Source organism: Manacus candei, unplaced genomic scaffold, assembly GCF_025592945.1.
Source record: "Manacus candei isolate 608988 ecotype Guabito, Panama unplaced genomic scaffold, ASM2559294v1 h1tg000021l, whole genome shotgun sequence".
NCBI classification, from domain to species: domain Eukaryota; kingdom Metazoa; phylum Chordata; class Aves; order Passeriformes; family Pipridae; genus Manacus; species Manacus candei.
In genome coordinates, this window is record NW_026138069.1 from 1,522,109 (window position 1) to 1,594,197 (window position 72,089).

A 72,089-nucleotide genomic window follows, 5' to 3' on the forward strand; every position below is an offset into this window, starting at 1 on the left:
AGCTCTGAATAAGCCACTAAATGTCACTGGAAATGTTTCCCTTCTTCTTCTGGTGTCTGACAGGACTTATCTGTCCCACATTTTCTATTTCCAGATCTTGAATTTCAAAACTAAACTTTTACAGAAGCAGTGGTATTAGAAATCACCTAATATTTCTATAACTAGTACTTTCAGTACATAGTGAATACCCTGCTGTGTTACTCTAACATTCTGCTTCTGACAGCAGGATAGAGCTCTCTCAGCAATCTACTGGGTTTAAAGCATTTAGAGATGGGGCATCTCTTTTTTCCTCTTTGTTACATATCATAAGGTGGGAAAGGCTGTTTTCTGGATTGAGTGGGAGGTGGGAAAGTGTTCAGTTCTCTGAAGGAACTGAATGGTGCCGTAATGGATTGACTATTTAGTTGAAATGGTGTTGGCACCATTTCAACTTAACTTTTTTCCAGATGAAACTATTTGATGAGTTTCACCCCATTTTGCTACCAGCCCTGGTCAGACAGAACAACTTGTTTCAACAGGTTGCTTATTTGGTGGAAACTACCCACCAGTATTGACACTATCTTGTCCATAAACAACCTGGATTCTGCCTTTCTCCATTTTTTATCCTATCTGATTTATACTTCAGCTATTTGGAGGCAGGATTAGAAAGCCTGTGAACCCTCTTTTCGTGAAAGGAGGGTTTCAATTGTGAGTCCTAAGTGCCTTAAAACCACAAGTAGCAAATAATAACAGGATAGGCAAATCATCCCTTCTCCAACTCCCTGTGACATGACTAGAAAAAAGACCATTTTTCTTATCTCTCTGTGCCTGTAATCTTTGTCCTTCTAAACCTTATTTTGCAAAATTCTGAAATTACTGAGAAAAATACCTGCAATGTAATGTATTTCCTCAAGGACATGGGGTAAAAGGGAACCCTTTCCTCCTGACGCTCCCAAATATCTTTGCATTCCCTCCTCTGTAGATATCCCACGCCACTGCCACCCCTCCTTCCCTTGCTTCCTTATACCCAGTTGTCTGATTCTCTCACATATCTAAACCGGTCATACAGGTTCACGAGATTTCAGTCACTGTACTCATTGCCTGTAAATCTAATTATTTCTAACTTGACCTTTATCAGAAGGCCACTTGTTGAGCCTCTCCCAGCAATTCAATATATCTGCAACATGGTGTGTGAAAGTAGAAAACCCTAATTCTGTTCCAGTGGCACACAAGGAGCACATGCTTCCTCCTTCTCTCCTCTGCGTGTCTATCTCTCCTCCCTAAGGCGAAACTCCCACACCACCTCTCCTGGTTTCAGGTGTAATCGTAAACCAGCAGAAGGCAATTATGGGTAATGTAGTCCCATCGCTCCCTCCTGTCTGTTCGAACAAGTGGTGCCAGGTACCTGCTAGACTGCACATTCCAGCAGGCATTGCGCAGCACCCTGAGGAGGGAGGCTCGCCAGGTGTACTCCAGCACCTACCTGAACCCTCAGCACGCCGGAGTTTCTCAAAGCTGGAGCAAGAATAAGTATTCCTTCCTTCAACAATGCTGATATCTTGGACAAAAGCATAATTTGGATCTGGGAAAAAAACTCTTAGTTTCCAGAATGGTGAGTTTGCTTTTTTCTTTCAAGTGTCTTTTGCTGATTATGTTTAAAATATATTAAAGGATCTGAAATATCAGAGTAGTTTTTTACCTTGTACTATTGTGTCTGCCCAACACCATCTTTTTGGCCATTGTTAGTTCCAGGTGCCTCTGGAGAAGGTGCAAAACTCATGTACATTTTGAATTACATGATATTGTACCCTAGGGTGATTTGAGATGTGTAGAGAAAGACACTTGCTAGGTGTTGGTGATTGCCTTTCCTGAGAGCTTAAATAATAGCGAGCCTCTTACAATTTTTAATCAATCAATATTAAGCTGGTCTTCCCTGTCTTTTTACTTTGAAATGAGCAGCTGTAGATGTGTGTGTGTGTGTGTGTGTGTGTGTGTGTGTGTGTATACGCGCGCATGCACACCTTTATGGGGTTTGATTTTTTGTTGGTTGATTGGTTGGTTTGGTTTTATTGAAGCACTGTATGAATTAAAACACTCCACACATGCAGCAGTTGGATTGGCCCCTGGCTTTGTGAGTTGGGGCCAGGATACTGAACACTGCATAACAATTCTCCCTGTGAACAAGGCAGCTACCAGAAATCAGAAAAATAGAGTTTAAAGAGCACTTCTGAACTCTAAAGTATTCATTTGCTATTAAAAGAAACCTTGAATGGTAATATCTCCAGCCTAAATGGAGGCAAGACCTATCATGCTGACAGACCTTGAACCAACTCCCTTTACAGCTAAAAAATGACAAGCAGAGCTGGCCAGTCTGCTTAAAAATAGACACGTTTAAATGAAAGACAAGAAAGAAACAGTTCTTGTTCTTTTCCCACCTGTTATTACCACAGCTAATAACATCTTTTCTTTCATAAGGATTTATTTTTTTAAGGAGAGAGATCAAAATTTTAACAGCTTGGCAGTAGCTTTTGACTGGCTTTATAATGGAAGGGAAATAGGCACACTCCTGTAGGAGGGAGGGAAAGAGGGAGGGGATCATTCATATGGTAATATTGTACTGGTTAGGTCTTGGGAGGTGCAAATTGCCACACTGGCAACACTTTCCCTAGCCCAAAACTACGTATTTGACAGTAATGCAGTAGTTAATACGAAATTCTCCAACACTAAACTTAGACACTGGAAACAGTTGCACAGTGTCTGTGTTGGGTGGGACGTACACAGTGGAATTAACAACATAAATTCAAGCTGGCTATTGTCAAGCTAGAAGCCAGAGAATAGTGTTTGCCTTGAGTATATTAAAACCAAGGAATACCTACATTCATATTCACTAAACTACATAGTACAACAATATCCTGTGGGAATGTGTTCAACAGGCTAATTATACAGTCATAGAATCAAAGAATCACTTAGGTTGGAAAAGACCTCTAAGAACACAAAGTCCAGCCATTAACCCAGTGCTGCCACATCCACCACTCAACCATGTCTGTAAGAGCCACAGCTTCACATCTTTTAAATACCTCCAGGGATGGTGACTCCGCTACTTCACTGGGCAGCCTATTCCAGTGCTTGACAAGTCTTTTGGTGAAGGATTTTTTCCTAATATCCAATCTAAGCCTCCCCTGGAGCAACTTGAGAACATTTCCTCTTGTCCTATTGCTTGTTACCTGGGAGAAGAGACTGACCCCACCAGCCTACAACCTTCTTTCAGGTAGTTGTAGAGAACAATAAGGTCCCCCATGAGGCTCCTTTTCTCCAGACTAAGCAACCCCAGCTCCCTCAGCCGCTGCCCATAATACCTGTGTTGTGGATCCTTCACCAACTTTGTTGCCCTTCTTCACACTTGTTACAGCAATACCTTGCAATACAGGGTTTATCGAGCATTTAAATATTTGGCTTAAAGTTTTGTGCTGTCTCTCTTCCCCCTTTTTCTCCCTTTATTATGAGAATAGTTAATTGGGTTCAATCACACACTTCTTTGTGTTACTAAAGTTCTTGTAACTCTTTTTCATAGTGATTTCCCCACTGTGGCCCAGGAATATTTGTGTTTGGTGGATTATCTGTGAGAGGTTTCTATGGAAGGTATCCAAGGAAAGAAAGACTTTGAAATTCACTATCACTGAAGTTGGATCTATTCCTGTCTATTTTCCACAACAGATAAACTCAAGCTCCTTGAGTAACTACACGTCTTTAAGCTGCTGTAAACTTTGGCGTAAGTCCCTGCAGGGAAGTCCATCACATTGCTGTAGAAGTCAAAAGGCTGACTTTCTTTGGACAGAACAGCCAGTTAGTCAACCTAATCTGATGATCTCTAAAGGATGTTCTCTTGTCTGAAAAGCTGAGCTATGCAGTAGCAGCAGCTGCGATACATCACGTTTCTACACCACAGACATGGTGCATACTTGTAACAAAATTTGGAAAAGAATAAGTATAGTTCTGTCTGGAACTACAGGCTCTCCTGTCCTTTCTCCTACTGCATAGGATTCTCAGCTACCTCACAGATGCAACAATGGGAAATGAAACACGATTGGGTAGGATAAAAAGAGCTACTTCAATATCATACCTTTCTTGATGTCCCATACCCTGCTGCTGCCACAAAAATGTTTAGTCTAATTTTACCTACAATTTTTTTAACTGTTTTTTTATGGAAGCCTTTTCCTTTCATCTCTTGCCCTCTTTCTTGAATTATTTTCAATTCATCTCCAACTCTGTAATTTCAGAAAATAGGAGAAAATAGGATTTGTGTTCCAGAAACTGAAGTCCAGAGTAAAAGTGATGTCATATACTCATGGAAAATATATATCCCTATTTGCTCTGCAACGTTTTGCCACATTTTCGTCTGCTTCTCAGTACAGACCAGTATCTTATTTGTATTTCTGCACACGCTTTTTAAACTGCCAAAGATCATGCTTAAACTTTTCCTAAGAACCTTCAACTAGTTTAGAAATCGATGTGTATGAGTAAATTTAAATTGTTCTTCTGAAAGCACCTCTTATCTACAGCAAACCTAATCTTACACTGTCTGATTTATTAGGCTTTCCCGTAGTTCTTCATAGTCTGCTCTAGCGTTAATAATCTCATTAATTTTGGTTTGTGAGCAAACACTGTCATACCACTTTTCACTGACCTTCCCTTTCGACCCTCCAGAATTTACTCAAAGCACCTACTGTGTTCTTCGATACATGGAGGCACTGCAGTATGTCCCTACCAAGAAGCAGGATGAAGCTGAATCAGGGCTTCGATCCACTGCAAACTTCAGAAAACTGAAACAATTTTATACCTTGAGGCAAGGGCTGTTTTGGGCTCTGTTTTGGTGTCCTGGTGATGAGCAAAAGCTTTTAGGTTTAAATGTACCTGGAATTTTATAGGAGGCATATACTGATCAATTACTATAGCAGTAAGAGTCCTTCCTTGCACAGCGGAACTTCACCTTGTAAGCCACCCTGATCAGGAAAAAGTTGATTATTTAGCTGAAAGCTACCTTATTACCCCCAAATGCTGCCTCCCCCTTGCTGTGTGCATGACTCTGTAGGCTGAAATGCTCTGGAAACCCAATGAATGTCCTGGCAGCCCAGAAGTGAGTCTCTGAGGTCTTCTGCTTAGGATATGTATTTATAAAAGACTCTAGATGATGATTATTTGAGTCCAATATGTAAACAGCCATTTTCTTCAGCTTTCTCAATGGGAAAAGGATCTTTTTGAATTATTAGAGAAAGTCTGCCTTCACTGGAGGCTCAGAGTACTTATAAATCTTTGTGTTCTTCTGCTACATACCTGTGAGATGGAGAGCTCCACTTTACTTTGGGTAAGTTTCTGCACTCCATTTAAGCTGCTGTAATGGCTACCTGCTGCTGGATGGGGTAGTCCCATTTTTCATACCTTGCCATTACTTCCCACAGGCCAGCATAGATGAACACTGAGTCACTATGCCTGGACCAGCTCCTTGTGAGACCAGATAAGTGCCAGTTTTGATGCAAAGGAGATGTAGGACTGCTGTTTTCTGGAGCAGCCAGCCAGCCAGTCAGCCAGTCAGATGGCATCCCCAAGAGCAGGCTTAGCCTCAAGCACAATGCCACATGAACTCATCTCTTTTCACAGTACTTAAAAAACTTGGGAGACTTGACCCTGCTTCTATTTCAGGTTTGCTCCAAATTAATTCTTTAATTTCTTTCTCTCTGTCCATGGAGGCATATAATATTTCCTGCATTAAATGGGGGCTTACAAGGATTTGAATTGATTATAAAACATATTGGCTCATACTTCAATCTACACTGATCTCTAGCTAGATATAATGGTGTTATTTCAGGTTGCACCTTTACCTACTAGTAAGAACTGCCAACAACCTCACTTGCCCATTGTGCCAGTCATCTTGCAACCGTGCCAAAGCAAGCAGTTCCTTTCCCCATGGCTGAATAGGCTGTATCGCAAAACATTCATGTAACAACTTGACAAGGAGTTGTTCAAGTTCCCTCCTGAGCCTTCATCTGTAAAAAAATCCAAAAGTTTGAGTATACTTAAAAGCTTGTGACCCATCAGTGGCAAATTATACAGCCTCATTTTTGTCCTATGATCCTAAATGGAAGCAAACTTGGGATATGTATTTACATGGAGAATAAACTGTTTTTCTACATGTATTAAGCTGCGTAATTAAAAGGAAATGACTTTGTCTGAGATAAATTGGGGGAGGGACTGCTGACAAGACTTTGAAGTGGTTTGTTTTTATTCATACATGATCTCATGCAATACTTACTCTGAGCCCTGAAGTAAAGCTATGATGTGATGATAACCCTCTTGAGTTCACTCTGATCCACTAGCCTTAATAGGATCTCTGTAAAGGTGGGAGGGGTGAGACACAGCAGAGATACAAGAATTATCAATTTATTCATAGTACTGCCCTAATTCCTGCAGCACTAATTGTCACCTGTTGCTCTGCATGAAATTATAGTGCCTTGAACATGAGTAATACCAGTTTGTTCTGCTCTGTGATTTTTTCTCCTCCCCTCCCTTTCCCTCCCCTCCCCTCCCCTCCGCTCCCCTCCGCTCCCTTCCCCTCCTCTCCTTCCCTCCCCTCTCCTCGCCTCCCCTCCCCCTCCCTTCCCTTCTCCTTCTCTCTTTTCTTTGCTTCTTATTTGAAATTGGTCTGTTCTTTAGTGTGGACACTAGTTCTTCAGCTCTGGACTGAAACTGTTAACATGCTTCCAATGCGTTGTATACAACCATCAAGTGAAATTAATAACATCACAAACATCTTTGTAAAATCTCTTTAGTTTTGCAAGGAAACATTTAAAAGCTCTCAGCAGAAACATTTTTTGATTGAAGTGTTCATAATACCTGCCTTAAGGGGTGAGAAGAGGAAAGCTAAACTTAAAGCAGGACCCTCACTTTCCGTATATAAGACAAACTGATAAGGAGCAAAGTTTTCTAGACCTACAGCTAGATGGCATATAGGATGTGCATTGCACTGACTCAACCAAGCACAAAAGCCTCCAAGCTAAATTTTGTGTAGGTTTGAGGAGACTGTGGGAAACTAGTGTTTCTTCCTCAGTGAGAGAATTGGATTTTTTTTGAGAATTCAGAAGTATTTGAACTCTGAGGTACATGTGTGATTCTAATTGCAAGAGCTTAATGCATGCATTATCCTAACATAAATAACTTAATTTCTTTATCTCACCAGTGGAGAACAAGAGGTACATTTAATAACTTTCAGAGTTACTATTTTGTCTGCCACAGCACAGGTACTTAGGCTCTGCTAGCTGGATCCCACCCACAGTTACTTGCCTGGCTTGCACTATCAGGTGGATACTAATCTGGCTGAGTAGGAAAGTGCTACTAATGAGGAAAATATGTAGAAGGGCCCCTTGCACCTTGGAATTCCCTGATAATTATTGTACTCTAGTCACAAAACACATAGCAGAAGGTATTATATGCACTACTCGTGCTCCCCAGATAAGTAAGAATTTCACTAGACTTTTCCTTGTCTCCTGTAGTAAATAGCAGAAACAGAAGGACAATTTGCTTGAAGTCTGAACATAATGGAAGTTTCATTTTCCACCAATCCAAATATTTTTTTAAATAACAAATGATATCAGACTTTTAAATTTGGCTACTAGTAAGTTGTTTTACCGGATAAATGAAAACATAGGAGAGTGTAGACACTGTAAGGTGTATGTGTATACATCAGTAATTTTCTGCTACCCGTTATACATAGCTACAGCTTACTTGTATCTGACTTTGACATGTGATTTCTGCTCATAGCTGAAAAGGGAGGCCAAACATAGCAATGTCAAAGGCTGTTAGGAGGTGTTACGAATACCTACCTTGCTCTCCAGTTAATTCCCTTTTCAGGGTGTGAACACTTGGGGATAGAGAAGGACTCTTGTGATATTTATGCAGTTACTTTCAACACCCTGCTCTTGGTGACAGTTCTCTTCCCATGGCCCTTGCACGTCCTGTGCTCATTCACTGATTTCCTAAGTAGTCTGGGACAAGTTTTTGGAGATGGATTTTTGAGGGGTTAGCCCATATTTACACAAATCTTACAGTAGGGTTGAAAGACACTGGACTGCGGTTATCGGTTTCTTTGTGGTTCAGTCTTTCCATCTTGGGTTGAGGGTTGGGCTAGATGACCTTCAAAAGATTCTTCCAACCCAAACTATTCTATACTTTATGATCTGTAAACTTGTCTATCTCCATTTTCCCCTATCCCCGCCCTTTGTCTTGTGCATTAAACAATCAGTGCTCTGTTACAAGGCACTGCTTGTTATGTATTTGTACAAAGCTTTGCAGAGGGATGCTATTCCAGCTAGTTCTGCCAAGATATAAATGAAAAAGTAAAAGAAAGCCCTGGTTTGGGTCCCAACAGAATATAAACATAAGAGGCTCAGAATTGGATTTTTTTAAAAAAACTTTCAGTTCAACGAAAAATGTGACAATAACACAGCTTGTCACAATAAGAGCTAGGTAAAAGTCTGTGGCCTTAATTCTGCTTAGGAAGAGTAAAGATGATTACTTTGTTGGGGTTTTTCAATTTGAAATCTACAAATAAATCAAATTTGGTCATTATGAAAGAGTCTGACAACTACAGGATTTGCCAGGTTTTGAGCTGTCACGCCTCTGGTACCAAAAACTGTGTCTTGGTACAGGCACATCTGAGAGGCTAAAAAACCTGCACATTTCTTAAGTGACTAATCACATCTCTCCTAATACGGAGAAGGTGGAGCAAAACCTCACTCTTTTACCTTGTAGGCAAAAAGTCCACATATGGATTATGGGTTCAGCCTTAGGGTTTTTTAATGCTAATCTCTAAAGAACTTTAAAATAAAATTACTTTTGTGGATGCTAGTGAATCATCATACTGAATGATGATGACAATGACCTACCATTCATTGTAAAATGTTACTAAAATCAGCAATGTGAGATGAATCTGCACTGTAAAATATAATGATCTAAATTAACTTCCACAACAGAGAAAACTGTTTAGCTATATCTGCCAAGACACTTTAGCATAACATCATTTCTGCTTGGGGAAGTCTCCTGAATTGAGTGGAATCTCCTGAAGTTCTGAAGATTAGAATTTACACCAAATTAGAAAAATATTTTCCATATTTTTACTGATGATCTGCTACCTGATACTTTTCAATTCTGATGGATATGACATAGCTATACAATAGCTATCAGAAAAACACTGCATTAAAGCTACTAGTTTCTTAGATCGTGATGATTCAAAATTTGAGCAAAGTTGTACATATTTCTCTTTATTACAGATGAAGCAACCTATACAAATATAATCCTGGGCTGTGACCTGACAGGAGCTGACCTAAACTAACCTCATGTTGGTCAGCATTTGGAATACGCACCTCCAAGAATACTTGCCAAATTAAAGTTTAGATGAAGCTTTGGAAGCAAAACATATTTAATTTGAGTATTGATTTACATACTTCAGGCTTTACTTTCCTTTTTTGAACTAGACAACTCTTTGTTGGAGAATCCTGTGTTCTGCAAATATCTGCCTGTCATCATCAATGACCTGAAACATAGAAGAATAATTGCCATAAAAGGGAAACTCAGATTTACATCCAATAAATTGCACAACCAGGCTTACATGTGTCTGTAGGATAGAAATAAAACAAGAGTCTCCTGTCTCCTCACAGCCAAGGAGAAATGCCTTAAACAAAGTTATTTGCCGTCACACATCAAGGTGCACATCAAAGTACGTGTTTGATTTGATGTTTGTAAGTTAAATGTTAAAGGAATATTTATGATATTTAGGACATTATGACACTTGTATACTTTAATCAAGGAACCCCTGACAGTGGTAGCAATAATACATGTGTAATGGTAGGATTGAGCTAAACAATCTTTCAATTGACCTAAACAATCTTTCAGCTACACTGTAAACGTGTTGTATATGTTGGTCTCTATAGAAAAAAAACCAACATAAAATAACAAATTTGGTTAGGAAAAAAACAAACAGTGGAATTTCACATATATGATTCTGCAGTATATCACGTAACAAAACACACATCTTGAACCTTATTATCTTGAGAGGTAGGAGCTGCTTAAATGTGTAAAACTCAAAACTTACTGCCAAGGAGGTGAGATGGGTAAGGAAATGTTTTGATCATCAAAGTCACTGACCTTTTGGAAAAGCAGTGAATTCTTCCTCCCACATTTTGGTACAAATGGAGCAAGGACAGTAAACTTATGAAGGTGAGACCAGAAAAACTGTTTCTTTAGGGCTGGCATTTAGAAGGTGTTGCTGAATAGGCTGAATACTCCAAGCTAACACATGGCAGATGCCTTCAAGTTCCTAATTAGGAAAAATCAAAGAACTAAAGAGCTGTTGTAAGTGTGGTCCAGATTTCAGTTTATTTCACTTGTAACCTTGTATTTGGTTCACTTCTGTCTGAGGCAAAGGTTGCTCAGCTGTTACTGATCAGACTGAACCTACCAGCTAGAGGAACTCCAGCTTCACTGAGGCATTTATTCCAGAAGAAATGGTCTGAGCTGATACCTGTAAGGACTTTTGCCCTGGAGATGGTTGTCTGTTCCTTTCAATGTGCTGTAGCCAATGTATGGGACACTGTTGATAGTTCACTCCAGCAGGGAGAGATTATCCTTCACTCCTGCAAGACAGGCTGCCAGAAAAACCTCAACTCTAGGCATTGAATAAAAATTTCATTTCAAAGTAATACTTGTGAAATTAATGTGGTTTTCCATTACATTTAAATATCCTAATGGTCTCAGATCAATTAATTTTCTGTTACGTCTGTAGTCTGACAATAGCCTTTACAGCAGTTTCTGGTTATTCTCTCTAGTCAATGGGGAATCACATGTCTGCAGAGGTGGTTTTGAATGATAAATGACACCCTGGGTTTTTCTATGTAGGAAACCAGTGAGATCATGGAACTGCAGCTTCTTCAGATACTAAATAGTATAAAATATTGAAATTGCTCAGTCTATATAAAATTGGAAGGTGAGGATGCTCAGTATCTGTGAAGGGTGAGGCAAAAGAAAGAATTGACACTAGGATTGTCACAAGGCTTGAGAGTGGCCAGGTCTTGCAGAGACTGCCACAGCAGTGAAAATGAATTTGCTGCTTGTAAAAGTTCTCGAAGGAGTGCAGGAGTGATTGGGATTGTAGGTTTGTTTTGGTTTTGGGCTTTTTGGGAGGGGAAGAGGGGAAGGGAACAGGGAGGAGCTAAACATAACATTGAAATATTGTGATTCTATCTAAAAGCTACTGATCTGCAGTCCTCCACTTCTGCTTGAAAGGCAGGAACTTCAGCTGTGGTGAAAAATAGTAAAGATTGCTGAGAGAGAAGAATTGGAATAGAAGACTGGGCACATACTTTGAACTGAGAGAGTATAACCCATAGCATCTCTGAATATTTTTCCTTAATATTTTCTTCAGAGTTGTCTGAGAGACACTCTTTGGAAATTTGATAAGTTTGGTTTCAGTCCAACTTTCTGAGCAATTTGTAACTTTATCACTCTATCCAGTATTTTTATTTGAGTTTAGCAGCCAAATTTTTTGGAACACATGAAAATTTTTATTCAGCTACACTGACTATTTTTTTATATAAAAGAATGAAATTGATGATAATTTAGGGGTTGATTTTAATTTTTTTCCCCTTTGACGTGTGAATGGAGTGGGGAGTCTTCTTTATTATAGAGCTTGAGCCATTGACCCCTCATTTTCTGTCCTATGCTAATTTCCTCAAAATCTCTAACACAGTCTCATAGCCAGTGCACCTGGGTGGAGATAGGAAAGAAAAAAGAAAGAAGGAAACAACAGCTTTATGCCTTCTTTCCCTTCTCACCACTGCCATATAAAATGCAAAGAAGAATTAACATTAAGTGCTTTCTTCATGGCAAATGATATGGAAAGATGTTATAGAGTTGAGTGGGATAGATTTCTTGTGTGATTAGGCATCCATAAGTGTACAGTGCCTGCTCATGCTGTGCCTGAGCAATTACATCTCTTTCAACTGCTTCATCAAATTTTGCCCTCAGTGGTGTTGGCTCAGAAGGAAGAGCAAGTACCAGTGGGAAGGTAGGATGCCTGTAGCAGCCTGAGTGGCTGAGCTGTTAGGAAAAGCAAGCTGAAGCTCTGCTGTTGCTTTTGTGGTCAGTTGAGACAATGGGAGATAAAAGTCAGCATAGAAATACCTGGGCTAATAGGGGGGACTTCTCCAATTTGTTGTATATTGATTTTGGATATCAGCCACTGCTCTGGTGATAACCTTAGGAATGGTTTCTGCCTCTAGGCCTTCAGGGAGCCAGAACAAGGGAATACACAGCCTTAAGATGCTTCCAGTGGGTAATATTATCCATCACAATATAATAGTGATTTTCCTGGATAGGAAAACTAGCTTTCCACTGAGGTATTGCATCTAAGCTAATGGTATGCATCACCAAAGGGAGAACTGCTGCTGAAAACACGGATACTGTGGTGCAATGGAGAAAATGAAGGTGGTTAAATAATATAAACAATTCTTTCTTTCACTTCTGAAGAGAAAATCTTTGAAGAGTGACTGAAACTGCTGCATAAAAATGGATGAGTTTGCACATGTTATTCTGTTTATCATACAAAACAGTAAGGACCAAAAGTATAGATGCCCTCCTCTCAACAGGTAGGAATAGACAGTTCAATCGACGAACCTCTAAGGCAGCTAGATTTAAAAACTAAATTTAGACACATAAAGGCATGCAATTTGTTGGGAATCTTCTTGAACTTTACTGTTCCTCAAGAAGATCCACAGTGATAGTATAGACTGGTGTATTTAATTTATTTATTTTTTTTTTTAAGATAGAACCACTCACATTTTGGTTTTGAAACTACCAGCAATACTGGAAGTAGCTCTTCCTAATTTTCATAGGTAAGACTTCTGCCTCGGAAATGTGCAGTCTTTTGTGATTAGAGATAGATTGAAATGGTAGTTTATCTTCCTCTGACTTCATTTTTTGTTGCTGGATCTTTGTCATTTTAGAGTCGATCTGGCAGTCATATTATTTCTGTAAAAGTATTAAGTATTCAGTTAATGACACTATTAAAGTAGTAGTTAGGAGTATACTTTAGAGACTCAAATGTCCTTCATTAGTAGAGAAACTATCCATCTAAACTTGTATCCCACTTGATAGAAATAAGTGAGCTTTTTGCTTGTCAAGAGCGTGTGTGATTGTTATGTAAAGGGAGAGACTGCACTATAATGAGAGGTACTGTTTTTGGCTTATAGAGAACAAAATGCATTTTTATGAACTCCCCTCCCTTCTTCCTTCAAAATTACAGTGTCAAAAATAACTTTAAAATATTGGCAGATGTAACTTAATGGACAGCTTAGACTATTATTAACAACACAAGCACAAATGTTTTAAATGCAATGATATCTCACTTCTGGAGAAGAGATCCAACCAAACTTTGAGAACTGTAATTGCCATAAAAAGCAACAAAGAAAAAGTGCACTTTCTGCAGTTTATCTTGAAATTTGTCTCTGTGATTAAGACTCTCTCTCTGATGCTCTCTTTGCAATGTTCTTAAACTGTCAAGGATTATTGAACAAGTCCTTCAGTCAAAACAGATCAATACACAAAAAATAGGTAACAGTCTTTCCTTGTGAATATCATCAAAATCTATCAAACATACTATTGTTTCTAGTACATGTTCCCCGTGTCTGTTATATAGTCAGTCAAGTAGAGCAAAATGTAATTTGTGAATGCGCTGAAGAATGATTATGCTTACAGTTATTGGCTCTCTGAACTAACCTCTAAATACAACCAGAGAAGTCCTTGACAAGTGGATTTACTTTCTTATATTTAGTGTAAAGTTTTCCCCAAAACAGCTGGTTGCCTGTTTTATTAATTTTTTTCCATATGGAGTTGATTATGTGTCACCCATCTTCCATTGTTTCTGCCATCTTGGTGTTGATCTCTCTTTATATTTCCCAGGAGAAATGGAACAAGTGACTGACATGATTCCTCCCCCTTAATCCCGCCATTCTTGTACCACTGAGGTTATCTTCTTGCCTAGTTTATACATTTTGAAAGCTTACCTGACATAGTTTAAACATTGCAAAACAAATTCTCCATGTCTATTACTGTGTTAATTCATTTTTTGGTCAGTGGGTGTTTTTTGGTTGGTTGGTTGGTTGCTGGTTGTTTTTTTTCTTGTCCTCCCCAAGTTAGCTAATACCAAACCAAAGTGGTTCCATATAAAAAGGTCCACTTGACAGTATGGGATTTCAGACATCTTTTTCCTTTCTATTGAAGCAAAATTCTGTCATGCTTATGGAAAGATGGTTTTCTAGTACCTTATCAAAGGCACAGCACATAGTAGTGTCCCCCTACATCCTTCACTCACAGGTTCACACACAGAATTGACCAGGTTAGAAAAGACCTCCAAGATCATTAAGTCCAACCCTTGATCCAACACCACCATGGTTACTAGACCATGGTACTAAGGGCCACATCCAGTCTCATCTTAAAAACCTGCAGGGACGGTGACTCCACCACCTCCCTGGGCAGCCCATTCCAATGTCTGATCACTGTCTTGGTAATATCCAACCTAAACGTCCCCTGGCACAGCTTAAGACCACACCCTCTTGTCCTACTGCTGGTTGCCTGGGAGAAGAGACTGACGTCCACCTGGCTACAACCTCCTTTCAGGTACTTGTAGAGAGTGATGAGGTCTCCCCTGAACCTCCTCTTCTCCAGGCTGAACAACCCCAGCTCCCTCAGCCTCTCCTCATAGGACTTGTGCTGGAGTCCCTTCATCAGCCTCGTTGCTCTTCTCTGGATCTGCTCCAGCACCTCAATATCCTTCCTGAACTGAGGGGCCCAGAACTGGACACAGTACTCAAGGTGTGGCCTCACCAGTGCTGAGTACAGATGAAGAATAACTTCCCTGCTCCTGCTGGCCACATTGCTCCTGATCCAGGCCAGGATGCCATTGGCCTTCTTGGCCACCTGGGCACATTGCTGGCTCATGTTCAGCTTCCTGTCAATCCAAACTCCCAGGTCCCTTTCTGCCTGGCTGCTCTCCAGCCACTCTGTTCCCAGTCTGTAGTGCTGCAGGGGGTTGTTGTGGCCAAAGTGCGGGACCTGGTACTTGGCCTTGTTGGACCTTATCCCTTTGGAATCAGACCATCTCTCCAGCTTGTCCAGGTCCCTCTGAAGAGCCCTCCTGCCTTCCAGCAGATCAACACTCCCCCCCAGCTTGGTGTCATCTGCAAATTTGCTGATGGTGAACTCAATCCCCTCATCTAAATCATCAATAAAGATATTAAATAGAACTGGGCCCAACACTGATCCCTGGGGGACACCACAGTGACCGGCTGCCAACTGGATGCAGCCCCGTTCACCACCACTCTCTGGGCCCGGCCCTCCAGCCAGTTCCTAACCCAGTACAGAGTGCCCCTGTCCAAGCCATACTTTCTGGAGTATGCTATGGGAGATGGTGTCAAAGGCTTTGCTGAAGTCCAGATAGACTCACCTCAGTTTACTGAAATCAGAACACCACAAGCTTAAAGAAACCTTTTATATGCCTGGATATCAGGTTCAATTTCCTTCAAGGTTCTCATTGCATATTTTGCTAATGCATCTTTAATCCACACCTGTCCAAAATAAAGCATTGCTATTCAGGCAGAACACTGACAGGCAATCTAGTTCTACAGTTGGATATTCAAGACTGGATCCTGACATAGGGTCAGCCACATACTTTATTGCATCATTCTTAGCTTGAAATAGCAAAAAAGCCATCCTACACATTTGCAACATATCCAACTGATACAGGTGCTCAAAATCTGTTAATATTAATTGCAGTTATAATTTCAAGTACTTTGAGAGATGTGAGCATGTAAAACACTGGTCTTTCTCTGTAGGTGGGTTTTACTCAGATTCTATTTTACCCAGATACTGTGAAGAGAGCACAGCTCTTGTAGGATTTTTTAATCACATCACTGGGTCAGATGAGACATTTAAATGTTGAAAGTCATGAGGGAATTTTTCCCCACCTGTGCTCAGCCTTTAAATTTAAAAGTAATTATTTCTATGAAACATGTAACTCATAAGTGCCTAATTGTCAGTTTCTAATGAAGAACTACTTTGCTACTTGTTTCACTGGGTTTGATTGTCTGGAAACTGGATCTTTTGCTTTCTTTCTGGGTAGATAGTAGATGTGCTGTTTTCTATATATAACTGTAAAAGCTGGAAGAGTGTTGCCAGTACCAAGTCTTTGGGACAGAGGACACTTTTTTTTTCCTTTTTGGTCATGCCCCGGTAACTCTGAGGCATACAAAGGATTTCTTTTAACACTACTGCTATTCTATCCCCCACCACTGCTTCCTGCCCTCAAAGACCACAGCTCATATCTATCCTGCTCAAAGCTGACTTGTGGCATTAGCAGGCTCAGACATGAGTTTTTCCCAAGGAAGGATATAATAAATACTATGCAGGGTTGGGAGTGCTCTCTAAGCCAAGCTAGTAGGCAAATGTCTCAGCCTTTATATCCACTTGCCACTGACAAGCAAGCTCCTCAGTTAAAAGGCCAGTGTAATTCCTGCATACAGTCTGGATGTGAGAAAAAGTCTAATTTAGTGGAAAGAGAAGAAGAAATCAGGACAACAAAATAATATACAGAGTATTTTGGAGGTAACATGTATTTATAAACCATGATCACAACTATTGTTCACAGGGATATAAATGACTAACAGAGATTTTGAGTAGCTCCCACTCCTCTAGGCTGACCAAAACATGTTGACAGTTGAGGCTTTTGTTTCATCCTAGCAAACATCAAATGTACCTAAGGATGAGCAGCAGGGCTTTAGTTTACATGCAGAACATGGTACATACAGGTTTTGCTTTGCTTTGCAGTGTTGCATGCATTGTGCTGGCACTGAAACACTTCCGACAGCTAGAAATGAAAGGTTTATTTTGTAAGGAAATTTATAAACAGAAGGTGTTCCTTACAGAGTGCTTTCAATATTCACTTTAAAGGAATAGCTCTGTTGGCGTCAGTCAGTAGAAACCTGTAGAATTGTCATTTCAGTGAAGGAACCAGAAGTGCTCTCATAGAACTTCCAAAAGTGAAGAAACCAGCGGTCCTTCCAAAGTATGTACAAGTAGACACAATAAGTAAGAATCCAGTGATTTTTAACTATTGTTTTTAGAGGTGTAAGGAAACAAGTCCATAGAAGAATTAAGGTAATAAACTTACAAAGTTTTCTCTGTTCCGCAAAAAGAAGAAATATTACATTTTAACAGTGCAAAGTTGGTTCCTTTAATTCATTTGTTACTGACACCTTTGCATTCTATTTCCCATTTTTTAAAAAGTTACTTAGTAAAGTAAGTAGAAGGTAACATGTTTCTTTTTTACTGAGGCTGAAGGGAAACCGTGGTATATTTCAGTGTGGTAGCTGCAACCCAAAAGACAACATCAAAACTCAACAACATATTCTTGAGGCTTCTGGAAAGCAATATTCACAAATGTAAAGTTTATGATTGAAAATAAATGCTCTACCACTTATGCTTACAACAAGCAATTTTAGAAGCATAGATGTGTGTAGTGGAAGGAAGGATACTTGTCTTATGGAGGGAGAGTCTATGGTATAGTCATTTTTGCTTGCACAGTGTTCCTCAGACAGGCTGTAAAGCAATCAGGTCTGAGCAGAGCTGAGCAGAGGCTATAAAAACCCACTTGTGAAGTAGTGGAAATCTACTGAGAGGGTGACCCATTTCAATTTCCATTTTTGTTGTGCTAGAGTACTAACTCTACCCTTTAGCACCGTCTCAGATGAAGTATTACGAGCAGCGATTACATCAGGCCCAAGCAGCAGTGCAGACATATGTTGGGTCTGCAGAAAATCTAAGCCCAGTGTTCATTGTGAATGGCTCTGCAGTTTCCACAGGGTGATACGTTTTCAAAACATTGAAAAAGCAAGTACCAAACTTGGCAAGAGAGTAAACTAGTAGATATATCAATTGAAAATTCTTTTCTATAATTATAAGCAAAGCAGCAAGTAAAAGGGCCACACTAAAGCATTTATGTTGTGCCAAGTATTATTAAGTTAAGGGTTGAGAACTTTTGAGATTGAATGTTAAAAGTCAATTTTGGCCCTGTTCAAAGTGAGGTACAGATGCTTTTCCTTGACTGCCTTGCATACATCAGACTAAAATGAGTCAAAGACTTCACTTCAACTGAATGTTTCTTCACTTCAACTGTTTACTATCCTGTACTACCATTAGCTATAGACCAGAGTTCAGTCCTGTATTTAAAGGTTAATAACTTGGATCCAAGTGCCTCTCACTGAACTCCGAGCTGTGTAAAGCTGGTCCAGGCCACAAGAACCAAGGGGCTGTTAAAATATGACCTATTACTGTAACAAATGTTTAGCTAGAAACATGTTAGTCTGCTGAGAATGGACAGTGTTTTAGATTTGTTCGTGATGTGTGGTGTCTTCTGAAAAAATGTCTCATGTATATTGCTGTCTTTTTAGAATTCCTTTCCTTCTCTCTATATAATAGAATTTAAATAATTCAGTATAGTCAGTATTTGTTCAGATCAGAAACACTTTATTTAACCTTCTGGTGCATTTACCTTGATCCTCTTCTTTCAGAAAGAAACTTGTAAAGTCTAACAATTCAAGCTATATAACTAACCATTTTACCCCATGTCACCTAAAAATGAACCTGAGGAATGAGACACGTCTCCATCACCTGTTCTACTGACTTTCCTGTCTGTGCTAATGCTAAACTTTGTCCTCTGGATACAAAGATCATGAGTCTTTGTGAATAATGATATGGACGAGCAGCACTATCTGTGTGGGGAGCATGTAGGAGTCCATAGGGAGACATGGCCACAGGAGAACTCTGTTCTTAACATAACCTGTGTTTGAAGGATTAAGGTGGAACAAAAAACAAATTGCTAATGTTTTGCTCTGGAACACAAAGGAAAGTGTTCTCTCTCATTTTTGAGGGCAAAGGCAGTGGGGAAGTGTTTACCTTTGGTTTGTTTGTTTGTTTGTTTGTTTGTTTTTTCTTCATTACCACTATTTTGAACACAACAGGATATGTTTTCTTTAGCAGAGAGACTGGAAAGGAAAAAAAAAAAAGGTGCACTTGAATTTTGAAGACCTGGAAGAGATTTCTGGAGGCATTATATGCAGCAAATCTCTTTCCTGACTTCTGTGAAACTGAACTTTCTACCTGAGACTTTCTTCTTCCTCTAATGCATTTTTTCCCCCATAACAGTGATGTCACATACCTAGCACCAGTGCTCTGAGTCCTGAGTCCCCTGCTCTTACAGGTCAAGCAATCCACAGTCAAGTCCACCCTGCTATTTCTTGCCCTCTTACAGAAAAATGCCACATCTCAGCAGTCACTCAGGTTCACTCACTGGTCATCTCTACAGCTGATCTCTTTCCAACCTCTTCACTTCTTCATTCGCTGCTCACTCCCCACTGTGAGCTGACATACTATCAGTCAAATAATTCCTTGCACCATTAAGCACTTGTCAGTTTACATCTTCCTTATTCAGTAGCTACAGCAAATGAAAAGCTTAGTCTCTGGTTCTTCCTTTACCTGATACCCTCTTTTTGCAGCAAAATGTTTTCATACCTTTTCCTTTCACACTGATCAACATGACTGTATATCCCATATGCACTGATGTCTCTTCTCCTGTGAATGATTATCCTTCTGAATTTGTTCAGGTAAGTTCCTAATTAATAGGGCTATGCTATCAAGAGTTTAATTTGGGACATTATTTTATCACACTATGTATCCATGGAAAAGGGTGAGCAATAGGTTTTCTTATTTTCTTAGTCTCATAAAAAGGCACTGGGGCTTTAGGCATTCCCAGCACTAAGGTTGAAACACAGGAGAGATGGGATGCAACCCTGGTGTCAGATCACGTAACCCTGTGCAGGAGGCACATTGCCCAGTACGCAGTGGTGTGCGTACAGCTTGTCCCCAGCGTTTCCCACATCCCCTGCACGCTGACCAAATGTGGTCATCTTTTGCCCAGGAATGTTTATATATCCCCCCTTCTCTCATCCTCTTCTTGGCTGGCCTGAAGACATGTCTCAATCACAAGGGCTCCCTCATCATGCTCTCATACCAAGGAATGCTTTCAAGGGGGTGGAGTTTTATTTTTGAAAGTGGTTTTCCTTTTCAGTATCTGCCTTTTCTGTCTCTATGCCAGGCTAGTGGTGAACATTTTGAGGAGTTCCCAGAGGGAACTTTCAGGAAATTGCTTATTCTATTTGTAGAATTCCTTAGCGTTTATAAAACTTCCATATGCAATCTTGTTGTCATGTCTCTGTCAGAATACTCCCACCGTGTAAAGAGATTGTTTTTCTTTCTCTTTCTCTCTTCCTCCTCCTTCCCCGAGGGTTTCCTGTTTTAGCCCTTGTGCATATATTTGCACCCTTGTGCCCTTTCCTCATCCTTACTTACTGCCTCCCGCTTTATACAGCTACTGAAATAATTGTGGGTGTTTTAACCATTTAAAGAACCATTCTGAAATTCATTTGTCAATTGATCAGTAAGTCATCAGTCAGAGATTAGTGCTGGCAACAAGTACACTGGCAATGTATAAAGTAAATTTACTTTGTGTAAACTTATTGAGGTTTTAGACTATGAATACCTTATGTTGGTGTTACTAAACCTCCCCAGTGTCTAAGTAGAAGCTTGAGATAAAAATGTTGCATGTTGATGTAACGCTTTCAGTTTGTCAGCATTCTGGGATGCAGCAGCAAAGCAAAATTTATTTCCCTTGAAGGAGTTTGTACACATTATTCACAGGTGTGGAATGTCAGATCTCAGAATTATGGTATTGGGATTAAGTAGGCATTTTAGTTTCCGGTTTGGTTCTGGTGGGGTATTAGTAACAGGAACCAAGAAAGTATTAGTCTTGGAGGCTAGCTTACACTACCAGCTGAAATCAGGACTTCAAAGGCCAAATAACAGAGTTTTCTGGTAAAAGAAGAACCTGAAAGTCCATACAACTCTCTGAGCAGCTGAGTGGCAGCTGAGCTTAGCCCGACCTCAGACTTGCACCCTGCCTGTGTACAAAATAGCACCTGAACAGAGTGCCATTAGCTGAAGGTACATCTTGTGGGAAAACAAAACGTACCGATTTATATTTGCAGTGAAAAAAAGAGAAGTTCTAAACCATGGCGTTGTGCAATGAAAACAGACAGCTGGATTCCACTTTCAATGCGGTAGTGCTTGGATATGAGATATGCTTCCTTTTCACATAATTCACCTACTAGAACTGTAACTGAAAATTCCTTTTTCTTACAGCCACAGTAAAACCAGGCCCAACCTTTTTTTTTTTTTGGGGGGGGGGGGGGGGTCCATTTTAAGCATGATAAAACAATATCTGCTTAGGCTGCAATTGCTGTTGCAGAAGTAGCAGGCTGCAATATTTCAGACTCCTGAACAAAGCAGACTATTGAATTCCATGTATGGACTGAAAAAACTTCTGGATTTTTACCTTCTCTCTTTTTTTTCCACTTGAGTTTTCGATTTGTTTGTTTGTTTTGTCTGTTTGCCTTGTTTTTTAACTATATATCTTGATGTACCTATTGATCATCAGAATTTATACCTTTCTATATACAGGATCCTAAATACAGGATTCTGGGAGAGTCATTAATTTATCTTTTGGCTTATAACACTAACTTAAAGAGCTTTGCTGAACAAAAGATCTCTAATATTTTATTTCCTCCAGCTTCTCTTTCTGGGATACAGTAATTTCAGCATGTAGGTTACCAAATACTCCTTTGAAACTCATCCAGCTCCTCTGTCTTTAGGAGACATGACAACTGCTTTCTTTAACATTAGGCAATGTACCTTTAGAGGTTCATCCTTCTGTTGCCTTCCTCAAAGGGACGTCCAGTCTGTCCTGCCTTTGCAATAGGTTTGCTGTTGACTCTCTCTCTTTCAACCACAGCATCTAGTTTACAGCTCTTGTGTTGCCCAGTCCACATGCAAACAGCATCAAAATGAAACAGAGCTTCTTGTAACCAGAACAAGGAAGAGGAGAGACCTGAATATCCTCTCTAGGGCTGTTGCTGTCCTGGTGTGGGCCCTAGGGAAGGCTATATGAAGTCCTTCTTGGACAGACTAAAAGGAAAAATCTGACCTGATCTTTTTTCAAGGAAAAGCATAAGAAGAATAATAAAACAGAATGGGACAAAAATACTTTATATTAATTGTCAAAGAAAGTAAAAGATCTAGGTCCTCCCCTTTAATGATTCTAGTCAAACTTACCTGAAAACAGGAATTAGGAAGTTTATTTTTTTTGACAAAAATATTTTATTCAAGACCTTCTGAATGGAGGGTATTGTACAGTTGGCTCAGTTCCAGTTTCAAGACACTTAATGATGTGTTATTGGACTTCACTATGGACTGGAACAGTATACTGTACTGCAGCTGTAGCATCTGGTGGGTTTGATGTACATTAGATAGTAAGACTCACTCAGGACTGTGATGCTCTTGGCATCATAAACCATAAATTCATTTTTTTTTCATGTCACACCACAGGATCAAAGCTCAGTTATTCTTCCAAGTTTCCCCTTTTCCAAATTGCATAATTGCTGATGTTTTATATGCTTAACTGTTTTTTAGGATGAAAGTTCTTCCAGTAGTGGAACAGATTCCCTAACTAGTGGAGAGATTCCACGAAGCAGGTCAGAGGGGACTTTGCTTGATGTAGACGATGGGACACCCTCAGACAGCTACAGTACGTGTCTTCTGCAACTTTCTGTACTAAAGCTCTCTATCTAAAGTCTTTATTTCTGGGAAATATCTGGATCAGGCTGGTTGGGAGGAAGAGTTGAAATCTTTAACCTTACATTAACAAGTGCTGTTTAGGGTATGTTTACTGGAAAAGAGAAAAGGGAGTTCTTAGCCAAACCTTTAGCTAAATTTAGGGTTTTAAGAACCAAGACGGCAAGGTCATTTTTAATTTGAAAACTGGAGCAAAGTTAATTTCATCTCATTACTATTTTAACCTCAAAATTAAGAAAACTTTGTCCTCCACAAGGTAGATGTTCTCTTAGCAACTTGTCCAAGTAGCAGATGTAACAGTGAGCCTGAAACTTGCTGTATGAGTTGAGGAGCAGGAATTTTTTCCTTGCTAACCTACTGCACCCCAGTAATTTTACTGTTACCTTGGCATGAGAAAGTGTCCATCCTAGTGACTCAGACTCTGACAGAGTTTAAGAAACATACCCTTTAGGATGGGAAAAGAAAAACCAAACAACCCCCCTTATGTTATTTTTGGGCTTAATTAATTTATTCTTTCAATAGACAAAATGATCTGACTTTAATAGCATCACACTACAGGGAAAGCTTTATCTGGTGCTTGAGCAGCCCAGCCTCATCTGGTGACTCTGGTCAAGACTAGGTGCTCAAGCAGAAAGAGGCTGCTCCTGGGCTTAATCCCCCAGGTAGCTCACCTGGAAGGCTCTTGTCAAGACAATGTTAGAGCTTTGCAGATAGGCAGCTGGGAAGCAGGTAAATTCCACTTTGGTTCTTCCAAATTGGGAATTTTCTGGAATTGTGGAAAAGCTTCATGGTTTTGGCTTTTTATCACAATTTGACAAATGCAACAAAAAGGAAACTACTAACATTTAAATTTTTTTCTTTTTGTGACTGTATCCACTGTCATTCTTGCAATTGAGCAATCATAAATAACCTTGGAAATGGGAGGTACTATGGAAAGGGTGATAAGGAAAGCTATTGATTTGCTGAAAAAATAGAAATAATGAATTTCTCTAAAAATTTTAACTCTTTGCAAGGATATTTAAAGAAGGGATGGTATAACCTCTATATGTAGAAAAAATAATGGCACACTGAAGTAATAGAAACCCTTAGTATAAAAAGTTGCAAATACTCTATTCATTGCAAGAAGTGTGATTCTAAATTAACCTGTAAATCAGCTTCTATGAACAATTGTTTGTATAAATTATAAGGATGTCTGTTCTTCAGAACAAATAGATATCACTGTTAATAATGAGTATTTTTTTTTAGAAAATTTATTTAAATATCCCCTTAAAACCCCCTATTTGTCTATCAAAATGCAGTCTCAGAAAAATCAGCAGCTGCACAAACATTTCTCTTCGAATTTCAAATTGCACAAGACCTCATAAATTATATCAATGACTTTTTTCTAATGGAAAGCTAGTATAACAAATTCCACACACAAGGAGAGAAATTGTACATGTTCTGTTATCAACTAAATGCATGTGCTCTGGTATGAAAAAGAATCTTGAGTAATGCATTTATCTCTACAGTGTTTGAAAAAATGAAATAGTATTTCTTTAATCTTTGCAAAGAGTTCCACACAAAGGAAAGAACTCCATGTCACTTTGTAAGAGGCCAAATATTACTTGAATATAATGATTTGAACCTTATGGAACCTTATCATATTCAATGCTAATTAATAATCGTAGGAGTTGATAGTGATCTGCACATCAAAGAAGATGCTTTACATCCTTCAAAACTAATTTATTATTCAGCACTAATTTATTAGCACTCTTCTATTAAGAAAGATTCTTAATTAAATAAGTATTGATAGTATTTAAAAAACTGAAGAAAAATTATAGAAATTATCTATATGTATTTCAGGAGGATAAAATTAGTCAGTTTAACAGACTATCAGTTGGACATGAATGGAATGTCTCAAGTCTCTGTGCTTTAGGATATGCTTCTTTTTTTCTTTTAAACAGATGCCAGTGAAAGTAAACTGGATTTGGATATTGACTGGTCTGGTGTATTCAAACATGCCCAAACTGTTTCCAAGACTAATCCTTTCTGGAATGAACTGTCAGGCTCCAACCCTTTCATACATGACATAGCTGCTTCAAATAGAAATAAAAATGATAAATACCTTTCTATCTTAAAAGAAAATCCTTATTTGTTCTCTAAAGTTTCTAGCAATAGAGACTCTTTGGATTCCTCAGGTGATGAGCTAGATATTGATTGTCTCCTAAGAAAGACTTCAGCAAGAAGATCTGGACGATCCAAGAGTGTCTCTGACTTCCTGGATATTGTTGATAACCAAAGATTTAATCCTCACAAGACAGCACCTCAAAAAACTACAACTTCAGACATGACATGGCTTCAAAATGACCGCGAAGCCTACAAGATGGCCTGGTTGAGTCACCGACAACTCACCCGGTCTTGCCTAGATTTAGAAGCCATGAGCCACAGTCCTGGATGGGCACAAACACAAGCTACAGACATTCATGTAGTCTGTAAACTGAATCATGAAGGGGGTTCAGTACAACTACCTGACTCAGATATCAACATTCATGTCCCTGTGGGTCATGTATTACCAGGGGAATTCCAAGAAGTTGGTTTAAAGGCTATTCTTAACCCTCCATTGTCATGTAACAATGAGCTGTCTAGCACCGTAAGTCCTCTGATAGAACTTACGCTGAGCAACCTCAACACAAGCAAAGCCATTTTCCTAGAGGTGAAAGTTGCAGCTAAAGTGAAGAATGATCCACTCAGCCAAACTATGAGTGATATTGTGTGTTTTTTTAGTTTGAATAAAGAAGGACCTTTTAAGAAGCTAGAGAATTGCTACATTTATCAGGATACCATACAAGTGAAGCTAACGGACTTAAGTCATGTGATGTATGCAGTGATTGCCATACAAGCAAACAAAATCCAGCCTCCAGCAACTAATGTCTGGGACTATGTTCATAGAAGAGTCTCAGTTGGAATTTATGGTCCCAAATATATTCATCCATCTTTTACAGCAGTTTTTACAGTCTTTGGTCATAACTACATTCCAGGAAAACTCACAATTTTTGATATAAGAAAAGGGGGTAAAAATATGCCTCCTGTGGTGTTTCAGCTGTGGGGAAAACATACATTTCTGCTTGAAAAATCGCAAGATCTAAACATTTCTTTAGTATCCTGTGATCCAGATTTTGAAGTAAAGATGGAAGACCAAAGTAAAAATATTAAAGAGGAGGAGTTGAAAACTGGTAAAATGGTCCACCAACAATTCCTATTCTCCCTGCTTGGATGTAGGGAGATGCATTTCTTTGTTTTCCTTGTTCAGATTAAATTCTTAAAAAGTAGCCAAGTAACACAGTTCCATGTCACGACTCCTGATCCAGCTCCAAAGTTAAGTGGGATTATCAGTAGGCCAAGGCGCCTACAAAACCGCAAGGAAATCAAGTCCGCGCCTTGGCTTCTGATACCAACAGTAAAATATCCAAAGTTTCAAGATAAAGCTTTGAGCGTCAATACTTATGGAGTGGCTTTGAAAACTGTGTTACGTCAAAATAAGATTGACTATTTGCTGGAGTATTTTAAAGGGGATACAATAGCGCTTCTTGGTGAAGATAAAGTTAAAGCCATTGGACAAACTAAAATAAAAGAGTGGTATGTAGGAGTTCTCAGAAGAAAGATTGGCCTTGTACACTGCAAAAACATAAAAGTTATTTCCAAAGAGCAAGCTATGGACACTGCTGATAGTGAGCTAACAACCAGGAATCTTGTTGAACAAATTGCATTGCCATTCAAAAAACTGACTTACATCTACTCAGTAGTTCTGTCAACAGTATCAGAGAGTGTTTACGACTGGAGAGCTTTAGCTGAGGTGCTAGGATATTCACATATGTCTTTGGATGACTTTAATGAGGCACATATCAATAAAGAATCAGAGAGAGTTGCACATGTTGTGAAGAGGATGAAGCAAGACTGCCATGCTAACAAAAAAAAAAGACTATTTCTTTATGAACTCATTATTGTAAGTATTGCATGAACTAATTTGCTTATTGGGAATGCATTGTCAAGAAACTGCTCAGTAGCAATGTATGAACAAGAAAACATGATTCTGCATTCTTGCAGGAATTTTTACAAACCTGAATATATTACTAAAAGTTGTAGACACCTATAGACAGAAAATGCACCCAGATTCTCATGAAGAATAATACTTTGGCCAATTAATTCTAAAAAGTCTTCTGCTAATATTCCAGGAACCTTGCTCATTTAGTAGATTGACTGAGTTGACTTTTCTGCTTTTTAAAGAGCCATGATTGAAAAGTTTTGTCTTTTGTCATGATAAATTACTCCCCTGAGCAATTCACATTCCTGTTGGGAAGTAATAAGTAACCTTGTAGTGTGGAAACTCCATTATATATATTTTTTCTATGCTAAGATGTGTGTCCAACTTAGCTTCATATGTTTGAAATTGAAATCCTGATCCAGCTGTTGAAGGCAGGATTTTCTGTCCACACATGACAACTTCATAGTCAATGTTGTAGCAACCTATGAACAATATTGCAAATATTTCAGTATGTATTTTCATAGACCTCATTTGTAAGCTGCTGAACAATTTCTATGTGACTAAATGCTCTTATATGTGAATTAAAAGTGGGTTTATTCTAAATTCTTCCAGGTAATAAGTTGCACTGTTAACCATACTAATTTACTTACTGATCTGTGTTCAAATTAATTTGGAATTAATGACTACTTAATACTGTCTTTGGCTCTGACTGAAAACTCAACCAGCCTATTAAAGGACAGAAGATAATTAAATTTCTGATACGAAAATAAAGTGTTATAAAAATGTATGTTTAAAAATTCATATTGTAGCTATACATCTAAAGCATATTGATTATCCTGAATTGTAAACCTTTACAGAGTTTACTTCTCATAACTAGTCTATCCCCTGTGTTGACAGCAATTTCAGCAGGATTCAGAAAATTTTGGTAACAGTGGCCACTTAAAAATCTTAAAAGCATATTAAACTGTGTGGAATAGAACTTAGCCAGCATGAAATACAGCAAAGTCTGCCATGTCTCTGTACAAAAAGGAGAGGGGAATCTAAAGGTGAAAATTATCCAAACTTTTAATTGAATACAGTGAAACAGAGTTCATTACAGAACAGGCAAAAAGTGGGGAACAGTTAGATTAAGATAGAATCATATAATGGTTTCCACTGGAATGGACCTTAAATATCATCTCATTCCATCACCCTTGTCATTGACAGGGATACATTTCACTAGACCAAGATACTTAATGTCCTGTTTTGTGAGATTTATATAATTTTGAGCTATGAAGTTTCAATGAAAATCCCTGTGCTTGCAAAGCTAGACTTAAAACTAGAAATAACTTGTGTAATTTTGGGGTAGAATTAACTAGTTATTTCTTTAAGTAATCTCCTATTTTTATGTTATATAGTGTTTTTGCTAATCAGAATGTAGCAATTTGAACAACTTTGTCTTCACTTTGCCAAAATACAGGGGAATTTGGTACAGTACACTGTAGTCAGCTACTCATTACTGTGCCTACCAAAGTTCTGCTGTTTCCTATGAGGATTTTTACTGTAAAATATTTTACAATTAAATCATACACTGACTTCTGCAGAAATGCTTGATATTGTAGTAAAAATCAATATCTCAAAACCAAAGAAAATATCTGGATTTTTTTCTTGATCTTTCACTGAAAAACTCAACATTTTCAGTGGAATATTTAGCTGTTAATTCGAGGAGAAGAAAAAAACAAGACTTGTTTTTCTCATTAGGGCTTATGCAAAGAAAGAAAGAAAAAAAGAAAGAAAGGAGAATGCAACATATTTGCACTTCAGGATTTCACTCCTGCAACCATTTTAATTCATCATAAAATTTTGTCATTAAATGCTCATTTGGCACAGGGGAGGGAAGAATTTTGTGCTTGCATTTCTGCTTGATGGTCAGCAAATTATTAGTTCTGTGGGAGGAGTAATTGAAAAGGTGCTGGCCAATGTGATCAGTGATTTTCCAGAAATGCTGTAGACAAAGGACAACACCTTAGTATAGTAGTACTCTAACTTAATTTTCAAGTTTCTTGTCATACTTCTAAGAAGCTGAATTTGATGTCACAAATATTTCTGTCAGAGAAGTTTATTTTTCCTTCAGGATCCATAAGCTTGGCAGGATCCATTTGACACTGGAATGCTGAAGCAGCTGAATGCTAGCTTATTTTTTTTCTTAAACTTGTTGGCAGTTTTCCTGTGAGACTGTTGGCAACCCCATTTTGTGGGAAAAAAATTTACATATTCGTAAGAACACAAAATTAAAAGAAAAAAAAGAAACACTTTCCTGTCTGTGTAAAAATTCAGAATAGTGCTATAAAAACAAATTAAAACGTTCTGTTTGTAATTACTGGTGAAAGATCACTAATGAAAAGTATTGTTGCAGGCACTTTTGAAAATAGATTGCCAGGGATTAGTGGCACGTCTTACCCAGGACACCATCATTTTGACTTCAGCTGTCAAGCTTGGCAAAAACTGGCGGGAGCTTGCAGAGAAGCTAGCCCGACTCACGAAGCAGCAAATAGAGGCTTATGAAGTGCCCCATCAAGGGAAAAATGGAGCAGTAGCTCTGGAGGTAAGGGTCTGGTGTAACAGTGCATGCACACTTGCTCCTCTGCACAAATACAGCCAGGGACCTTTCTTCTTCCTTGCTTTGAGTGCTTCTTTCCTTTTGCACTTTCCTGTGGAGGTCCCAGTCTCTTGTCTTGAGCTTCAGGAATACGTTCAACCCCTTCTTATTGTCCTGTCCGCTTGTTAACCTTCCTCGCTCCTCTGCTATCAGCTCAGACACAGAGAAGAAGAGCACCCAGTCCTTGCAGGAGCCACTTCAAATCATCCTTAGTACAACTTTTACTCTTTCCACCAAAGGAAGCTGACTTCCATCATTAATACTTTTCCATGCCAGTGTAATAGTTGATATCATTTACCTTAAGTAGAATGAGATCAGAAACTCTGACACCAATCCCACTTCTGTTCTGTAGCATGAACACGGCAAATCTATGCTTTGAGTTCATAATTTGCCAGGTAAGTCATGCTTTTTATTTTCCTTTGTAAAGCACTCTTCTTATACAGAAGTATGAGTTCTAAAGAAGAGTTCATTTGTCCTCTCATATGTATTTTAATACATACACATCTAAGGAGCAATTTATGTGCCTAATTAGATACCTAGTGTCATTTGAGGTGCCCAGAGGTATTCATGGCATGAAATACCAGATATGTCACAAGACTTAAGGTGGATCCTTGTGCAGGCTGCTGAGCCTAAGGTCAGCCTGTGCTCCTGGCATACCTTTTCCTGGGCAACCAAGTTACTTTCTCCGTTGCTCCACTCTAACTCCAAAGCATGGTCCACTCTTTCCGACAGAGTTATGTACCAATGACTTCTAGGTCCCAGACTGGGTTTTACTCTGAAAATCCTCTTTTATAAGCATTGCTGAATGATGCTCAAGCTCACCTTTCTGACCTGAGTGCTTATATTCAGGCTTCACTCTCTCTCTGCCTGTACCATCATGCTCGGTCATGCACATGATCCAGACTGAATTCCTTCTCTCTCACCTCTAAGTACAAAAGGAATTGCTATTTCCCATTCATAGGTTCACAACTACTCGGAATAATGTTTTCTTCCTTTTTCTTTCACTGTAGTTGATTCTTCCTGTTTCCCACCAAAAATATTCTCCTTTACACAATCTGAGTCCAGTGAATCTGTCATCTCAGTTTTATCTGCCTCGTGATAACTATAGATATTTCTACTCTAGTCATGAACCAGCAACTCTTATTTCCCTTGAATGCTCTGACCTACCTCTCAGATCAATATGGGATCAAAATTCCACGTTTACTCTTGTGATTCTTCACTTTTCTACAAAATTATCTCCATTATTGTTGTTTGCAAGCACCGCCTCCTTGTCTGATCTTGCTTTCCTCTTAGAGCTATTTTGTGTATTTTTTTTACTTGTTCTGTGTACTTATGTCTGGATGCTCCTTCGTCAAATTTTTTCTCTTAAAATTCTCCTTCTTACCAATCCCATATCTATTTTCTGGTTTTTTAATGTGAAAAAAAATCCTGTTATTTTCTTAGGTTTTGCATTGCCTTAATCTAAAATACTAAAATTGAACAGAATTGTCATTTCCATTATTAGGGTTTTTTTACTGTTAGGCAGTGCCTTGTCTAACTTCAGAAACTTTTGTTCTACTGAGATTTCTGTGTTTGGCTGACAAAGCCCCAGCTTTTTCAGAAGGAATTATGGACCTGAACAATGTGTGACTCTGTTGATCTCTATGTTATTTGGAAATGTTTCTACTTTGTTAACAGATAGCATAACTAAAACAATCTTACAACTCTTTTTCCAGCACCATACTTATTTCTTTTTATATATCAAGAAAATATATAAAAATATATATAAATAAACACTTTAAGTGGATTTCTCTTTTCCATGAAGCCTATCTTCTACCTCATACACCCTATTCTTTTGTTTTAAAGAGTTTTTTACATATTTTTATTACAAACCACCCACAAAATTCTCTGCCTTTCCGTGACAGTATCTGCTGCCAGAAGATAGTACAGTCAAATTCATCATAAAGAAAACCAATAGTGCTATATGTTCTATTTTTAAGAGACCATTCAATGAGCAATCAAAGATCAGAATTTTACTTTACTTTTGTGCCATTTCTCAAGGATTAGATTGGGCCCATGGAGAATCACTAGTTTTGTGTGCCCTTTGTAATAGTGCTTATCCACATGGGTGTGAGTTCAAAGAACACCCTGTTTCTAGAACTAGTGTCTCATGCAAACACTCAGCACCCTCACTGCCCTGTGAATCTAACCTTAAATTTCAGTACATTCTACTAAATTTCAGTGTTTTCATATGACCTCTGAACTTTGTTGGTCTGAAAACAGAAAACCAAGAAAAGATAGGAGGGTAATAAGTTTTGATTAATTATTGAGGATTATCTGAAATCATTAAGTAGTTAATTAACCATTAAGGACTGTTCCACCATCGAGGAGTATTAGTTCAATGTGCTGAGTTAATTATGCATCAACAATGACCAGTTTATAAAGCTTTTGATCCCTGCATTCCTTTTTTTTTCTTTCTTTGCTTTTGTCCTATATAAAAAGAATCAGTTTTGAAAGATTAGAGGAAACCAAGGTTTGTATTTAAGCATATTTCAGCCAATTGTCTTACTGCAATGTCAGACTGACCTTCAGCCTAAGTCAAAGAGCAACTTTTCATATTAACTGTCTTTTCACATTCTAGGGAAGAGAGAATACTGTACCCCAATTCTTTAAATACTCTAGTCTAACAGGAATATAAGGAAAGGAAGCAGGAGACACAGAAAAGGCAGCATATGTAGCCAGCAGCATAAATTCAGGAAATCTCAGCTTCTCTTGTTGGCTACCTTGGTTGTCAAGCTAAAAATAGGAATACAGAAACTTTCTGGTCTCAGCATAAATACAAGAGTGATGAATTGCTTTATTTCATTAAAATATGTTGTAACATCTGTTATTTACAGTAGTATATTAAAACATTATTTTTGAAGTTAGCCTCTCTAAAAAACCAAGGAAATAATTAATCAATCTCCTTCTTCCCACCTACAATCAAACTACTTTTCTTGCCTCCTTTTGTAAGTTTATGGTTATGACTTAAGACAGACTTGCTTAAAGCAAAAAATAGGTACCATTCATTTGGGTAAATGATGACACTTTTCCCTCCTGTAGACTTAAAATGAGAAACTTCGCTGAAAGTATAGGCTTTTTTTTGTGGCTTAAACTCAAGGCAGAAGCTAGACTAATCAGACTGTGAAATGGGCTATAGGGGATGTGAGTTTAATGGGTTTTTCCATTTGTGTCTGGGGCAGAAAGGCAGCAGAAGTTGACGGAGATGTTTACAGAAACTATAATAGAATCAGTCTTGGGTAAGTTGAAAGTTCTGAGCCAAAATGTGAAGAAAAGCTCAGAATTAGAAGCAAAGAAATTCTCCTGGTACTCAGTTCCTCAAGTGATCAAGTAAATAAAGCTTAAATCAAGGAAGTAGAGCTTTATGCTTTGCACTGTTTGTAAATTAATAGGATTATATTGAGGACATAACAAATTTTCTTCAGAATTATGCTTCAGAACCCTACAAGCTGCTTTTCTAATAAAAAAGATGCTAAAAATATCCCAACCTCTTGATGACTTTTGTATATATATATAAAAATGTGCATGCATCAATCTATATGCTTTTACTAGGATGCATACGTGTGCTAATGTTAAAAGAGTAAATCCCTTTTAGGAAAGGGATGGGTTTTGTTGTGGTTCTGTGTATTATCCCTGAAATCTTTAACTCAATTGCTTTTTGCAAAACCTTATTTGCCAATGAGGAGGGGGAAACTAAATAGCTGATTGCCACCGTAACATTTGGAAAAGCAGCAGCTGGAAAAACAATTATTTTGTTGGTTAACTGAGCAAATTTACTCAGCACTTTGAAAGATATAAGTCCAGCTTGGTATCTGAATGATGCTACCATAACTTAGTTAATGTCACCAGACCAATGACAAATTACACCTGTTAAGGATCTGCTCCAATTTTTTGGTATAAACCAAATAAATTGTAGTTTGAAAAAAGGAGCACTGGTTACTTATCTTTTCATTTCCTTTGTCTCTTGCAGGACAATTTTTAAATTTTATGTCCTGATTTAAAAAAGTTATAAACACTTTTGACTTTCCTGCTTTTGGAGTGCTTGGGCTTTTTTTTTTTCTTTCTTTTTTTTAAACAGATTTTATGGATAAATCATGTTAGAATCATAGAATCATTTAGGTTGGAAAAGACCTCTAAGATCAGCTAGTCAGGTTATCTAAATCAACTCTTAACCCAGCACTGCCAAATTACCACTAAACCATGTCCCTAAGAGCCACATCTACTTGTCTTTTAAATATCTCCAGGGATGGCAACTCAACCTCTTCCCTGGGCAGCTTATTTCAATGCCCAACAACCCTTTCAGTGAAGAATTTTTTTCCTAATATCCGATCTAAATTAATTAAGGGGGCTTCGTTCTACTTTCCATGCCTGTTTTCCAGCTCAGGGGGCTGGGTACCCAGAGTAAAAATGGTCTTGCTGTTAAAGATTGAGGCAAAGAAGGCATTAACTGCCTCAACCTTTCCCTCATCCTTTGTCACTGTGTTCTCTCCTTTTGCTGCTGATGTCTTTATAGAAACATTTTTTATTGTCTTTTATGACAGTAGTCAGATAAAGTTCTAGTTGGGCTTTGGCCCAGCTTCCTTCTGCTGTCAATAGAAAACATTTCTAAAAGGTAAGAAGCATGTTTAAAATTTCCAGACTAAGTAGAGGGAGAGCAGAATGTTACTTAATGAGGCAGTAACCCTCGAAAGCACAACCAAATAGGGAAACTCTTTCTAGTTGTATGCACTGCAAAAGAAATGATCAAAGGGAAAAGTGTTTTTCTTCCATTCCTGTTCTTTCAATTATACTTGCAGACAAGGATATATTTTGACTTGGTCATAATCATCTGAATGAAGACTTTATATTTCTATTATTTATCCCTCTAAGAATTTGAGAGTTTCATAGAAATGAACTACATAAGGTTATTGGAGGTTTCATATCAACAAGCCTTTTGTGATAAAACATTTCAGCATGGCTAGGGATCAAACACTTCTTTTCTCTTTTCTTTTCTGTGGCTTTTCTACCATTCAGCTTTTTTTTATTCCTTCAATAATTCAATTTCTGCGAGAAAACCTTTTAATTTTTTCCCCTTTATTTTCAGATGATGTGGAAACCTGCATATGACTTTCTCTACACATGGGCTGCTCATTATGGAGATGGTTACAGGGATGTCTTACAAGATCTGCAATCAGCCTTGGACAAAATGAAAAACCCAGTAACAAAACAGTGGCGAGAGTTAACAGGAACACTCATTCTTGTGAACTGCATGGAGGTGTTGAGGGCAAGTGCTTTCTCCAAAATGGAGGAAGAAGAGTAGACAACCTAGATATGTTTTTGGAAAATCTCTTGGAAAACTGTACTGCTGATATTTGTGTTTTAGTGATGCTTGCAGAGCATGATGGAATGAAGTTTGTTTTAACTGAGTTGATGTTGGGCATGTGGTTCTCAACTACAGATTGCCAGAGCTTGTTAATGGCTCCTGAGTAAATAAGAAAAGAATAGGGGGTTAAACTAATGAGGTCAACAAAAATTACTTGAATTCTCTAGGGTATTTTCTAGAAGGAGCTATTTCTGCTTGCACTGACTTCTAGCTGGAGATCAGTTTTAAAAACAGACCTATAGATGAGTTCAGCCTGTGAGGCTTATGTTTACATTGTTTTCAGTGAAGTGTTAAAATCTGAATATTTAATACATTATTTTATTTGGTGCTCAAACCCATCAAGCCTAAGTCAATGGGCGCAGACTAGCCTAGAAAAAAACTTTAAGATTTCTTTCATCCTCAACTGGGAGAAAATTAATCCAATTGTCTCACAAAATAGGAACTCAACAGCTCCTGGAAAAATAGGTGTGTGCTGCACAGTCCTTCCAAAATAGCTTCTGGTGTCTGTTTTGAAGACTGGGAGAGAGACAGAAGATATAATGTCAAAAGTGTTTGGTTTTGATCTATTTGTTAATGTAACTAAACAGGGTCATCTCTCTTTTTTTGTTTGTTTGTTTATATTTAAGCATTTTTTCTAGATTTTGCTGAGTGGAAATTCCAGAAAATTTGGGAAGCCTTGTTTGTGTGCACTGTCCATCCCTCTGATTATTTGCTTGTTCCTTTTCTGTTCCTATTAAATGAGTATGTAGGGAAGAGAGACTTTGTAGGTTCAAAGGCTGTAAAAAATTCATACCCACGTCTGTTGATCATTTTCTTCTATGTTACTGGAGAAAGAATATGGGTGATGACTACTATTTTCTCAAAAAAAGTTAACAGTGGGGTGCTTTTTAGATTAATTTATTTATGGAAAAATTAATTATCATTAGTCATATGTTCTAAAAAGAATTATACTTAGATGCAATCAGTAAAAATCTTTCAATTACTGAGTAGCTTGTTGTAAGTACAGAAATTACAGGTTGAATAATAGTTACAGGCTAAAAAATTTTTTAACACTTTTTTTTACGGAAGATGTTAAATATATTTTTAGTTAAGTGGTAGATCTAAAAGGTTAAAGCCCTTTTGAGCACATTTGATCAACATTCATTCAGAAACATCAGCAAAAACTCATGACAACCAGTTGAAAAGAAAATTGGCATTCTGCCATCACTTGCGGTTCACAAGACAAAGCCAAAATCTTTCAGAAGTACCACAAAGTTGAAGCATTTCAGTTCAGAATCTGTTCTTCCACTGTTTTCTTAGTTCATCTCTACTAAGAAGGGAGATTTTGTGGTTCTAAAAAACCCCGGTACATTTAAATGTTTTTCTTTTCCTCTCCTTTCCTCTAACCTGCTTTCTTCTCTACTTGCATTAAGCTTTCCCAAAGCATCCATAGCTCAGGAAGGAGGCTGAGGAAAGAACACTTGCTCTTTTGCTAGGAAAGTTCACTCACCAGAAGACCCTTTAGTATCAGGGCATGACTGAGTTAACATGTGTACAAGTTATCTGGCTTCAGTGGACTTGCCCTTGATTTGCAAGAGAATGAGGAATTCAGCCCACAGAACAGTAATTGTTTTTGCTGATCAAGGAAAGGTGGAAAAAAAGAGTCCAATTATCGAAGTTCCCTGTTGTTTCAGGTGCCAGCACCAATTTTATATCTTACCCCATGCAGTTTTAAAAAAGCTGTAGAGAAAATATGAAATAATATTCTCTTGTGGTCTGCACTTCAGTGCAGAGACCAGCTTGTCCTTCCTTCTTGCAGGTAGTGAACCCTCCAAAAGGTGAGAAAGTATCTGCTGTCTTACTCTTTTGTTCTAGTAGGTAAGGAAAAGATACATACTGGTTCCTTTTAAAATTGACTTCTTTAAAGGTAAAATGATACATTCAAATATTAAAATAATAAATATTAAAAACTTCTGCAAACTGCCAGGGAAATTTTTTTATATTTCCCAGACTGCTTCTGCTTTCACCTTAGACCCTGCTCATAGCAAACTGTTAAGCCTGAACAGGATTTTGTAGTGGTGCAACGTCACACACCATCTCCCTAGCTAAAACCTCAGGGAAATACATATTTTGCTCCCTCAGAGTTGAAATACAAGAGGACATCACAGATGAAATCTTTCAACTTCTTTCAGCTTTCTCACTACCTGATTTTCATACTTCCCAGCAGGCCATATTCCCTTGGTTAAAGCCCTGCTAAGTCACTGTTTTAAGGTCTTTTTTTTTTTTTTTTTTTTTTTTGTTAACCTGTCTGCAACAGCTAAGCAGCTCAGCTTAGATCTGTTTCCAAAGATGGATCTTGGCTTCCATCCTTTTTTTTTACATCTTAATTTCTTACCTTTAGCAAATGCATGTTTACTCTCTTTTTCAACAAGACATAGTAATTTCTTAGTTCAGTCCTGTATTTTCCTGTTATTAATACAAGTCAAAAGACAGGTAGAAGCTACCAGAAGCATAAATTCCTAATTGTGTGAGCCTACCACACCCCAAATATGAAGGACAGGCTGCCCAAAGTCTTTGAGGCTGAAGAATAATCCATCCTGAGAAGGTAGTCAGGGATCAGGGACTCAGAAAGAGAAGTGTTTAGGGACCAGAGGCTGCTGCCTGTGACACTCATGGCCGGTCCTTTTCATTGCTCTGAAACAAAGTTGTTTCTGTCTTGAACAAGAGTTGAATTTGGCCCAGTAAATTTAGCAAATATTGACTCAGTGAGTCAGTGTTCTCCTTAGCTTGCAGAATTATGCAACTGGTCCTCACAGTATATTTCTTTAAAAGGAAATTTATATCTGTCTGTAGTTGTGCCATATTCTAGGGTCTTTACTTTTTGGGTTGCTAATTGTGCTCCTGTTTTTGCTTTGAGCGTCTGCTCATATGAATGAAATGTGCACTCGTGCAATATTCTGTTTACTTTAGCAGCCCACACTGGATATATTAAAAAAAAAAGTATTAAAACCCCATATTTTATTTAGTGGTCTAGTATTCAAAACCACAAAATGCCAGCTGAGAGTGGAAGCAGCTGCACTCAGCAGAAACACACAGCTAGAAGCACATGGCTTAGGTAAACACGCTCTGTTCTTGACCTTTTCTCCTTTCCTCCCACCCTGTCAAGAGAGAGCAGCTTTCCCATGGGCCTGCACACATACTTTCTTGGGTTTCTTCAAAGTGAGATGAGATTAACAACTACTCAGGAGGAGACAAGGAAAAATACCAGCCGCTGGTCTTTGCCTTAAATGACCCTCTGTTTCCAAGTTTCCTAATTTCTTTGTGTAGAAAAGAGCTGTGTCAGCTAGTTCCATTTCCCTTTGAATGTGTAGGCAGAAAAAAACCCCACCTTTCACCATCCTTTTATCCTCTGAATAGGTGTTTCTAAAGTAAACGAGCAAATTGAAAGTTGTGAGTGCATCTGTTACTTTATGATTCCACCTACCTGTAAAAGCTGGAAAAATGATTCCCTTGGCTGAGTCTGCTCCTGACTGGGACAGACACCTTCCACAATGGGCAGCAGCAAGGAAGACCTAGTTGTCACTCATACTAGAAATGCTGGTTTTCAATGAAGTTGGAAGCCATTCCTATTTCAGTTAAGAGGCATCTGAGCTCCATGCCATTTAATGACACTGCAATGATATATATCTGAATTAATAATACTCAAGATTGGAGAGAAAAGGCAAATTATTTCTCCCTTCAGAAGTTCCAGTCCTTCAGTTGGCTTTGGGGAAGGGTTGAGTTCCTTAGGTTTCACTTGCTTCTTTTGGAAAGCACAAGTTTAGAAAAGGAAAAGAAAGTTTCTTTTAAAGTGTAAGTAAAGGGCAACTCCCCAAGCCAGCCTCCAGGCAGTAGTCTGGATGCCGAGACCAAGCTGCATGTTATGGGGCATTCTTAGTGGAATTGTCCAGGAAAGAAAAGGGGAGGAGGCATCAGCCATCCTTCTTCCTACTGAGAACAGAAAAATGGGGAGAAATATGCGAGTGTTTATTAAGTAATGTTTTTGTGAAAAAGACTGATTTTCACAAATCCTTCCTGTAAACCTAAGCTCTGTGGAAAACAAACATTAAGCAGCTCCAAAGAAGCAACTTAATTTTGTTGTGTGGAGCTGACTCTAAAGACCTACTCCTAAAGTATCTCCGGACTCATTAAGTGATCCAGCTGACAATGACCTACCCAATAATAAAGGCAATTGTTTAGAACTGCAGATGGCAATGCTGTGTTCCCAGCTAAACCCAGTGATCCTGCTTTTTCATCATCTAGTCGCTTGTTCAGCTATGGACAGCTGTACCAAATAGGAATATAAAGCTACGCTGGTTTTTTTTGTTTGTGTCATAGATACAAAAAATGCCTGTGAAAAGACAATGAAATAGAGTGGTTGTATTTCCCACCACCTCCAGGAATAGAATGTTGTGAATGGTATTCTGTACATTAGTTGAGACCAACCATTAAATTCTCTGTCAAGGTCCTAGAACAATTGTAAATATGTAAAACAAATGTTAGTCTACTGTGGGTGATAATCACTGTTCTTGATAGTTCTGCTGCCAATAAGTATCTACTGACACTATGGGATATTCAAATAACCTATGATTATTCTTAGTGAAAAAAGTGACATTCTCTATTTCTTGCCAATGTGTATATATATAATTATCTATTTTTTTAGCTTACAGTATATATTTTTAAACAAAATTAAAAAAAATTATATTGTCCACTGGAATCCTTCATGAATTTTAATTTAGTTTTGTAAGACTAAGAAGAGAAGAGGAAGATGACCATGGGGGGGGGAATTGTGGTTCTGTAAATACCAGGAAATAAGCAATGTCTTTGCACACATTTCTCTTCATTTAAAAATCCTGTATGTTAAAAAGGTGAATGTACACTCCTTTTAGCATGTTCATAAGCAAAAGTAATTTGCTTATATTGGTTCCAAAACCAGAATGAATTCATTCATGAGAAGAGGGTGGTCTGTGGACCTTGCTGAGGAAGCCAGGCCTCTTCACAAAAATAAACTCTCAAATTTTCTCTTTTTTGTTGGAGAATTGTGACGGTAAGTTCAAAAAGACAAATCCTCATTTGAAAAGGCCAGTCAGGACTAACACAAACTTCTGAACCTTCAGGAGAAAGAAATAATCGTGCCGATTGGCTTTTAATTGAATGTTTAATTCAGTTTTCTCAAATCAAATTGTTACTTACTGTAACTGATCCTTTCTGTATAAATTTGACAGGAATACAGTCTATATTTTGAATCCTAAATCTATGGTTAGGATTTAAATTTAAAACTAGGTAGCAGGCGTTATGATATGAACTGGAAGGTTACTTTACATATCAGTTCTAAATCCCAGGTTTTAAAATGTAAATGAAGTGGCCTGCCAGGAATAGGGATGGCAGCACAATAGTCCCAGGAGAGTAGACAAAGATGAAGTACATCCAGCTTCACTTCATAACATCAGAGCTTTAAACATTACAGTTGTGTTAAATTCAGAACAAGATCTAAAATACAGCCTTGTCAAATACAATACCCCGAGAACAATAGAAATCAGGAGTGACAGGGAGGAAGTGAATAAGCAACTGACTTCTCAGCCTGTCTCATAACAACGAAGTTATCAGGCAATGGGTTTAAAAATAAACAAAAGTACCTTTTCACAGAGTGAGGAATTGGGGAATGTGTTGTTACAGGATATTTTCCAAGACAAAAGCATACATAGGTACAAAAGAAAGCTAGTCAAATTTATGGAAAAAACATGCCTTGTGGATGTGGTGGTTTGTCTATAGCCACTGGGTCCGTATAACACAGAATAGGATACTGAAAATGCAGCAAGGAGAAATACAACCCTGCACTCACTTTGTTTCTCACCATCTCCTCTGGAGACTGTGAGTATGAAGGGGGCAGGTGCCTGCTCTCACCCAGCCCTCCAAGCACTCTTACAAACATGAGACTCACAAGGTCCTCACACACCCTGGCAAGCTCCTTTGACATTGGCCTGCCCTCTGCCACAGCCCAGGCAATACTTCCTCAATTTATTCAGCAACAGCCATTTCCCCACTCCTCCTTTGTGGCCTCAAGTTCCAAGAACAGCTGATTGGACTGAGCCGTGATCCTCTGACCTGCTGCCTCTGGCAACGGGGGTGGTGATGGGGGAGCACGATCCTCAACCTTAGTCAAGGATACATCAGGCTAGCCAGAGCCCTCAGGAGTGGCCCTGCCCCACGACCTTTCTTCTTTCTCAGGATCCAGCGTAGTCTTATTTTATGCATCTGAGGGAAAAAAAAATAGGAAGAGGAGAAAGGATGAGGGGGGAAAAGGAGTGGCAGATTTTAAACAAAATCTTAGATGAGAAAGCTCATTTCTTAATTCTACTTACAAGCATGAAAAGTTATTATTAGAGTCTGAAACCATTTCATATAATACCACTCTTTATTCTTCATGCAAAAGCCTTTATTGCTATTAACAATGGCATTTAAAAAAAACCAAACAGCTAATGGATGATTTAATAATGCTGCTATAAAACTAATTGTGTGTAACTGAAAAGCTCTCCCTGGGGTCCCATTTGCAGGAGGGTTAAATAGGATTATCAAATCTAAAAAAAATAGATGAAAAAATCCCAAAGCTCTGAAGCCCCAGAAAGAAGGAGTTGGGACATTTTGTTGAATAAATTACAGACCTCAGTCATTAATGCCAGGGGATTATCTCATAGAAACAGAAATCTGAATTGGCTGCATTTGCCTGTAAGCATCATTAAAGGCTTTAGGTCAGAAGCTCCATTTTCATACATCCAAACAGGTCCCTTCACCTGGAGGCCTCCAGACAGCAAGAACAATGTTGATGGACTATTACATTCCTATAGAAATTTGTGTCAGGTCAGTTCACCAGAGAAGGAAAAATATAACAAAATACAGGATGTGGAAGACACAGAAATTAAAACAGCTACAAGATATTAACATCCAATAAACACATTTCAAGCCATCTTCAGTTTATTTTTCTCTAATTTAAAGTATGTCTGGAGAGGAGAGGAAGGTAAAAGAGGAGAGAGAGGAAAGAGAGAGGTTATTTTTACTCAGATGATTATTATTTTTATCTATTTGTACAACATCAATGACTGGTTCTGAAGATTTATTGTGCAGCAATCTCCAACAACGGATAGCGAGAAAAAGCACAAGAAGCAAAGTGAAGTTAGAAAAGCCTTTTTTCAAGGTCACTCAAAGGCTATGTCCAGGATTTTTCTAAACCTTTGTTCAGGCCTTATCCATTGAGCACTGCTAACTTTACAGTTATCTGGATCATCCTGAAGCTGTATATTAAGCAATACTGGTGTTTTGGCTGCAGCAAGGTTCACAGGTATTTCCAGAAGGATTTGCAGGCTATGCAAAGTGTGGCAGTTTTCTGTCATATAACCAGACACATATTCATCACCTAACCAAAGTATGGGCATCCTCTGCACATGGGATCTGTGCATCTCACTGCACTGGAGAAAGTACACTACACCTGACTGGTGGTGCTCTCACAGGAGAGGTCGTTGATACCCCACCATATGCAGATGTGGGATGAACCTTTAGGAGAGAGGAGCTAGGCTGTATGGCAACTGCAGGCCATAAAGTGTGATCAGCTGTAAGATTACCTATGTAAGAGATGTTTTTATTTATATAACAGCAGACCCCTAAGACAAGATGTTTTTGTAGAAACCCTGACTGCTTTAATTCTTTTATTTCAGCCTTTGCAATGTTAAGTGTGGCCAGTAAAAATAAAATCTGGGAAATATCTCTAGCAGACAAAGACACTAATAGAGGAGTCCCTCTGTCTGTGCGTAATAACCAGTAACTGTAATAGCAAGTAACACGTGAGACAGTGTAATAACAAATCAGTAAGTTTGTCTTGAGAAAAGGCAAAATAATCCAAGAGTCTTTTCCGTATAATGTCAAGTACATCTCCAGAATGGGCAGCAGTGAGATTTTTGACCACTCTTGATTAAAATATAGTTTCATATTTCACCTTTCCCAGAATGAACAGCTTTCTTGTAACTGTATTATTTCAGATGAGCTCTCTCTAGGAGACTGGTTCTTTCAAAACACATATCACTGAGTATAGGCAAATAGCATCCCAGGTTATATAATCTAAATGAGAATGTGAACACACCCACAAGTCTCCAAATAAGGTACTGGCTTTGCATTATTTTTTTCCCTCAAGTCCAATTATTTTTGTCCTCAGGGATACCCATTAACTTAGAATAGTGCTGCTAGGTCTCTCTTTTTCTGACTAAGGCAGAAGGAGCTCATTAAAAGATGTTTATAAGCTAAGGGTGCTCTGGCTCTTCATTATGTGCAGCAATAATAGTTTTCACTGTACCTATTAAAATATCTTAGCTATATAGCCACAGTCACCTGTATTCTGATCATTTTATGTCACCAAGCATTACACTTTTAGGACTGTAGTCTTGCAAACTGCTAAATTACCCCTCCAAACCCCACACTATTTCCCTGTACTTACCTATACAAAATGGTCTATACCACAAACCAGCAGGAACTTAGAATTCTAAATTTTATTTTCCCTCCTATTCCCCCTCCTTTTCTGTGCATCACAAGGGTGCAGCACTTGGTATACAACACAAAGAAACATTTTTGTGGGAGGTGGTTATTGAAATACTGGTAGCACGTGACTAAGATTATAACGGGTACAAAAGTGCTTACACAAATGCACAGTACAGAGTAACAGGCAGAGAAATAATTGCTGAGGTTAGTTAGAGAGTATGATGTCATTAGTTATGGCTTACCAAAATTTTGCAAAACAACATGACTTAAAAGGAAACAAACATTGATGTCAGCCATTGTCTCAAGTTGCAGACTAATAAAAAACAGAGTGATTCTTCATCAGTCTGGAGTTATTTCTCATTTCTGTGTTTCATTTAGTGGAAGAAGCCTCAAAGTTTCCCTACATTAATGCAATAATAGAAAAATGTGGATTCCTTTTTCTACCCTAGTTTGGTTCATACACAGTTCTGGAAAATATTCCTTTGTAGTTAGTACTCTCCTCAGAAAAATCAATCATTTCTTAGCAGAATACAGTAATCATAGTCTAGCTTGCATAGTACTTGCCTGTACTTCTATTTTTAATTAGCTTAATTAATGTAGGAAAGGATCATAAGAAAGTTCAAAAGTTTTAAGCAGCTACAGAAATTAAAGAGTTCAAACATTCAAATGGCATTAATGGGATTAATACGTCATTCAAAGTCTCAGTCTTCAAAATTCTGTCCCTTTTTTTCTATTCTCATCGAGTGATTTTCTTGTTTGTTTGTTAGCTTTAGGTTGGTTGGCTTGGTTGGTTTTGTTTTGTTTACGGACTGGTTTACTTTTCCCCCTTTCACTGTCCTATTAACATCAAGAGGCATTAAGATTACTTTGAAGGTAAAATGCAATAACCCTGTCTTTGTCTTTCATTACTCTTCTGTTACATCCGCACCTCCTTCTACCTCTTTGAGACATCTTGGTTATTGATGTAAACAGTGAAAAAGCCGTACCGTGGAGATCTGTAGTCTGATGCTGACTGGGCACAGTTGAAGGTCAGGAGATAATTTACACCAATGTATTTAAGGGGTTTTATTACTGTGCTATTTGTAGTAATTGATCCAGAAACAGGCAGCATCAGTATTGTTATGGTAAGCATTGCATGAAGTCAGAGCAAAAAGCACTTGTCAGGATCTCCTTGAGGTAACCACAGAATTCAACTGTAAAGGGCACAAGATGCTTTTCATCTATCCTGAAAGGTCACAGATGTCCACTAATTCACAACTGTCATAGTCCCTTTGATCATGACTGTTTTAATGTCATTAGTCATCTGATTCTGCAACAGCAGTTTGAGAACCATGGACTTAGTTCTCTTGCAAACAAGGACTGTACACACATGAATATTCATGATTGACTGCACCAGACAAATGAAGGGAAATAACATGAAATAAGGAACTGAAACTCGTGTGTTCTAGCCCCAGTCATTGCACCAGCTATTGGCTCCTACTATGATGTTGCACAAAGAGTAGTCAATATTTTCCTGAGTCAAGGCCTAGTTTTGAGCACTATCAGTGTGTCTGCTCCCATTACTTACTTGTCAGAGCTCATATAACTGGCAATATAAATTATCAGGATTACCAAATTCAAGCTCCTTCCAGAGCTGCCTGTTTCACCAAGAGCTGTGAGTTATTTCTGGAGGAGACCTGAAGTCCAAACATGCATCTTACTGTCTTGCTACAAGTTGAATTATTTTTGTGGTCACCACCTTCTATTGCAAAAACTTCTTTCAGACAGCTGTGGTACCAGATCTTTAACTGGTCCATGCAGCTGGAATAGCGCTCTCACTTTACAGATCCTCTGGAGGGACCCAGGGTGCTCCAGCACTGTTACATACAGAATGCTCTCCTGCTGTTTACTTACCAGGAAATTACACTTCATTCAAGGCAATTCAAGGTCAAATTCAAATGAAAGCACACATTCATGTAACTCCAAACTAGACAACACAGTTATTCATAAAAGACAGCTGCAAATTTGAAAAAAAAAAACCAACCAAACTACTCCAAACAAAAAAAGACTAAACCCAGTGTGCTTAACAGACTTAAGAAATCAGAAATATTGCTCTTTCTATACTACTTATAAACCTGGCCTGCTGTCGCATCTTACCAAGGTGCCCCAAATTCCTACTGTTAGAGTCAATTGTTAGACAGATCTCATTAGTGAACACAGTGTCAGTGGGGTATGTTGACTTTTACTGCCAGTCTCCTCTTCAATGCCTTTCAAGAGATTTGGATAGATTTAACTTTAATCTTTAAAACTCAAGGAGGAGATTTCCAGCTGACCAGCTAAATGAGTCGTTGTTCCTTAAAGGGCTAAATGGCTTCTCTCTCCTTCACAATTCTCTGACAAACATCTGAAATTTACTGACCTGAAAGAAAACCAATCCCCTGTTTTCCTAAATTAGTTTTCTACTGATTCAGTGAGTTGAAGTGGCTGCTTTCATTGTCAGAGCATGGCTTAGCTGTCTTGTGAAATCCCACCTTGAATTTGCTTCTTGACCAGAGATGTCTTGCCATTCTGAATTAAAATAAGCATGGTGTCATTTTCTTGGAGAAAATATGTTGTGTCCAAGAAATTACAGTTGGAGAAAGTGACAATGAAAAAGAGAAAAAGAAAAGGGGCTAGGATGATCAACACTCTTTCTTTTAAGGATGACACAACACATGCTAGTATAGGTATTGTGGCATGTAATGACAAATGCTCAACTGGAAAACCTTGGCTGGGCTGCCTATAGGTGAGCACCCTGCCACCATTTCTGGGCTTAAAGCAACAGAAGCAATATTTCACCAAGCATCTCAGCATCACAGGACACAAAGTGAGCACACTGAATTGGGAAGGGTAAGGAAGGAGCTACAGCCCCTCTAGAATAGCACCATGTATCTGTGGGTGATTCATTCAACATCAGAGGCTACCTTCAAAATCTTCCACTTAAACTTTCTGCCTATAAAACAGATATACAACTCACATGACTATTAGTTATAGGCCAGATGCACAGAATCTCTGTATATCAATCCAGCATCACTGGTTTAAGCATACACTAAGTGAGGTTTGGATCCGAAGGTTATAAATTGGCAATAAATATATATAGATTATATAATATAACACACACACACACACAATTTTTAAAATAATTTTTAAAATCCTATTGCAAATGTGCTTCAATTACAACAGTGACAGAAAAGAACTAGTCACCCTTTTTGCCATCCAAACAAGAAGCAGGCTTTGCAGTTCTCTGGGAGCTATGGTGATTGCAACTGGAATTTTACTACAAAAACCAGCGGGTATTTGGAGATACTTGATAAATGGCTTGATGGTTTTACTAGTCTGCTGTTATGTGGTTAGCTTCTTCTGGGAGATATATACCTATGAGACAGTCCAGGTAACTAGCCATAAAATATCCATTTGATGTCAGCAGCAGAATGCCAAGAGCCAGGTAAACTGGGTAAGGTTTAAAAGCAATGCCCCAAAGGGCAAAGTACACTAATTATTTTTCACTAACTCTCTATTTGTTTGACCATGAACACTTTTCTTTCCAAAATAGTCACTGATCATAACCTTCAAGTGCTGAGATCTTTTTCACTCCTTTTATGTTTATTTCCAAAATTAGCTAAAAATATATCTAAAATAGTAATTAAAAAAAATGGTGTTTACATAACTGCCTGAAGTATAGAGTATGATTCTCACGAAAGATAAAACGAAGTCCAGTGGAGAGTCTGAGCAGAAAATAATGGCACCTCTTGTGCTCTCGGCACCTGGGCCTGAGACTGTATCTTTTGCACACAGCTGTCTTACACCTTGGGTGTTCACATCTTATGTGTTTAATTCACTCTCTGTATTGGCATTTGCCAGTTACTCAATAAGAGGAAGAAACACTTTTTCTCTCTTCAAACATGTGCCTTCGCAGAGAGAAAAAAAGTGAGAAACACAGAACAATTTGCAGATATCAAATTTGGCATAATTTTAAGATCCCTGTTTAGGAAGAGTAACATCTAGCCCTTTAAGGACTTTGAATAGTTTTACACCATAATAGACCATAACAGTAACAGTTGTTCATTCTCAATCAGCTGAGAGATCCCTAACTGTGCACATGCCATATGGACCCAGTAAGGCCTTCTAGCCTAATTCAAAAGGAAAGCAAGAGAGAACATATTGTTTGTGTTTTATTTATTCTAAATAGGGTTTTAAAGTTATTTAGACACAGATTAGAAATTTTCTAAGCACTACAGGCTATATTACTTTATGTTTTAACTAAGCCAAATGACCTCACTAGAGTTTTCACTGTTCATATCTGTAATGAACTTGACACTCCTGGGCAAGTGTCTTTTTTTTCATCTTTTGATGAAAACCACAAGTAATCTAAGTCAAATGACTGAGCCAGATTCCATTTCTTGGAGTACTGACTTACCATTTACTGTTGTTAATTGAGCAACATAGATATAAAATTCTATGACCTCTTAAAATTAGTATTTTATTCTCAGAGACTACTTTGAAAGTTGTAAGACACCTTAAACTACGCCTGCATCACCTGTGGTCACTAAACCTTTCAGCTACCCTTGTAAGTACTCCCTGAGGAGCAGCTCAGCCCAGCCTCAGATCTTTTGCTTTGCATGTTAAAAGTGTCTCCATCACTCCTCTGTTTCTAAAAAGAATTCTGCTTTGCCACATAAGCAAAGTAGGGCTCCTGTGGTAGGAAGATCTTCACGCCCACCTTCAAAACACACAATGAGAAATGCATAATTAAGAAGATGAATACCACAGACTTCTACAGTAAGGAGGTAGAGTCATGGCGTCACATCCAGATTCAGCTAAAACAATTCAGAATTCCAGTAACAGCTACTCAGTTCAGCATGATGTTGACTTTTTCAAAAAGAATCATGTGCCATGTATTTTCTTATGGATAAATTTATATTTCTATCCTTTCTTTCATACAAAGAAGTAGATCATCCTAACTAAACTAGCGTGAACTTGTCTAGAGGTGGGAGGGACTAAAAAACTACCAACACTTCAAAATAACCAGATGTTTAGAATACTGCTGTTTAGAACACTGCTGTTAACTCTCTCTTTTTTAATTATGAAATGATGTGAAAAGTGTTGATACAATAATACTAGCTAAGAGTCATTGCAGCTATAGAGTAGCTGACATAAAGGATTAATTGTGCATTATTTGTTCACACTATTTTAGTCAGATAGTTTTAAAGTCTAACTGGTAGTCACTAAACATAGATAGAAAAGTATGTCTCTTTCTGCACTTTCTCATTGGAAAAATGCTGTAGCATCACAAAACATCAAAAACTTGAACCAAACTTTGTCTTAGCAGAATGACTAAAAGAATACATGTTCACTTGTTTTAAAACATGTCTGACAGTTTCTGGAGAGATGAACTGAGAGAAGCAGAAGTGACTGAAATGAATGTAGAACTGATGGCCTTAAATATAATGTTTTTCAATGATAGTTCATTTAGTAACTGGCTTATTCTTTTAGGATTTTTGCGTTGTATTGTCACAGAGTTTTTATGCTGAGCCACAAGTACAGGTTACAATCTATACATGATTTGTAGTTATATAATACGTGGTGAGACTCACTGAACTGAAGAGTCAGTATTAGTATGTTAAGTAATAACACAAATTTGGTATGAGCCATGATATTTTGCTGCATCTGAAAGTAAAGCCTGGCTATTCCTGCGTAGCCACTTCCCCAAGTACAAGGAGCCTTGTCTTCTTTTTGTGGTATGAAATACATTCGGAGTACAGCCATATCCTTGTAAGTACCCTGAGCCACAGACATTTCATGGGACCTCTCAAAAAGGAGACAGCGGAGAATATATTTTATCTTTTCATGTTGAAATGAAAACATACACTTCTGCCCCATCAAAGATAAAAATCCATGTCCTACTGCTCTGTGTGTCCACTTTGCGCTGCTCTCCTCATCAGCTTCTTATTTCTGAGGAAATATATTAGAAAGTAATAAATACAGCCTCTGTAATGAATTAGACACATTTAACATTTTGTTTCTTATATACAACTCTACATGATCAAATTCACTCCAGAATCTTTTGGTTTTCATAAGAAAAATGTCATTAAAATAAGACAAACTTCAAAAGAAAGAAATTTGAAAGCTTTCTATGTATCTATTTCAATACAGTTTGAAGCATTTGTTATGACTGAGAAGTCTGGATGAAAAACGTCATTTTTACAGGGCTAATCAATGCCTCATATGCAAAGCATATATATATATATATTTATCTGTGCAAATAGAAGTTGAATGTTACTGAATAAATAAGAAAAAAAATATATATTGAAAAAGGGCTTAGAGTTTGGACCAAACTCATTGGGACCACCACCAGAAAAACACTTTAAGAAGAAATAATTGTGCTTCTTCAGGCATGGAGATGTACTGCCTATAAAAGAAGCAAATGAAAAAAAGACATTCCCAGTCTGTAAAACAAAAGTGGCCTAAGTTCTTTACCTCAGCAAAAGCCAGAATTTAAGGTAACTATAATGCCTCTAAAAACTATGGATCAACCCTTCCAATTTCAAAGAATCTATGTTGACCCTTAACAGGTGAGAGGCAAATCTCATGGGATTTTTTTCTTTTCTTTAATTCCTTAAGAAACTCCAGAGATTTTTTTAAATAATTCTCAACCAGGAAACCATGGCTTTGGAGCATCCTTGCCCCCAGGCTCCTACGGAAGTGCAAAGGCAACTCTGTGGTGAAAACGTGACATTTTTTCTGTCCCACACCGACTTTGAACAGGATCATTGATTTTTGGCTAACAATTGGCAAAAGGCAGAGACCGAAACAAGATGTTGAACTTAGGTAACAACATCTTCATATTATCTGCTGGAAACCAGCACTGACTTAAGTTTCTCACTCTCAGACTTCCTCTTTGTGATGAAGGAAGATGGACAAATGACTAATGAGACACAACATGTTAAAACATGTAACAAAATTACTGCAAGCTGGAGATCCCACTAATCAGTAAATCCTATAATCAGCTAAGGCATCCAATTGGAACTAGAAGGACCATGCAAACTGTAAAATGGCAGAAGTATTATGTGAGCAGAAAAACATATTATTCACTTGCTCAAGTCTATAAACTTTAAGTGCATAAGGTAAGAAACTACATGTGCTTCATTAGAGTTATATATGGAAGGAAAGGCTAAAGTAGAATTACAATATCTGGAGAGTGGAACAGGTTATTTAAGTCTAACCACCATGAATAGAATAACTGGGAAGTAGTTTTGGGATGCAAGGTCTCTTGTACCTGGGTAAATGCATCAGTAACACCAGAATGGGCTGTTTGCCCCAGTTAAGGTGTTGGAAACTGTATTTAGATATGCACGTAGCAGAACTGAGACTAATGAGGAAAACGCAACAGCAGGATGGTATTTAGGGTGGTGAAAAAAGATTAAGAAAAAGAACAAGTTGTACTGAGTAGAGAATAGAGGGGGGTGATATCTTCTAACAGTGGGAGAACAGATGACCCCGGTGGTAGTGCAGAAGATCTGCACATTCCAGTCCCATGGAATGCTGGGGAGAACTCCTTAGACAACCCACTGGACTCCCCATCAAGTGCATGCCATGACATAACAGGGAGAATTAAGCAGGAACAGGCTTGCAACCTAACACTAAATGAAGAAAGGAAAAGAATAGTTTCTGTGTGTGAATTGCAAGGGTTTTCCACAGCAGTGCAATGGTGACAATACTTCTAGTAATATAGGTGTGTTTTGCAGATAAATAGTAGTTTAGAGAATTAGTAGTTTCTTGGTGGTGTGTTATTTAATTAATAATCATCACAACCATCTAAATCAGTTACCTCTCAAGTCTTCCAATAACCATTTGAAGTTCAACAAGAGGAGGTACCAGATTCTGCCCTTAGGATGGGGCAACCCTGGATGTATATACAGACTGGGGGATGAGATGCTGGAAAACAGTGCCACAGACAGGACCTGGGGGTCCTGGTCAACAGCAAGTTGACTATGAGTCAGCAGTGCCCTGGCAGCCAGAAGGGCCAACCGTGTCCTGGGGGGCATCAGGCAAAGCATTGCCAGCTGGTCGAGGGAGGGATTGTCCCGCTCTGCTCTGCACTGGGGTGGCCTCACCTTGAATATTATGTGCAGTTTTGGGCACTGCAATATAAGAAAGATATTAAGTAATGAGATAGTGTCCAAAGGAGGGCAACGAAGGGGGGGTCTTGAGGGGAAGCCGTATGAGGAATGGCTGAGGTCACTTGGTCTGGAGAAGAGAAGACTGAGAGACCTCATTGCAGTTAAAACTTCCTCGTGAGAGGAAGAGGAGGGGCAGGCACTGATCTCTTCTCTGTGGTGACCAGTGATAGGACCTGAGGGAATGGCCTGAAGTTGTGATCAGGGGAGGTTTAGGTTGGATATTAGACAGAGGTTCTTCGCCCAGAGGGTGGTTGGGCACTGGAACAGGCTCCCCAGGGAAGTGGTCACAGCACCAAGCCTGACAGAGTTCAAAAAGCGTTTGGATGATTCTCTTGGGGATGGTCCTGTGCAAGGCCAGAAAAAGCTTCCTGAAAAAGCTGGCAGCCAAAGGCTTGGACAGGGGCACTCTCTGCTGGGTTAGGAACTGGCTGGAGGGCCGGGCCCAGGGAGTGGTTTGAATGGTGCTGCATTCAGTTGGCGGCCAGTCACTAGTGATGTTCCCCAGGGATCAGTGTTGGGCCCAGTTCTATTTAATGTCTTTACTGATGATCTGGATGAGGGATTGAGTGTACCATCAGCAAATTTGCAGATGACACCAAGTTGGAGGGGAGTGTTGATCTGCTGGAAGGCAGGAGGGCTTTTCAGAGGGACCTGGACAAGCTGATTTCAACAGGATGAGGTTCAACAAGGCAGGTCCAGAGAAGAGCAAAGAGGCTGGTGAAGTCCTATGAGGAGAGGCTGAGGGAGCTGGGGCTGTTTAGTGTGGAGAAGAGGAGGCTCAGGGGAGACCTCATCACTCTCTACAACTACCTGAAAGGAGGTTGTAGCCAGGTGGGGGTTGATCTCTTCTCCCAGGCAGCCAGCAGTAGGACAACAGGGCATGGTCTTAAGCTCTGCCAGGGGAGGTTTAGGTTGGATATTAGGAAGGCATTTTTTACAGAGAGGGTAATCAGGCATTGGAATGGGCTGCCCAGGGAGGTGGTGGAGTCACCGTCCCTGCAGGTTTTTAAGATGAGACTGGGTGTGGCACTCAATGCCATGGTCTGGTAACCATGGTGGTGTTGGATCAAGGGTTGGACTTAATGATCTCAGAGGTCTTTTCAAACCCACCTGATTTTATGATCCTATAATTCTATAATTCTATATTCTGTGATTCTGTGAAGTCTCCAATCTAAAGGTTTATAGGCAGATCTTGGCAGTAACAGTTGCTTTTCTTATTAGCTGGGGAGAGCCTAAGGCACAGTTATCAACTCCTACAGTCTTAATCTTCTTTAAACCCCCAGATTCTAGAAGTCTATTGTTTAGAAAATCTCAGTTTGCATTTTCTTTTAGGAACCAAGTAGTTGCAAAGGAAAGGGTACAAAATGTATCTGAAGTGCATATCTAAAACCAAAAGGCTACAGGGTAAGGACAAAGGATATAAAGTGTATTTTACAACCTAACTTTCCCAATGTTTGTTTTTCAATTATGAAACTCTTGTGATAGACTAGTGTTGGTATAGAAAACTACTGGCACTCCTGCTATCCTCTTAAATAATTTATGTTTCTGCTGAATGCTGAGAAAAGATAATGAAGAAGCTACATAATTGTTAAATAATTTTGATGAACTTTCAGCTGCATTTTTGAATAGGTGAGATTTGCCTAGAAGCCATTGAAAATAATTTCTCAGGCAGAGACTATTAATCAGAAATTTTAAAAAAAGTTGTAAGAATACTGTCTGCTAAATCAGAATATAATTGCAAATGAGAGATTTGTTTCTAGCAAAAACAGTCACTTTGGCAGCTATACAGAAAGATAGATTTGAATTTAGCATTGACTCACTGGAGTGTATCAGTTCAAGCGCAGAAGTGTATGTGTAAGCAGAGAGATGAAGAGTTTTAATAAACTAATCCTTATAATAACAGGCAAATTTTCTGTAATAAGTTTAAAGACAGAAGAGAGAATCTCCGGGCAAAAACAGAAGCTTAATTTTAGAATCCATATTAAAGGTGCCTACTGGTAGAATTATCAAAAGTGACAATAAATTACAGTGATTTAAAATATGATTCCTTAACGCTTATTGATACTGTTTTATTAGATTACTATTATTTCCTTGCTGATATTTAAAATACTTCATTACATTATATGGAGCTTTTTGTTATCTTTAGAAAAATAATTCTGACTCGGCAAATTGAAAATCAGAATAATGGTTTCCATTCTTATCAGAGTTGAGCTTTCATACTAATCTTTAAAATCATGGATCATCTTTTTCTAGTTTCATTATGACACTTAAAATAATATGACTGCCATGCAATACACCTCTATGTTTTAATGAAATGAAGTGGAAAATAACAGACTAGGTTCATGCGACAAAAGAAAAAACTCTTCTTTACCATCCTTCATCCTCCCTAGTCTTGTTCTGATGAGCAAAGCTTCACAGATAAGAAATGATCCCATTCTAGTTGCCTAATTCAGTCTTTGAGCTCCTTGGCAAGGCTGCCAACAATGGAATCAGTTTTGACAGTGATTTTTTGCTTAACAGTGATGTTAAGCTGATTATAATTCTAAAGACTGGACTGAACACACACGTGTATTTTAAATGGACCATTGAATAGAGCTAGGCACAACTTTAAGATGGGTGGTTTACTTAATAAAATCTCTTTGAAGGGAAAACTTCACTTTCTTCAATTATTCAGAATTTTTGGATAAGATAAAGAAAAATTTAGGAGGACTTTATGAAAAACAAAAGTGAGATGTAAAAAAAACCTCCTGAAGTACCAGAATATTTTTTGACATTTTCTAAATAGGAAAAAAATGGCTAATTTAGACATTCATTTAGATATTCATTAAAGAAACATGACTTTCAGAAGTGGAAAATAATGAATATGGCATGCAGGTTTTGGGGGTTTTTTTGGTGTTTTTTTTTTTAAGTTATTAGGTTTTGCTAGAAACAAAAATCTTTTGAGTCCACCTAATAATTCTGTTTGATCAGTCACTGATCTGCAATAAGCCAAACCACAGAATTATTTGTACAACTTCGCTGGAAAAATCCTGGAATCTCAGAGCCAAAAGGCAGTCTATTGCATTCTGCATCAAGTATGTAGATCTGGTCCTACTTTCAGGCTTCTAAACTTGCCAGGAGATTGCAAAAGTGAGAGTTTTATCAATAGAGCATCAGAATACAGCTGGTATAGCTAATGCAAGATCTCTTTCTCACCCAATGCATTTAGAAGGAATGGATAAGATTCTTCTCTGATCTTCCCTTTCCAGCATCTTCCCTTTCCAAAAGCCAGGCCCAAGATAACCACTGCATCTCATTTCTATTTTTAAATTCTTTCCTGTAATGGTAAAAACAGGATTCACACAATATGCTGCAGCATGCAGTAAGTGCTCAGGAAGGGTGATGCTCTCTCAGCTCAAAGGTCTGTATTACAGTATTGATTCAATTGCACAAGGTTAACACGGAGCCAGCCCTTCTATTCTGTACTCATTTTTCAGATCTTTAACTGTACCAGAATTTTTGTCTAAGCTGAAACCTATCACTACAACTTGTGGTGTAGAAATTGCTTGCATTAACTATCACATCCCTTGCTTCTGAAGGAGAGTTTATAAAGAGCTTTTTGAATGCAATGGATTCATCAAAACACAGTGATCTGTGCTGAAGTCAAGACTGAAATTTTCAAGATGTACTAATGACTCAAACTGTCTGGTTTTAAATCATAATTTTAAAACAAATTTAAAGGATTTTGTTTCAGAAAATGTTCTTTTCAAATTGGGCAATTTAAATCTTTAGTATACTAAAAGCTTGATCAGAATCCATGGTTTGGGCCACTCTGGAAACATTATATTGGTGACATGAAGTCATTTATTGTTCTTCAGTGGGTTAAATTGCAATAAAAATCTAACTATTTTTCTTTCCATTTTTAACATATTCCTTCCCTTAAAGATCTAACCAACAATGAATTTTAGGAATGTTTTCAGATAGGTTAAATTATGACCCAGTATTAAGTTTCTAGAAGGCATCATACTGAACATCTTTTTGAAGACTTTCAGATCACCAGTATAGTCTTTCTTGAGCATCTAATACATAATACATCTTTTCACAACACTTCAAGGAATGGGGAGTTAGATTCACCTTTGTTTTACAGCTGGAAAACTGATTTACCTGAGGCAAAACAGGAACTCTGAAGCAGAGGAGTGCACTGAATTTGTCTCTCCCATTTCCATGTCAACCTAAAGACTGGGATAGTCATTGTTTATCTATTCTGCCCTTACATTACCGGGAAGAGGATGACACTGTTTCATTATTTCAAGTTACCAGACATACAGGCTGAACACCAAGAGTTTGGCAGTTTGGATGTAGTGGGTTTCTTTCCCTTCAGCAGCTGTTTCCTTTATGCTACAGAAGTAGTATAGTGATCATAGAAAGATGTAGTAGGCAAACTATTTACCTTTGCTCTTGACAAACTGAGTTAGGCTAAATGGCAGGTTTTATTTTCAACTCTTCAGAATGGTTATTAACCAAACTTCAAGTGTGTTAAGACTCAGAGTGCAATTCAACTTAACTTCCACTCAAATCAAACATTTTTATGCTCATGCTTGAAATGCTTTGCTACAGCATTTACCATCAGATCTGTAATATTCACTACAATGAAGTATTTATATAGTACTGTATATGAATCTTAAATTTGCATGTTTCTAAATAATTTATTTAATAAATGAATGTACAAAAATGAGTGTATAAAAATTGAATTCTTGAAGAAGAATTTACACTGGGTTCAGAAAAGGAATCAGAGATGAAATATTTGAGCACTATATAAAAACCATTTTGCCTGATAAAAATCACCACTTGTCAAACTAGTATGTTTCACTAAACTTTACAGCCTTCACTTCAGTATAAAATTTTGTAGAGTTGTTTTCAAAAACTATGAAAAAGATTCTGTCTAGTTTGATCTGATACAATTCTAATTGGATACTTGGAATGTTCTGTTTTGGGGGAAGATATGACTATCACCAATAACAATTATTTTAGAAAACTAATTCTGCTTGATTACTTAAAAAATAAAGTACTGCAATTATCTAAAGTATCACAGAATCAGCAGAAACCATTAAGTGCTACATTTTCTTTTTCCCTGATCTATTTTTTAATTGCACCTCAATTAAAAAATTATGTTAATTTAAAGTGTACTGTGAGTCTCCTCACTTTTTATTTGCATCAGTGTTCCTACCAGTAAAAATATGAACTGTGTTAAAAGAGAACATCATTACAAAGTTGATGTACCTCCTACTGATCATGGATCATTTTTATTGTAATACCTTGTGCCAGAATACATTACTAAGGCAGGAGCAGTCAGAACACCTGGATGAGCTTGACTTGCAGGAGAAAATGTGAGGGTTCATTATCAGGAGTAACCTACCAGTAAGGACAGACCCACTGCTGAGGAGGCTGTGCAATCTCCACTTTTAAAATGTCACACACCTGGCTGGTCCTACCCTCAAGCAGAGGAATAGTGTTGATAACATTTTCTGACCTCTTCCAACCCTGTTTTTCCATAATCTTATGATTTTGTGATATATGAATATGTAAAACATATTGACTGGCCTTTTAGATTATTTAAGACCAGCAAAGACACTCTGGACTGAATCCACTGGCCTCTAGTCCAAGAATTAAATTTTTGTTTTCCAAAACTGTACTAATTATATGAGCAGGCAATTGGAGTGGTTTGGAAGAGATTTTTCCAAACCACTACCCCAGCTAACTCAAAAGAGAAGCAGCAGTTTAGACAGGGAGGGGAACGATTATTTCTGTAACATCATTTCAAAAGGACTTTAGCTTGTTCTTCTGATTTTTTCAGATTTGATATTAAGAAAAAGGAATCAGGTACCATAATACCCTCTTTCTGCTAGCACATTGGCTGGCATTTTTGACGAGTGAGAGATTACATCTAACTATTCCCTTGGACAGCTCTCTCAAAACACATATCTCTGCTGTCTCTTAGATGTCTAATTGTTACATTGTTACCTCCTCTGGGACAAGAATATTTTCTTTTTATAAATATGAAGTATCTGATATAGTATTTGATTGCTTTTAGGGATCCGTAGCTAGATTTCCTAGATGTTAAAAAGAACACCAACAATAAGATACAAGGAAGATTAGTTCCTCAGTAATGCATCTGGTAAGTGAAGGTAAAACGTGGAGTTTTCACATTTTAAGTTTCCTAATCTCTGCCTAATTTTCATATTTAGTACTTTCTTTGATCATTGCATTGCACATCTTTTTAATCTTTTTATAGATCAGACAATCTTTATGTAGTGAAACTCCTTCAAGAGTGCTAGCATGTCATGGTACAGTTATGGAGTGTCTTATGACAACAACTGGTGTGGACAGACAAACACAAAGAACTTCAAAAGCTCTATTGCATTCCTTACTCACATTTTGCTCCCATGTCAGATTTCTTATATATGTATTTTGATCAATCAGTAAATTTTTTAGAACTGTCACGTGATTCTATAAGCCAGTAATAGCATTTCAGCAGTAGCAGCAGTAAAAGTAAAACTGGGAACACAAAAAACTTGGCAATGCAAGATTCAGATCTGCATGATGTACCTTCCACTGTGTGATGCTGAACTTCTTGGACAAGACTTTTTAATGCAAACCCCAACTGCAGCATTTGCAGTATGCTGCAGACCAGGTGATGGCCTCTGGCACATCACGTATTGACAACAATTTCCCTGTGCTTTTGTGCAAAATGCCAAATTCTTCTGTGTTCTTCAAGTTTGTTGTCTGTGGTAAATTATTTTTCCCATCAGATTACCAAAGACACTGGATAAAGCAATATGTTATTTTAATGGATTCTGCACCACATTAATGATAGTTCTTCATCTGAATATAGAAGTTGTTCTATGCCAGTGTTCTAACTTGTTAAATTTGTCATTTTATAACCACAATAAATCACAAAGGCAGACCTCAAATTTTATTTTTTTTTTCAGATGCTCTATGAACAGCTACCCTGGAGTAAATAGTTTCCAGTGTACATTCTGATGAAATTAAAGCCATCATTGTTTTTAGCATGTAGATTGGTTTCTAAGAGTACTAGCCATGAGTGTAGACTCTAGATGAAAGACTTGAATAGTTTCAAATCACTTGGGTATGTTGCATCTCATGCTTAAAAATAAACTGAATGCTTTGAAGCTAACATTTTGTCCCTGAAATCTCACTGGCACAACTTCTCTCAAATTTTCATGGTTTCTGAGCCATTAGAGGAAAAAATAAAATTGATACAGAGAAAGTCATTCCCCTCCCCCCAGAGCATACACCCACAACCATAGGTTACTCGGCAGCTAAAATCAGTACGGCCCTAACTGAGCAAAATTTGAACACCTAAACCCTGGAAAAAAAAGTCTGAATAAACTACTGTTTTGCAAACATCCTAACATCACTGCTTAAAAATCAAAGATGTGGTACTTTAACTTGAACATAGCATAGAAACATCTTGAAAGATATGTCAGCAATATGAAAAGAAAGTTATTATCTATATCTACCACTTAGGTGAAAAAATCCTAACAAAATTTCTGTGATGGAGTGTGCAACAATATATATTACCATGATAAAAGACAGCAGACTGATCTCGAGTGGCCCTAAGTGTGCAAGGTGAAAAAATTGGTAATTTTATTTTGCTTGCTTGACTTCTTCAGTAAAGCTAGAAAAGTCTATCTCTCCAGGAATGATGAGTAAAGTCTATGTCTCCAGGAATGATGAGAAGCCAGCTAAACAACAAGGTGACCCTGTATGAACACTCCTTTCATCTCCCTAGTGCTACAATGAAAGACATCCTTTAACAGGATGGAGTTGTTCTGTCAGTACCCAGGACCTGACTCTAAGTGTAACAAACACTTCTCTGAAGTCTAAATAGATATAAGGCTATACTACACCCCTAGAAAAAGAAATTACTATCTTTCATAATTAAGTGGATCATTTTGGTACTGATTTAAAGAAAAAGCAAATCCATATTAATGAAACAATAGGTCTTCCAAAATAGTAAAAACTTTTCTGCGGGGAGTGATGTTCCCTACATGCCCTAGACTTATCATTAGGTTCAGGTATTTTAAATCCTGTGATTTGATAAAGTAACAACATCAAAAATAAAATTTACAAAAGAAAAGTAGATTAAAAAAATCTTACTAAAAACCCCATCCACACAAAACTGTATGGAAACTCATAAATAAAGCCTTACAATAAGAAGCTGGCAGAGTTGGGGTTATTATACATCCTATAGCTGTTAGCACTAACATCTAAAACTAAGTCTAAAAAATGTGTGTACAACTTGAGTTGATGTTAATATTATTTTTTCCTATAGCTAGTGAACAATTCAGTAACTTTTAATTTAGCCATAAACCAGATCTAGTAACTGCATTTCACTGATCCTAACTTTGAACAGTATATCTTGCACTGCATCTCAGAAAGTCACTACTATAGATAAAAATAAACCTTAAAATTGAATAGTTCCCTTAGAATTTTTTTAAAGGAACAGTCCATTTGTACCTGCCATTCTGTCTGAATTGCTCCACATTTATCCACAAAGCTCTGCTCATCAATGCATCATGAAAACAATAGAAATTTGCCCTTTATTAGCATGAAAGATGAACAATGTTGAATCTCTGCTTTCTTTTGTTGCCTTTTGATCATCACCAGGTTTGTTAATGGTACGTGAGGTAGAGAAACTAAACCTCCTCTATGTTACATTGTGACTCTAAATACTACAATGAAACCCCAAGATTATTAACATCATGTCTCTATCACTGCTCTTACACTTTTAATTAAAGACAGTTAATTCTGTTCACACAAGTCCTTGAGACTTAAAGAGGAGCCTGTGCTCAGAAGTTTGTTTTTCCCCTATCAAATGCGTGTCTGAAAATAGCTAAGCATTTTGCGGCTGCTAAAACAATTAATTCCTAGATTAATCTCCATTTATTTTGAGCACTGCATTTCTTGCTGTGTGTTCATAGTCAGGCAGTTAACTGAATATCTCAATTTCCCTATTTGCAAAATAAGCCTGATATAACGTGACTGATGGGGGTGTCTCAAGGTTACTACAGTGGTCCCAAGTTACAAGGCACTGTAGAAGAGCTGTGCTTTGCAGGAGACCAAAATCATGATTTCTCTTGGTTTAAAAGCAATTCCATGAATCAAAGTGCTTTGTGCAATCCTGAAATGAAAAATGTTACACAAAAAAGTTATTATTATGAGGTTTTGCCTCAAAGCTATTAAGAGCTCATGTTTATTTTGGATAGAGGTGGTTATGAGATTTTAGCTGTAATGCAAAAGAAAATGCCTTGCACTTTGTTGAGCATAATATCTGTTGGTTGGAATTGGCATAGCTTCTTCATAAACCACAGTGACCTCTAGAAAGATTATTTGGTGAGTGATAAGTTTGAAAGATCTGTGAAGTGACACAAGTAGACTCATATATACCACTCTAGAACTACAGCAACATATACTGACATTTTCCATAGAAAACAAGATAGAATAGAGGTATGTAAGAACTGGACCTTTACCAATACTTCTGAAGTATTATTTCAAGTACTGGTCATAAATTATATGCATTTTTATATTACTGAATTTGTCTATAGGCTCCAAACCCATAGAATTTCACAAGGCCTCTACATTCTAGAAATGTTTGCCAGTGTATAGACTCAGATGAAAACAAATGAACATCACACTGATATTAAGCTCACATTGATTTTGACATGTTATTTTAGTCCCATTAATTTTGACCAGAAAGCTTATTGGAACAGACTCGTTTTGCTTAGACGAAACAATAATGTCCACATTTTCCTCCTGGGCCGATTGATATATGAGGTCTCTGAAGTGCTGCTGAGCAAAGTAAAGGTATATTTTCTAAGATGCTATAAAACTGTCAGTTCTGGCTGAGATGTTTCTGACAGTCTGAGTACTGAATGTTAACCTTTCACATACCACCACTGTATTATGCATAATATTACTTGCTTTAATTATCTCACTCTCCAAAGAGCATTACCTACAAAGGAGGTCTAAATAGTCGATTCTTTGCTTTTTAATGGAACACCTCCACTTACATCAATACTTCACGTAGAAAATTACTGTAAACCTTTATGAAATTTACGGTGATTGACTTAGTAGCTGCAGTTTTGAATTTCAGAGCAAAAAAAATAATCCCATGCCCTGGCTCTGAAGAATTGTTGTGAGATTCCCAGGTGCCAGGGCATGAGCTGGGGTCCAGGCACCCATGGAGTTGGGGCAGGAAGTCCTTCCTGTGCCATCACACTGGCCTCCCAGCCCAACTGCTGCAGGGCCACAGGGCTTGTGACCTGCATTGTTAACTCTCTTCTGTCAAGGTAAACGTAAACCCTCGTTTTTTTAAAAAGTGACAATGCAAGCATAAAATGGTACATATTTTTCTTCTAGCAACTAAGTGCAAATCTGGCCATTCTGCAAAAGGATTTCACAGCAAGGAGTTATGTTCTTGAAAACAAACCATGTATTCATATTACAGCTTTCTTGCTCTAAATTTACTTCATGCCACAAGAGCTGTTTCAACATACATTGCTTGCAAACATTAGTTCAAATATAGTAAGAGACACTGCACGGTATGTTAATATCTTAGCACAGCAGAATAAGGGAAAAGCTCCAAATCAAGGGATGCAGAAAGTGCTGCCCCACTCCCCAGGTGCTGCCTTACAATTAAATGAAAAACCTGTGTGCTCTAGCACTAATCAAAGGGAAAAAAACTTCTGGAAGTAGAACCAGGAATCTGGAAGTTCTGCAGAAAAAGGACGTCTTGCTTTTGTGAGGTCAAAAATAAACAAATCTATCACTTGCTGATGTCATCCTGGGCTAACAGAAATCCCTGACAAGGTTCCTGTATAAATACCTCTGGACTTGGCACTGACCCCTCATTCCTGTGCAACAGCCTCTGTCTTATGCAAAGCTTTTACAGTCTGTTCAGACCATCAGACAGCATCAACTACAAAGAAATGGCACTAATTAAAAGCATGTCCTAGAGCAGTAATTCATGTGGAAATGTTCCTTTCTTCAGGGAGCTCCAGGTTGGGTGATTTGGTGCCAGTGCAGGCAATTCCAGGGTGGCTGTGGGCAGCAGCAGACTGTAGGCACTGGGGAGTACCAACCACTGCCTCAATGGGAAATGGGAGCTTGAAAGCTATTGCCAGACTGGGACTCCCTATGCCAAAGCATCCTCCAGAGTTAGTGTCTCTGCAGCAGCATAGTTAGATCATCTAAAAATGGTGGAATGGAAATTATGTGCCCCAAACCAGTAATACTACAATGACTGTAACCAGAAGATTTTTCAAGTATTTCTGTGCAAGGTACCAATGTTGCTCATGCGAAGCTAGACCACTATAACCTATAAGCTATAAACTTATCTGACCCTTTGTGCCCTACTGCCTCTGCTGTAAGCTAGATTTTCTGAGGGCTGAATTTAAATACAAAGTAAGGTAGCAACTGAGACTCAAATTTGACTTATGTTTTGTTATTCAAAAGAATTCCATAATTGATCTCTTAGGGGATTGGGAAAGCAGGGGATTACCTATTTCTGAGGCAATACAGGCTGCACTGAGGTCCTAGAGATTTGTCTCTGCTGTAGTTTTGTTTTGCTACTTTTTTATAAGGTGTTGTGAAGCTTTTGAATACTAACCCCTGCATAATGATCTCCCCAGTGGCATTGTCTCTCCTGGGTTACAAAGGCAATGCTGGCATTGCCGCAGGGTCTTCTGCAGGCTGTTCTCTTTTCCAGTCCTTGAGTATACTTTGTATTTTAGTCACCTTTGCTCCTCTGTTCCTTCAGGAGTTTTAAAAAATCTCTCATAATGAAGTTTTACACAGATTCAGCATCAGGTTCATAAGTAACAAGCACCTGCCTTTGGGAAAGAAAATAGAACCTATCAGTACCATTTTTTTTCCCCAAATGTTAGAATTAGTGGCTGCTTGCTTCAGAATTTAGTATTTATGACTTCTGTTGGAAAAACACTTCATTTTCCAATATCCCTCACATCCATTCATGCAGGTACACTAAGATGTTTTTGAAAATGAAGGAGTAAATAAGCCAAACCTATTTACAATACGTTAAAAATACTATGTTAAAACTGAGCAAAAGGATCAGCTGAAACAAAGATATTGGGAAACCTTCTACATTTACTAAAACCACCTTCTTTTTCATTCAAATGGTAAAACAAGACTTTGTTGTGTTGCAGGATTAGCAACATATTTTAAAGGGAGATGTAGATTCATACACAGCAGTCACCTTCTAGCTGTAAAAGTGACTAGAAAAATAGTTGTCTTAGATCAGCCTGCTCACTGTTCATTAACAATAAGGAATGCTGATATTCCTATTCCAGTTGTCCCTTTGTATCTCAATTCCTTTTATATCACCAGCTGCTTCTTTCTTTTCCTCCTCCATAATTTTGTCTTGAATTTCTGGTGAACCTACTGTTCTGGCATAGTGAGTTCTGGCAAAATTCGTTTCTTTTTTCTCCACAATACTGCACTGTCTGTCATCCAGACTGAGCAAGAAAAAGGTGACTGGGAAAAGAGGATGAAAGGGCAATGCTGGTGAGATGCCCGAAGTGCAGATCCTTTACAGAGGGACATCTGAGATTTTTTTCATGAAGCATGACATCATTCTCCCTCTTCTCCATGTCCTTACATTTTCACCAATATACTCCTTAGATTTACAGTTTCATTCACAAAATATTTCCTTTCTCATGATCAATGCTTCTTGAAAATTGATATTTCAATATTTTCTTCTCAACTGTGCAGTGAGAGATTTCCTTAGATGTGGTCTTTTAGCACCACCTGAACAGACACTTTGGAGTGTCCTATCTCCAGATTTACATCTCTTACCCTTTCAATTATTTTCTGGTCACAGAGAGTGTGCTTACTTCCTGACCATTTTCTATTTCTGAGAAGTGCGCAAACATTTTTCTTCAATTCCAGCTGAGCTCCACTGTGAGAAAAAAATCTTATTAGAAAATGAAAACTTGAACTACACAGGAAAAAGAGGAAGATGAATAGGAGAATGGGGAAAAAAAACAGGAAATACGTGGGAAAAATTACAAAATAAAAAGGTGAGAATAAACACGAAACAGAAAGGTGGAAAACCTCCAGTGTATTTTGATTTTCAATGAAATAAAAACATAGGTCTTACCTACAAAGTCTACTAACATATTCTATCCAAATGCTAGACCCTCTGCACTTTAAGACAGGAAGCTTGTGGAAAAACCACTTCTAGGTAATTATCTAGTACATGACAAACACTGTTACAATTAGGCTATAAAATCACTTTGTATGTACTTCTGCTGCTTCAGCAGTCTACCAAGTTCAAAAGAGTGGTGATTGGGCCGTTGGTGAAGGTTGAAACTTTATGAGGAAGAAATGTTCAGATTACATTGTATGGCATCATACACTTCCTTAATGATTGTTTAAAAATAAAAAAACGTCTGGCGAGATGAATGAGCAAGTCATGAAGTATAAGGTCTCTGTCTTTTCTGCATTGCCATGGCTTGGTTACTGTCCAGCTACCAGCTAGAGGTAATTTAATACTGAAATGAGGCTGTTTGTACTTGCTGAATACACTGTTTTGAACACCCTCTTGGTATTGTGAAGTGGCAGCCAGCTACTGGTGAGGCTGAGAAACCCTGCTGTTCCTAGAGTCTGCAGGAAGGTAAGGAAATTCGGGGAAAGCTTAGAATGACAGTGGTTGAAACAGAATAGTCCCCTTGCTACCCTTTAGCAGTGTGGATTTGTTGCCAGTACAAGGTAAGCTTTGCCATGACATGCTGACTGGAGCTGGAACAAAGCAGTGGAGGAGACAAAGCCTCAGTGTTCGTTTAAAACAGAAGGATTATTATCAACTCATATAAGATTCTGATTCAAAAAAATCTGAGCTATATTCTAAAACTTAATGGTTATAAGGCTAAAATGATATCAAAGACGAAATATCCCAGCCTTATAAAACCTAAGAAATAAAGAACTCATATGAAAGGTAAAAACCTACTTGTATCTGGATTGGTGTTTTAAAAATAATTTTTTTTAAAATTCAGATATGGCATAATATGTTCATATATCTCTATGGAGCATGCATCTTAAACAAGGACTCTTCTCTATCAGTTAAATGCCCTAAAGGTTGGCCTGGAGAATCAAACACACAGGCATTCTTTAGTACTAACTTCATGATGGTTTATAACTCTGAGAGGAATTCCCTTCCAAACTTGGACTTTTCCCTCGTTGACCTCTTTAAAGGAGGCTGGGACCCTTTATGCCCTTTTTTCCATCCAGAAAGCATCTGCCAGCTACATGTGGCATTCAAAGTTTAGTGATTAGGAAGAGAGAAGTTATAGAAAATTATTACAGAGACTCCATCAAAAGTTAGTATAGCGACACGGTGTATATACAGTACATCATTCTGCACTTCCCACTGCTTTGTTTCTGTGAAGAAGTAAAACATCTCCATCTAAAAAAATCAGCTTTTGTTGGAGAAAAAAATTATTTTATTACAACATGGCAGCCTCTCCTTGCCTTGTGTGAGCATGAAGAGTTCTGTTTTCACAATGCTAATCATGCTCATCTGACAAACCCAATGCATTTTCATTTCCTTCACTTCTGGAAAATCTAATGTCACTAATTGTCACATAGGGATTCCTGGGTCAGCTGTTAATCAATATGTTATGCTAACTATTATAACTTACAAGCTGACTTACTAAGAAGTATTAATCTAAGAGATCTCCAAAGTAATTTTCAGCAGTTGTCACTGTTGTTTCACTGACAACAGTGACAAAAATGACAGTAGAGGTAATATGCTGTTTTGCCAAATGCAAAACAAAAGGTCTAAAGCCCCAAATATTTTTTTAATTTTAAAGCTTCCATCTTTGTTTCCAAAAACATAGAGTGAAGTCAGAGTAACTTTTCAGATTCTGTCCTGCAGTTAAAGTCCTAGAGATTTCACCTAAATGAAAGCAGACAGTCTTACAATCACCAGTCTTCAAGAGACAGGTCATTTACTTAAACAGCAAATGTCAGGAGACTTCATCTTAAAATCACAAAGTTGGCAGTGCAGAAAGGCATGTTCCCTGCAAATCAAACCTATAGAGTTCTGGCACATTTGAGTTCAATAGTCCTTATTTTTAGCACAAATCCATCTCAAGAAATAGCTTTAAGTGTATTGGCCTAAAATCGACACATCAAAAAGAGTGGTGTGCAGGCCCATGGTAAACTTAGAAACTTCACTTGCCATCACCAACATGGAACAAAGCTACAGCTGTGCTGTTGGGGGTCATCACTGCAGCTCCTTGTGTGGGGCAGTGGTGGGACTAACAGGGCGTCTCATTAGTACCCAGAATTTGGATAGTACTAAAGAAGCAATTATTATACATTTTCACAAAACTTTAAAATTTTCAAAGGACTTTTCAAACACTGTAACTGCCTGAGAGTGGAAATTCCCCAAAAGTGAGTTGAAGGTACACAGTAATGATCACGTAATTAATAACCTTGAGCTTTACTGGGAGAATGTCAATGAGCTTTGTGTTTGAAGGGAGGTACTAAACCAGAAAAGAGCAGGAAATATTATTAATGCTCAATCCTATAATAAGTTCTCATCAGACATTAGATTTCCCTAAATCAAACTGTGTAGAAAATGACTACTATATAACTTCAGTTACAGTAGCCATTCTAGTTTGACAAGTGCATAAAACACAATAAAAGGCTATAGTCTTCTGTAAATTTCAACCAAGTCCCTTGCATACGATTTATAGTAATGCACACCATGAGGAAATAAAAAAGAAAATCTTTACAGAAGGGAAATCTATTTTCCCTTGAGAGAAAAATGAGCCCATTAACTCACATCCAATACTTCTGCAAAAATCTCTACTTTTTCATGTTCTTGTAGAATTCAGCAGATTCCTTTCTATTGCAGCTTCCAAATTTCCATAGTACAGGGCAACAACAAACAACAGCAGTTTATGCTTCCATTGCACATTGTCATCTGTTGCAACTTGTCTGTGATTTGCATTAATTAAAATGCCAAAACTTTGCCATGAGGTAGGTAAGCACTATGGTCTGGATTCAAAAAAAACTCACTAAATGCCAAAGCCAAAGCTCCTACTGGCTTACATTATTACAACTTTTTTATATCTGTGCCATAGACAGAAGTTGGTCTGTACATCTCAGGCCTGACAAACATGAAATTTAGGTATAGTAATTTTTATATTTTTTTGTACCTTGGAAAAAGTATATTCTCTCTGATTTTTTAAATTTATTTATTTATTTTAAAGCAGGATATAATGATAGTAACCAGTCACTTTGCTGTGATGATTACAACTTGGAGAATCACAGCAAGTCACCCTTTCCTCCTAGAGTTACCTGCAGAAACAAACCAATGAGTTCCTATTGGTGAAAGGAGTTACCCAGTTGACTTACTGTCAAAAAAACATTCTTGTTCCATTAGCATAGAATCCTGTTACTACTTCCACAACATGAAGATAAATTAATAACCATTTGGATACTTTTCACATTTCACTTATTAGAATGCTGCTGGATATACTGCTGAGGTCACTTTGCTCCAGATGAATGAACAGGGGTATCTTTAGTACCTCTAGTTTGATAACAACATACGTTGTTCTAATTAGAATTTACTATGTGTGTTCAGATTACTTGATAAGTTTCTTACCAGAACTACTCTAGATACTAGAGTCCCTTGTAACAGTAGTATATGAGACAAATAAATACACAGAATTTGGAAGACACAGCACTGATATATTCACTTGCATATAGCAGAGATGGGAGCTTTCATGGAGCACAAATCTTTTGCAAACATTGTTTTTCCTTAAAGAAATGGAAAGACCTCTTCTCCGGACAGTGGATTAGGAAAATATAACCACTGTTTCTTCACTTGTTTTATTAGTTAGTCTGAAAAACTGTCCACCCTAAAGCACATTGGTTATATGCAGTAAGATAATAAGAAACATGAGACTTTATGCTGCTTTTTGATAAATACCCCTTTCTCTACATTAGCTGCTGGCTCCAAGGTGTCCAGATGCCCTGGTTTTCAACACTCTTCATAAAGCTTACAGTGGTTATGTTGATCGCCAATCATTTCTGTTTTTCCAAAACTTTGCTGTGATAGGATCAGGATGTCCATTATAGCAAATCCTGAAAGCAACAGTGAGAGGGCCTAACACTTCAGAGATCAGATGGAGTGCTGGCCTGCTGTTTCTGGCCATAAGGTGACTTGCTTCCCATTGTACATTATTCCCAGGACACTGGTGAAAAGAATTTAATCTAGAGATACGTTTTGGTCAGAGTCCATCAAAGTCCCATCCTAATTTAAGGTGGGCATTTGGTCAAGAAACACCCATCCTCACCCTACTTTATTTAGAAAATTAATAGTTCTCCATACTGTGAAGGGTTTTGGAGTTCTATGGGAAAAAAACTGAAATAAAAAGTCAGAAATTCAATAGGCGATCATCATCAGCAGCAACTCCCAAACCAAACTGCCAACCAAGTTTTCTTTGAAAGTTATGATCTGAGGCAGACATAAACTGCCCCAGAATTTTTATTGCATAGTACAGATCACAGGTTTCATTTTCTTTGTGCTTGTGTGTAACACAATATTGTTCCTGGAATTCCAAAACTGTCAAATCTAAAAGCACTTTGAAGTGATGAGTGCCCAGTGACAGTACTCTATTAAAACTTGTGGATCCCTATTCTTCTCATTGTCTGACTTTAAGAGCTATCATCATTTCATCCAGAAGCTTGTATTAAAGGACACCAGTATTCTCAGCTCTCAAAAGGGCAAATGAAAATCTTAAAAACTGGAGAAAACACATAATTTTCTATGTGAATATATTGTGGGTGTCTCCTCTCTCTCCTTTCCTGACACATCTGCTTCCTTCCAAGCGGGTTACACTGGCCAGAGTGGTTTGCTCACCGAGCTAAGCAGCACTCTCTGCCAGCCAGAGATGACTCATCGTGTGCCCTGAATGAAGCTCGACATCTCCATGCAGATGTCCCAGAGAGTGAACACCGGCGTTCTGCACTCTCTGAAGCCCGCAAATTTGAGACCCAAGCCAAAAAAGCACTCATAATCATGCATATCATCAAGAGCATACATACCAATTTTTCCTAATTAGAGGATGAAAGGGTAAAAATCAGCTAGTGACCTTTTTAGTCTTCTGAGGGCATTATTACAGTAAATGTTACTATCTAAACCTAGAAATTTATTTCTATTGAAAATATATATTGTTTCTCTGACTCCTCCAAATGTGCTTTCCAGATAAAATGAAAAGCCATCTTAACTATTTTTACCTGATTTCCCTGGAATTTAAGGGTTAGATTTGACATTACCTAGAGAAGGGATTTGAAGCTCTCTCCAATTCTGAATAAGAGGATTTAAGTCATTGCTGCCAAGGCAGATTATTGCTCATATTCTTTTATGAACAGGCAGAGCATGAAAAGACATTTCTCTACAGCAAATCCATGTAATAAACTATTCTTTTTGACAACTTGTACTGCTTCGGTTGCTTGGATTACTGGCTTGTGTGACCTCAGCCACACGCACATACGACAGAGCCCAAAATAGAACCAGAAGATGAGTCATGATGTTCAGGAATGATTTCAAAACAAATGGACCTATTTACTCTTGCAGCTGTCTCCCGAAGCTAGTACTATTTTACAATGGTGTTATTGATTTGTTCTCATTATCTGCATCTGAGAAGTTAATTTGTTTTTATTTTGGATTGGGGGAAAATTTGCATTAGGTAATTAAACCAACGGTATAGTTCTTTGGAGGAAACATTTCAGGAATAAATATGACACACACATTCTGAAGGATCTAAAATAGTAACATCATAACTAAGACATCCTCAGCATTGTAAGGATTTTACTCCTTCCTTGCCAAATGCCATGCAATTGCACAGCACCTTATTTCAGCATTGGGGAAAATATGAAATGAAATGGATTTTTGCCACTGCACGAGGGATGCTCCATGCTTTCACCAAATCTGCTATGTGATACTCATGCTAACAGGTTATATTTATTATTTATGTCTACTTAATATTGTGACAATGTTGCATGACTAAAAAGAAAAGGTCCAGTCACAAAGTGTGACTATGAAGTTTGCCTGGAAGTATTTTTCAGGCAGACAAAAATCTATTTTAGCACAAGTCCTAATGCCTTCCAAAACATGAAAAAAAAGTTAGCAAAACTCTCAATTTAGTCTTTTACCCTAGCACTATTTTTCTTTGACTAACAATGATCTTGTGCTTCTTTTAATAGAATTCTTATTCTGAAGTGGTTTTCGCATTTGACTGCTAAACGTAATGTTACAGTAAGCCTAATTATCTCCCTAACATGATACGATTTAATACAAAAGCAAGAAGATGCTTTGTTTTCTTTTAATTGTTATTTTAAGAAGTTCACCTCTAAATGCTTAAGGCAATTGCTCTTGGCATAATAAAATGTACATTAACTTCAGTGGAATCTGGATCAGACCCTAAAAGCAAAATATAATTACTACATAAATTCCAGGACCTCGTATCCTTCCAGTGCAGCTAACTTAAATGGTAAAATCTCTGCAAAAAGATTGGAGATCTAATTATTTACTATGAATTTACGTTTGCATTGCCCCATATGAAAGACACACCATTGATGAAAAGTGAGAGTCAAATAAACATCTAGCTGATGAAGAAGTAAGAGTTAACATTTATGGCTAAAATTATGATGTTTATCACATGTGACTCTTGTTGAAAATCAGTAGGTTGAAATGAAAATAGGACATAAATGATTGCTTTGCTTCAGTAGTGAAAAGAAATAATGAAGGGGGGCTTATACTGATGCTGCTTGTACCGTGGAGTTATGTCCCCAGGAATTACCTGTTTGCTCACAAAATAAGACATGAACAATGGGCCAAAATTTCATGATAAGGCCTTCATTCAACAAGGTATTCATAAGATGAATTTACCTTTAAAATGTGACTATGCCACTAAAGATACTGACAGACTTCTGTTAAGTGTGCAGTGTAATGTACAGCCAGCAGGCAGCAGAGGTGACTTCAGAAGGACTGTGATTCACTGAAATGAAACTAAGTTTTATTAATCATCTCTTACAGCTTATGCTTATGGAATTTAGCATTTGCATTTGGATTAACACTGTTTAATTTACTAAGAATATATTTATATTTCTGAAAGATGCTGACCCATAACTAAGCCGATGCTTTCCTTGTTTGTAAAAGACTTCTTCCTGACTCCCTTAGAGTATTTCGGACTCCAGATAGGCAACAAAAAAGTATGAAGACACAGTCAAAACAAGTCAATAAACAAATACTGATGTTAAATATACAAAATACATGTATCACTGATTACAAGAAAATAATGAAAAACCCCTTTTGTTTATATTTTCAAGATGCCATTATGCCCTTTACTAAAGATCACTTGTTTCCACTGC

The 72,089-nt window shown here is 37.9% G+C and overlaps 1 protein-coding gene across 1 annotated transcript; it reads left to right on the forward strand.

The window, feature by feature from the left end:
* The first annotated feature begins 1,455 nt into the window (after positions 1-1,455).
* On the forward strand, positions 1,456-39,701 carry MACC1 (MET transcriptional regulator MACC1). The gene is made up of 5 exons (XM_051785926.1): positions 1,456-1,591; positions 22,660-22,774; positions 24,765-26,803; positions 29,238-29,426; positions 34,603-39,701. Exons 1-5 carry the CDS (start codon positions 1,589-1,591, stop codon positions 34,816-34,818), a joined length of 2,562 nt encoding a protein of 853 aa, XP_051641886.1. The 5' UTR covers positions 1,456-1,588; the 3' UTR covers positions 34,819-39,701.
* Positions 39,702-72,089: the final 32,388 nt, after the last annotated feature.

Bases quoted from the DNA above. Each gene is read 5' to 3' on its own strand.
- MACC1 (XM_051785926.1), top strand. The intron at 22,775-24,764 runs GTACGTGTCTTC...TCTTTTAAACAG, and splicing joins GACACCCTCAGACAGCTACA to ATGCCAGTGAAAGTAAACTG. The intron at 29,427-34,602 runs GTAAGGGTCTGG...CTTTATTTTCAG, and splicing joins ATGGAGCAGTAGCTCTGGAG to ATGATGTGGAAACCTGCATA.